Source organism: Equus caballus, chromosome 26 (genome assembly GCF_041296265.1).
Source record: "Equus caballus isolate H_3958 breed thoroughbred chromosome 26, TB-T2T, whole genome shotgun sequence".
Classification (NCBI taxonomy): Eukaryota; Metazoa; Chordata; class Mammalia; order Perissodactyla; family Equidae; genus Equus; species Equus caballus.
This window is the reverse complement of record NC_091709.1, coordinates 8022156-8094244: the sequence shown is the minus strand read 5'-3', so window position 1 is coordinate 8094244 and position 72089 is coordinate 8022156. Positions and strand designations below refer to the sequence as shown.

At 37.3% G+C, this 72089-nt stretch overlaps 1 long non-coding RNA gene across 3 annotated transcripts; it reads right to left on the bottom strand.

The window, feature by feature from the left end:
- Positions 1-30632: 30632 nt before the first annotated feature.
- Positions 30633-54497, bottom strand: LOC111770817 (uncharacterized). 3 transcript variants are annotated; one of them, XR_011432811.1, is made up of 9 exons: positions 54342-54497; positions 49417-49565; positions 46904-47117; positions 42399-42856; positions 40658-40749; positions 39914-40148; positions 37417-37547; positions 31102-31286; positions 30633-30813 (listed from the first exon to the last, which is right to left on the bottom strand). It is a non-coding gene; the product is annotated as an uncharacterized lncRNA (long non-coding RNA). The 3 variants fall into 3 exon arrangements; XR_011432813.1 differs by having other exon boundaries at positions 40658-40730; positions 54342-54472; XR_011432812.1 differs by lacking the exon at positions 30633-30813 and having other exon boundaries at positions 31207-31286; positions 39914-40126; positions 54342-54472.
- Positions 54498-72089: the final 17592 nt, after the last annotated feature.

Genomic DNA, 72089 nt, shown 5'->3' with positions numbered 1-72089 from the left:
TAGACTAAATGTATACTTTATATATACTTATAAATATTAAAATATCTATTAAATTATATATAATTGTATATATATTTGTAAGTAAATAATTCTCATTCTCTAATTTGGTTTTTCAGTATCTCAATGAGTTTTTTTTTTGAGGAAGATTAGCCCTGAGCTAACTGCTCCCAATCCTCCCTTTTTTGCTGAGGAAGACTGGCCCTGAGCTAACATCCATGCCCATCTTCCTCTACTTTATATGTGGGACACCTACCACAGCATGGCGTGCCAAACGGTGCCATGTCCAAACCCAGGATCCAAACCAGCAAACCCTGGGCCACCTAGAAATGGAACGTGCGAACTTAACCACTGCGCCACCAGGCCGGCCCCTCACTGATATTTTTGAAGGGCCAAGGTTTTTAAATTTTAATGTAACCTAATACACTTCTTTGATTTTTATGGTGAGCATTTTTTTGAAACTTGATCCACACATCTTTGCCTACTTCTAAGTGGAGAAGATATTCTCCTATATTGCTTTTAGAATTTAATTGTTTTTCTCAAATTTAGATGTATAATCCATCTGGAATGTTTTTGTGAATGGCATGAGTCAAATTACTAATATCTGTTTAACTCAGCACCGTCTCCTGAAAAGGCCATCTTGTCCTCGATGTGTCGCAGTTCCTGCCTTCTTCTATCCTTTTAGCTTTATAGGTAAACGTTTTTTATGTTATCTTTTTCGTAGTGATACTAGAAGTTACACTGTGCATCCTGGACTCCTCACCATGTATGTTACAGTGTTTCTTTAACACTTTTTTGAGCAATGAGAAAATTTTACAACAATTCAACTTCTCCTGATTGTTTTGTTATTGTTGTGTATTTTAATTGTAGATATGTTATAAATATTAAAAGACAGTATTACAACAGTTTAATTATTTTTAAATTAGCCACATATACTTATCATTTCCTCGACTTTCCACTTTTTCCCATAGTTTTATGATTCCATTTTCCTTCACACTGACAAACTTTACTATGCTTATATTGAAGATTTGCAATTTAGAAATAATTTCAGCTTTTAGATGTCACACATGTTTATTTTGCCTTTACTTTTAAGGACATTTTTTCTGAGTTTTGAATTCTGGGTTGGCTCAATTTTCTTCCCAAGAATATTGAAGATATTATTCCATTTCCTTCTGGATTCCATGGTTTTTGTTTAAAAGATAGTAATTAATATTATCAATATTTTTGTTATTCTTTTGAGGAATATAAAGTGTCTTTTTCCTCAGGCTACTTTCAAAATCTAATTTGTCTAACTTATTTTCTCTCTGTTTTGAGCAGATTATCTGTGATGTGCCTTCACATCTATAATGTGTTACTTGAAGAAGTTCAATGAGTGTCTTCATTCTGTGCATTCATATATTTCGTTAATTTAAAAAGATATTCTCAAATACTGTGTCTTGCCTTGTAACTTTTATTCTGTTATCTCTCTAGTCTCTCCTACTGGGACTACAATTATGTATATGCTATTTTATGTGACTGTGTACCTGCAGTCTCTAATAATTAGTTTTGTTTATTTATTTTTTTATATCTTTGCTTGAGTTTGAATATTTTCCATACTCTAGCTTCAAGTTAATTAATCTTGTCTTTTACTATGTCCATTCTGCAGTTAAATCCATCCATTTATTAATTTCAAGTATTGTAATTTTGTTAATTTTTAGAATATCATGTTAATTGTATAGACTGTAATTCTGTAGAAATTTTCCCTTATTTATTTGTTTTGTATTTTCCCTCTATTTTCTTTAACATACACATGATAATAGTTAGATCGAAGTCCCTGTCCGCTAATTTCAATATCTGATTATTTGGGGACTTTTTCTACCATCTGATTTTTTTTCTTAATTATCTGTCACATTTTCCTCTTTATTCACGTCTTTTAATTTTTTCATTTTATGTCACATAGTGTCTAAAAGAATTATAAAAACTATGGATATTATTCCCTCTGCCCCTTCTAGAAAGAGTTCTAGTTTTCTTCTGTTTGGCAAGTCAGGTGATCAGCTTGTTACCTCAATCCAGTCAAGGAATGAGCTGCACAGTGGGCCCCCCCAGACAACCCCCCGGCATGCCTGTGATGGGCAGACCGTTTAGGAAGGGCTTTTCCCACTACAGGATTTTTGCTCCTCTAGTCCTTGTTGGTATTATACTTTTTGATATCTTGAAAAATATAATATTTGTAAATATCCTTTTATTTTCTAGCTATTTTATCAGAGGCTTTGACCTGCCTGATAAAATGCTGGCCAGCTTTCAAACTTCTCAACAGAGAAATGAATTCTGACATTTTCTCCTCCTTCTCCTCTCTCTCACTTCTCTTATTTATTGACCGTTAATTATGTGCCAAACACAAGGCTAAGTGTCTCACTGGAAGTCTCCCCCAATATGTACAGTAATTATTCTTATTTTCTCTATTTAGATTTGGAGTAACTCAGGCTCACAAGGATTCACGCAGCTAGGAAATAATGGAACTTGGGTTTTGTCACTAGCTTTACGATTCCAAAATGAATACTTTTCATCCTCATGCTACATAACATTGCTTTCTCTCACTCTCCATATATATATTTATTCAATATCTTATATGTATTCTGTATATACATTATATATATTCAATAGCTTATATATTCTATATGTATTCAATATATAATTCAATGTACGTATATGTGTTATACTGAATAGTATACATAATATATAATTTAATATATATATGTATATACACATTCAATAGGTTTTCCAAGAGTTGATCTGCACACAGGTTTGCCATCAGAAGAATGGATTTATACTCTCTCTAGCTCTTGCAATTGAAAGTGTAACCTTAGGCTCAGTACTTAACTGAATATCATTTTCCTCACCTATAAACGGCATGAATAACACCTCCTTGGGTAGTTTTCCCAAGGAGTTAATGGTATAGAACCAGTTTTTACACTATAAATCACCATAAGTATTTTAATTATCAATTCCATTGAGAGATATATGCCTTCATACCCTGACAAGCTTTTGGTTGTTCATATCTTTCTTGTAGTTAACTTCATCACATGACGATTATAGTTGAATCAAACAATAGAGTTGTTATTTGATTGTGCAGGATAACTAGCTAATCTCATTGTCAAACTTGTTACATCACCTTGACTTACATTCCATAAGTATCAAGGAAAGGTCCTTAAGCCCATAAGCCACGAGCCGTTATAAGATTTTAACCTGGCAGATCTTGTCAAGATGGTGCTGTGAGCAGACATTGAACTCACCTCCTCCCGCGAACACAACCAGGTTACAACAATTTTGGGAAGAATCACCCTGGATTGAAAACTGAAAACTGGATAAAAAGAACCCCTACGACAAGGGACAGTCCTGACGAAAGCAGAAGAGGCAGACACTCCGGCAGGGGAAGAAAAAAGCCACCTTTGGGAGCAGTGGAGCTTCTCAGCTGACCAGGTGGGAGCCACCCTAAGGTACACAGCCCTCACTGGAGGAGTGAGGTCCAGAGCGGGGATCAATACTGCTATAACCATCCTTCGGACTCAGCCCAACTGAGAGGGGGTTCTTACTATCTGGCTTCACTGGCTATTAACTGCAGTGAGGACATCCCAGAAAAGCTATCAGCCAAAAGCCGAAAAGATCCGGGTCTTAAAGGGCCCATGCACAAACTCACTCATTGCAGCAACCTAAAATCACCAGAGAGAAGGCTGACTGTCCTTTGGTGAAACAAGACTCACCTGGTGGGCTCTGGGGGCATCTTGGTGAGAGGAGGATCCTCTCCTGAGACTGAGACATTGGTGGGGGCCGTTGTTCTGTACTGGTCCAGGCGTGCTGATAATGACACTGGTGGGGGCCATTGAGGTGCATCTCTTGGGCTGTTAGCCCAGGGGTCTGCCACACCCGCTAGAGCACAGATTTAATCCAGTTCAGCCAGGGCAAGCAACCCACCCTAGGGACTGGCCCCACCTAACAGCAAGCCCTCAGGCTACTTTTCAGACTGCATTGACTGAGTGCCTTGATCCTCTACAGGCAGGCAAGGGTGTCTGCCTCTGTGGGGCAGGGCTTGTGTGAGGACCAGGTGAACTGTGGGGGGCATTGGGGCAGAGGTGGGGGCCTCTGCAGTGTGGCATTGGGGTATGCTCCAGGGGGTTGAGAAGTGTGCAGGGCCCAGGACTGTGTTGACAGTGTATGTTGTCCAGTGGGGGGTGAGGCTATCAGTGGCAGAAGACTTGTGCTTCACAAATAGCCATAAAAAGGATCAGCCCCACCTTCCAAAGCCTGAAACAACTGAGTGCCTCCATGCCAAGGGCTAGCCCCACTCAGCTGCACTCCTAAGAGAACTGACAACAGCCTTGTTGGCCTCAGGCCTATCACAACTCTACGCCCCTGAGTTTAGCAACCAGCTACACTGGGTACCAACCCAATTAAGAGGATAATTGCAATAAGAGTGTGCTAATAGACTTTGTAGCCAACAGTGCTGAGGCCCCCCCCAAACCAGATTTACAAATAGCTGGCCAGGGAAGGAAAGATCAGACTCCCTGGGTACCTGCAGTGGGAGCAACCCTGCCACAGCAGAAGAACACAAGTAGCCCACAAAGGGGTCACTCCTGGTTCTTATGATCTGGTGATGAGAGGGAAGCACACTGCTGGGCCTCATAAGACATCTCATACATAAGGCCACTTCTCCAAGATCAGGAGACATAGCCGACTCACCTAGTACGAAGAAAACACCACAGAGAAAGAGGCATAATGAGGAGGCAAAGGAATACTTTCCAAGCAAGGGAACACTACAAAATACCAGAAAAAGAACTAAGTGAAACAGAAACTAGTGACCTCCTCAACAAAGAATTCAAACAAAATGTAACGAGGATGCTCACAGATATGCGGAGAAGAATGGTTGAACACAGTGAGCACATCAGCAAAGAACTGGAAGATATAAAAAAGAACCAATCAGAAATGAGGACTACAATACTCAAAATGAGAAATTCACTAGAGGGACTCAAGAGCAGAGTAGAGGAAGCAAAAGAATGGATCAGCGAGCTAGATGAAAGATTAGAGGAAATCGCCCAAGCAGAACAGAAAAGAGAAAAAAGAATTAGACAGAATGAGAACAGTGTTAGGGAACTCTGGGACAATATCAGCCGTGCTAACATTCAGATTATAGGGGTCCCAGAAGAAGAAGAGAGAGACAAAGGGGCAGAAAATTTATTTGTCGAAATAATAGAGGAAAATTTTCCTCACCTGAGGAAGGAAACACACATCCAAGATCAGGAAGCACAGACAGTTCCAAACAAGAGAAGCCCAAAGAGGCCCACACCAAGACATGTTATAATCAAAATGTCCAAAATTAAAGACAAAGAGAGAATCCTAAAAGCAGCAAGAGAAAGGCCACAAGTGGCATATAAAGGGAAGCCCATCAGGCTATCAGTGGACTTCTCAGTCGAGACTCTACAGGTGAGAAGAGAATGGCACGACATATTTGAAATGCTAAAAGGAAAAAAACCTACAAGCAAGAATACTCTATGCACCAAGGCTGTCATTCAGAATGGAAGGAGCAATAAAGAGCTTCCCAGACAAACAAAAATTAAAGGAGTTTATCACCAAGAAACCAGTTCTACAAGAAATGCTGAAGGGACTTATTTAAGTGGGAAAGCAATGAACACAAATAGAGGTAAAAGAAAAAAAATTATCAAAAAAACACAAAACAACAAGAAGAAAAAACAGGAAATAAAGTCACTTGTAAGGTAAAAGTATAGTAAAGGCAACAGATCAACTACCTGTGAAGATAATATGAAGGTTAAAAGACAAATGTACTAAAATTACCTATTTCAATGATAAGAGGGTGATGGATAGACACACACTAAACAAAAGACTATATATGATGTGAAAAACATATAATGTGGGAGGAGGGGAGTGAAAAAGTAGAGCTTTTAGAAAGATGTTAAGCTAAAGAGTCTATCTACTCAATATAGACTGTTATATGCATAGTATATTAAATACGATCCTCATGGTAATCACAAACCAGAAACCTATAACAAGCAGGAAAAAAAGTAAGACAAGAGAAATTAAACATATTACTAAAGATAGCCATCAAACCACAAATGAAGAGAGCAAGAGAAAAAGAAAGGAACAGAGAAGAACTACTAAAACACCCCAAAAAAAGAAAAAGTAACAAAATGGTAATAAATACATATTTGCTCCAATCAAATGCCATAGGGTGGCCAATTGGATAAAAAACAAGATCCATGTATATGCTACATACAAGAGACACACTTCAGACCTATAGACACTCACAAACTGAAAGTGAAAGGATGGAAAAAGATATTCCATGCAAATGGCAAAGGAAAGAAAGCGGGGTAGCAATACTTATATCAGACAAAATAGACTTTAAATCAAAAACTATAATAAGAGACAAAGATGGGCACTACATAATGATAAAGGGAACAATCCAACAAGAAATTATAACACTTGTAAATAACTACGCACCCAACATAGGAGCACCTGAATATATAAAGCAATTACTAACAGACATAAGAGGAGAAATAGACAGTAACACAATAATAGTAGTGGACTTTAACACTCCACTTACACCAATGGATAGATCATCCAAACAGAAGATCAATAAGGAAATACTTGCCTTAAAGGACACATTAGACCAGATGGACTTAGTAGATATATACAGAACATTCCAACCAAAAACCACACAATACACATTCTTTTCAAATGCCCATGGAACATTCTCCAGGGTTGATCACATATTAGGCCACAAAACAAGTCTCAATAAATTTAAGAAGATCGAAATAATACCATGCATCTTTTCTGACCACAAAGGTATGATACTGGAAATCAACTACAGAAAGAAAACCAGAAAAGCCAAAAAATGTGGAGATTGAACAAAATGCTACTGAACAATGATTGGGTCAATGAAGAAATCAAAGAAGAGATCCAAAAATTCATGGAGACAAATGAAAATGAAAACACGACCAGCCAAAATCTGTGGGATACAGCAAAAGCGGTTCTACGAGGGAAGTTTATAGTAATTCAGGCCTACCTCAACAAAGAAGAAAAATCCCAAAAAGACAATCTAAAAGTGCACCTAAAGGAACTGGAAAAAGAACAACAAACAAAGCCCAAAATCAGCAGAAGGAAGGAAATTATAAAAATCAGAGGAGAAATAAATAAAATTGAGACTAAAAAAACGACAGAAAAAATTAATGAAACCAAGAGCTGGTTCTTCGAAAAGATAAACAAAATTGACAAACCCTTATCTACACTCACCAAGAAAAAAAGAGAGATGGCTCAAATAATTAAAATCAGAAATGAAAGAGGAGAAATTACAACGGACACCTCAGAAATACAAAAGATAATAAGAGAATACTATGAAAAGCTATATGCCAACAAATTGGATAATCTAGAAGAAATGGATAAGTTCTTAGAAACATACAACCTTCCAAAACTGGAGCAACAAGATATAGAAAATTTGAATAGACCAATCACCAGTAAGGAGATCAAAACAGCAATTAAAATCCCCCCAAAAAATAAAAGTCCAGGACCAGATGGCTTCCCTGGTGAATTCTACCAAACATTCAAAGAAGACTTAATACCTATCCTTCTCAAACTCTTCCAAAAAATGAAGAGGAGGGGAGGCTACCTAACTCCTTCTGCGAATTATACATTATACTGATACCAAAACCAGACAAGGACAACACAAAAAAAATAAAATTACAGGCTAATATCACTGATGAACATCGATGCAAAAATCTTCAACAAAATTCTAGCAAATCAAATACAACAATACATTAAAAAGATCATACATCGTGATCGAGTGGGTTTCATTCCAGGGATGCAGGGATGGTTCAACATCTGCAAATCTATCAATGTGATACACCACATTAACAAAATGAAGAATAAAAATCACATGATCATCTCAATAACTGCAGAGAAAGCATTTGACAAGATACAGCATCCATTTATGATAAAAACTCTAAATAAAATGGGTATAGAAGGAAAATACCTCAACATAATAAAGGCCATATATGACAAACCCACAGCAAATATCATTCTCAATGGAGAAAAACTGAAAGCTATCCCTCTAAGAACAGGAACCAGACAAGGAAGCCCACTGTCACCACTCTTATTTAACATAGTATTGGAAGTCCTAGCCAGAGCAAACAGGCAAGAAAAAGAAACAAAAGGGATCCACATTGGAAAAGAAGAAATGAAACTGTCACTCTTTGCAGACGACATGATTTTATATCTAGAAAACCCTAAAGAGCCCACTAAAAAACTTTTAGAAATAATAAAGGAATACAGTCAAGTGGCAGGATACAAAGTCAATGTACAAAAATCGGTTGCATTTCATACACTAACAACGAAGTAGCAGAAAGAGAAATTAAGAATACAATCCCATTTACAATTGCAACAAAAAGAATGAAATACCTAGGAATAAACTTAACCAAAGAGGTGAAAGATCTGTACGCCGAAAACTATAAAACATTGTTGAAAGAAATCAAAGACGACGCAAAGAAATGGAAAGATATTCTGTGCTCTCGGATTGGAAGAATTAACATTGTTAAAATGTCCATACCTCCTAAAGCAATCTATAGATTCAACGCAATCCCTATCAAAGTTCCAACAACACTTTTTACAGAAATAGAACAAAGAATCCTAAAATTTATATGGAACCTCAAAAGACCCCGAATAGCCAAAGGATTCCTGAGAAAAAAGAACAAAGCTGCAGGTATCACACTCCCGGATTTCAAATTATACTCCAAAGCCATAGTACCCAAAACAGCATGATACTGGCACAAAAACAGACACACAGATCAATGGAACAAAACTGAGAGCCCAGAAATAAACCCACACATTTATGGACAGCTAATATTCGACGAGGGAGCCAAGAGCATACGATGGAGAAAGGAGAGTCTCTTCAATAAACGGTGTTGGGAAAACTGGACAGCCACATGCAAAAGAATGAAAGTAGACCATTCCCTTACACCATGCACAAAAATCGACTCAAAATGGATTAAAGACTTGAATGTAAGACCCGAAACCATGAGACTTCTAGAAGAAAACATAGGCAGTACGTGCTATGACATTGGCCTCAGCAGCATATTTTCAAGTCTCATGTCTGAGCGGGCAAGGGAAACAAAAGAAAAAATGAACAAATGGGACTACATCAAACTAAAAACCTTCTGCACAGCAAAGGAAACCATCAACAAAACGAAAAGACAACCTAACAATTGGGAGAAGATATTTGCAAACCTCATATCAGATAATGGGTTAATATCCAAAATATACAAAGAACTCATACAGCTAAACAACAAAAAAACCAACAATCCAATTAGAAAATGGGCAAAAGATCTGAACAGAGATTTCTCCAAAGAAGATATACAGATGGCCAACAGGCATATGAAATGACGCTCAACATCATTAGCTTTCAGGGAAATGCAAATCAAAACTACAATGAGGTATCACCTCACTCTGGTCAGAATGGCTGTAATTAACAAGACAGGAAACAACAAATGTTGGAGAGGGTGTGGAGAGAAGGGAACCCTTGTTCACTGCTGGTGGTAGTGCAAACTGTTGCAGCCACTATGGAAAGCAGCATGGAGATTCCTCAGAAAATTAAGGATAGATCTACCATATGATCCAGCTATCCCACTGCTGGGTATTTATCCAAAGAACTTGAAAACACAAAGTCATAAAGATACTTGCACCCCTAAGTTCATTGCGGCATTATACACAATAGCCAAGACGTGGAAGCAACCTAGGTGCCCCTCAAGGGACGAATGGATAAAGAAGATGTGGTATTTATACACGATGGACTGCTACTCAGCCATAAGAAATGATGAAATCCGGCCATTTGTGACAACATGGATGGACCTTCAGGGTATTATGCTGAGTGAAATAAGTCAGAGGGTGAAAGTCAAATACCATATGATCTCACTCATAAGTAGAAGATAAAAACGACACGCAAAAAAAGAACACATAGCATTGGAGATTGGACTGGTGGTTACCATTGGGGAAGGGGGGAGGGGGGAGGGCAAAAGGGGTGATTAGGGTCACATGTGAGGGGATGCACTATAATTAGTGTTCGGGTGGTGAACATGATGTAATGTATACAGAATTCGAAATACCATGTACATCCAAAAAAAAATTGAAAAAAAAAAGATTTTAACCTTAGTTGGCTTGCCAAAGACATTTTAACTGATTGCATTGTTAAGTTTGCTGAAACTACTAACAGAGGCCATAAGAAAATTGAGCTGCCAGTTGTTTAAAAAAATCACAGGGTGAAGGGGGAGCAAGTTAGATAGAATTGTTATTAAAATGAAGACAGATATTATGTTGAAAGTCATTCAGGCATCTGTACAATATATTCACACTCAATTTGGCCAAAATTCATATGATAGAAAAACGTGAAATAAGATTTTTTTTCTCATTAAACAGCGCCAAATATTGGAAAATTGGTTCCTATAGTGATGGATTCTGATGTACTGCAGCCGCCAGACCCAACTTCGACACCATCAGTCAGTTGAAATTATGTTCTGGTTAATTGTGGTGTAATTATAGTGTGGTGTTTATTTGTGAAACAGTAGAGTCTTAGCACACATCCATTTAGTTTACACAAATACAACTACATACTATATAAAGATCACTGAAACTGGGAAAGGGGGACAGACAGAAGGAAGGAAGGGGAAATAGAGGAAAGGGAGACAAGGAGAGATTTGAAAGAGAGAAACATTCCTGTATTTAGTTATAGCCTTTAGCTGTTCAAATCACTTTTCCAGAACTAAAATGCTGAAAACAAGCAAAAACTAACTGCTGTGATTTTCAAGAGTAATTTTAACTGTACAAAATTTTGTAACCTCCCTTTAAGATGTTCCACTCTATTTTGAAATGGATAGTTAATCAATGTCTTGTGCTTTGAAAAGTTCCCCTTCTGTTTCCGTAATTGAAATTAATTTGCCTTGTGAGGAAATCATGACAGGTAGCACTCTTTTCTAAAATCAATCCCAAAATTCCAGAAGATGTCTAAGGTCACACAGCCAGTTGTTTCCATATATGCAAGACTACGTTCCTTGTTCTCTGTTTGTGCTCTTTTGATGACTTCATAACATATTTCTTGCACACTATACTTATACACACCTATACATGTGCACACAGGCCACACATATTTGGGTATGTCACGCATACAAAAAGCAAATTTAAAAAAGAATCACAAGAAAAGCAGAATTTTGTAAAAAGGGAAATAAAGTTTCCCCAAGGCATTCTGTAGTTCTTTAATTTTCAATGAACTGGAATGACTATTTTAATTTATTTTGTTGGTTGCCATGCTTTAATGTAAATTGCTCAGGTTATATTTAATTTTTGATAAAGGATTAGTGCTAAAAGCTACAGTTAATGATTTTCATTTTGTGGTCTTTTTGACAATTTTTTCTCCTAAATTTTCGTAGGCTGACTCATGGACTTTTTCTTCAAATGTAAGGTCTGGGATGACATATAACATGACACTCCGCGGGTGGCACCGATGCTCCTTCGTCTGCATAACCTGCTCTTCCAATTCTAGTCTTTGGTGTTTGAAAAGAAAGTCATAGAAAGCAAATGTATTGTCTATGGAAAATGCAGGGACATCTAATAGTATGTCTCACATTTTGACAGGTTTTATTCACCACATGTTCACATATACTAAACACACAATCAGACCAAAGCACACAGTACACACCCAGCCTGGGCGGTGCTCACTCTGGGACTGCAGGTGGGTTATCCACTCACCAGCTTATTGACTGAGAGATCCACTCAATAAAAACATACCAGAAACAAGAAACACGAGTACTTCAAAAGAAAACACAGTTTATAATAAAAAGCATTTTAAGAAAATAATTTAATCTATTATAGGATGTGGACAATACTATGAAGCAAAATAAAGACAAAGTGAAAAACAAAGGACTATAGCAAAGCACTCTGAAAAATATAGCCTATAATTGAGGGTTTTTCCTCAAATCGTAGATTTTCTACTTTTAAATTTACCTTTTTGTCTATGTCTTCTTGTGATTAAATTGGCTTTTAGCATCCCATCAATAAATGATAATAAAAGCAAGAATCATATCATAAAACTTATATTTATACTTGATCTTAGCCAAAAGGTTGAGAAGCACTTAAAACTTTTATATCTAGCACAGTTCAAAAGGTAAACAAGTCTAGTGCAAATTATGATAGCATATGTTAAATTTCTTTATGAATTTAATGCTCCCTTTTGAAACTTAAGACTTCTAAAATTTCTTCAGTTAGAAACTTGGTTGCAGTTTCCACCTGTGACCCCTCGAACAGTCTTCCAGGATCTTTCATGTGCTGTGGGTGGTGCTAAGCACTGAAGACGCAATTCTGAGACTCAACAAAGGAGGCCTTCGTGTCCTCGGTCTTGTCTCCCAGCAAGTAGTCACTTATAGAGCCTTTCTGGGCCTCCTGCAAGGACCAGTCCAAATTAAGAAAACTGGAGGCAAAAAAGTTGGAGCATATTCTCTGTGTTGTCTATTCCAGTCCTCAAATTATTCATACAATCAAGACTGAAGTGGAAATAGCCAATTCAAACTAGAAATGACTGGCTCGCCCTGAATTTGATCAATCTATTTTGAATTAATAAAGAAAAAATTATTTAATTGGGAATTCTACTTAAATAATAGCAGCACCGTTTTAGTACACAGCCATGAGGGTTTGCATAACTTCCTCTCTATTATTAGAATATTGGAAACATTGGTGGTATGTAATTGGCTTTTACTTGTGTTATTTAGGTTTTCTTTTCATTGATTCATTTACTAATCATTCAACATAATGACTGTGGAAACAGCAGGAACCTAAACAAAGCCCCCGCCCACGCAGACACGACTGTCTAACGGGCTGTGACAGTGTCTTTTCCAGCCCTGGCCGCAGAACTCTCTCTGGTCCCAACTGCTCTTGCGGACCTTGCCACACGTGCGACGCGAGCTGGAGCTTCTCTCCCCTCCCCTGGAATCTCAGCAGACCTTTGTACTCATTCAGTGAATAAAATTCTGCAGGAGTTATGTGCCACGTGAGTTCTAAGACAAGGTCATAAAAGGTCAAAGAACTTCTCTCTCTCTGCTTGCTTTGGAATCCTGAGTCTCCAGGTAGCATCCCGGCTATCCTCGCACTCCACACTGAAGAGAGAGCACGTAGATACCCAGAGAGGGGCTGAGGCGCCGGTGGGCCAGCCCGCAGCTGTTGGAGTCGCCAGGTGTGGGAAATGTGAGGAGACGAGCATGTGTCTGAGCCTCAGCCACTGAGGAACTGTGTTCCTGCGGGGAGACTCTCATAGAGACCAGTCAATTCCAGATTCATGAGCAAAATAAATGATTCTTACTGTTTTTAAGCCATTGTTTTGCAGGGGTCTGTTATGCAATAGAGAAGCAGAACATGGGAAGAGAAAACAAGCGAAGATGCCACTGAATATAGGAACTGTCACAAAGGCAACTGTAAGGGAGATTAGGGACCAGGCAGTGAGGCTGGCTTACTATTTCATATGGGTGCTCAGGAAGGTCTTGGCTGCTGTGAGGACATTTGAGCAGACGCCTGAAGAGAACGGACCCTGCAGGTGTCTGGGGAGAAACACTGTTGGAGAGAGCAGCCACATGGTCTCTGGGTGCCTGCAGGGCTTGTTTGCCAACAGGAGAGAGACACGGGGGAGCAGAGGAAAGGAGGGTGTGACTATAGGAAATTAGGTCTTGGAATATAAATGGGCAAAGTGGAGAGCAATACGTTATTTGCATTCCCCATAAGTAAGGGAGGGGATGCAAACAAAACGTGGCACTCAAAGCCCTCACAGGACCAAGAATAACTCCAGCTTCAAGGTCTCTGCCAAATTTTCACAATCTACGCTGATTAACAAGCATAGCCTCATTTTCTTGGCTAAATTCAGATCACACCCTATTTGCATACCAATGATTTTTAAGCCACTGGTGTTTTTTTTTTTTTTTTTTGACCCTGGTGTTGTTCGTAAGCAGTGGAAAGCAAACAAATCATAAAAGACACCTTTTTAAAGCACATATTGCAAAACATTCATCTTTTAAATACAATGTTTTACTAGGATGCTCTCAATTTTACTGCCTATTCCAGAATAAATGATTAATCCAATTTGTGATTTTGTCTCTGAGATTAGTGCCACCTTGAAAACATAGCCAAAAAACAGGAAAGTATCTTAGATCTGTGTCCCATGTTGTCTCAAAGTGTTTTACTGTTGGCAGAAAATCTGCTTTTGTCTGTCACTAGCGGAGTAACATCAACTCTCAAAAGCGGAGCTTACGGGATTGTGCTAGTTGACATGAGGCACTGATTGACTCTGGATTGAGACACAGCTGTCACACGGGCTGCTGGAAAATATGGAGAGAAATGACGGATAACAGAGATCAACTTTATTTAGCTCTAACTCCCTTCCCACCATCATCACGCACAAGTTCATGAAAGATGATATTAGAGACATTTAACTAGTCTGTGTTTAGTAGTCATAAAAAGGGGAAAAAAAGATGAGAAAGTTGACTACAATTAAGGGAACGTTAAGTCCTGGAAAACTTCTGCTAAGATAATTAAGAAGTGACTGAGTGTCGGCTATTCAATGTAATTGCACCCCAAGTCCCAGGAAATCACACCGGAAACAACGTTTATCTGCTGAGGCTCCTGGGCACTGATAGTCACTTTTGAAGCAGATGGTAAATTCTCCACGCACTGTGCAACCTTTCTTGATCCCTTTTGTTGTCTTCTTGCAGCCATTTCACTGTTTATGCCATAGTTGTTACTTTGCTTCTGGGGTTTTGCTTGTTTGTTTGGGTTTTTTGTTTTGTTTATTTGTTAATCAGAAAATAGTAGAGAACTTTTCATTGTGCGCACCCTGTGGTTTGCTGGCAGACCCATCACCTCGGATATGAGGAACAGGGAAATTTGAAGGGAGAACATTGTGCAAAATCGAGAATCCTTCTTTCTTATCTTCCTTTCCATAGGAAGTAGCTCCGCGTAGAAGAACACGAGCTTCGCAGTCAGACAAAGCTTTGCAGCCTGCTCTACCACTCACCATCAGCGTGACCTGGGCAAGCTGTTGACCCTCTTGAAACTTTGTTTCCTGAATCTTTAAGATGGAGATAACATCTGATACCACTCTATAAGGTTTAAATGAGACAACTTGTGAAATGATTAGCACAATACCCAGTACACTTTTTTCACCAATTCAACAAATATTTGCTGAACTTCTAGCATGTTCCAGGAACTGTTTTTGGTGCTGGACATTCAGGATTGAAGAGACTATTAGTATCTGACTTCACAGAGATTATTTAAGGAATTAATATTTAAGGAATTAATATTCCTTGTTTAAGGAATTAATATTTCACAAGCTGTTGCTGTAAGACATAACCCAAGAGGGAGAAGATGACACCTGCTATCTCTTTTTACCTCTGATATTAACTTACTAATTATTTGTCCATGGGTTTAAATATGAATTGAGAACAAACACGCATGTATGTCTATATAAAATGAAATTGTTTTTTCTAATTTTAAAACTTGATATTTTTAAGTTAGCAAATATTGATAGTGGAGCACACCTCAAGTCTGCATTAAAATATTATGAGAGACTTCTGCTTCCAGGAAAATGGAACAGATGCGCTTTTTCCTAAAGGACTGGACGTTATATATAATACAAACATAAAAGACTTGGAAAATTGGGCAGAAGATGACAGCCAGCTAGGGACCTTAGGACACAGCGACAGGTTTCCTGGGTTTTCTTTGTGCTCATATATCCTAGAGTTGAAAATGGAGGAGCCAGCAACCTTGAAATGCCAAAGGAAGCAGACAACAAAAAAAAGTAACAAAAGTTGATCTCTCTAACCAAAGGACTAGGGAAGGTACAACATAGCAAGACAAACTTTTAGATAATAACTGCTCTAATCCCGCCAAACACCACAGAAAAAAAGGTGGCTCCATTCCCAATCACACCACAAAGGCCACCAAGTGGGTAACCTAGATGTCATCCCTCACCAGACTGTAGTGAGACAACCCAAGCCCCCTCATGGGGTGGTGTCAGAAAAGGCTGAGTAGGAACCATGCACCCTGAGTAGCAACTCATCAGATGGTAGCAAGACCCCGTCCCCATCTCCCATCAGTGTCAGTAAGACCATGGGGAGAAAGAGAGTACCTGTACTTCTGCCCCCACCCAGAAGTAATGAGAGAACCCTCCTCACTTCCACCTGAGTGTTTTCAGGGGAGGCCCAGAAGAGAATCAGAACTTTCACCACTGCCCTCTGTGGCACACTGGAGGCCATATGATGAGCAGTAACAAGGCATCCCTACCCTGTCGCAGCCAGTGAAGTATCAGTGATGGCTTGTTGGGGAGTGAAAACTCCCATCCCCATCCATCATTGAAGAAGAGTGCCTCTCCCCACCAGAGGTTATTGGAGGCCAAGAGGCAAAACAGGATGTCAGCTGCCATCTGACAATCATGAGGCTGCAGCCTCTCATTCCTTGCTGGAGCAGTGTCAAAAGAAGTCAGCTAAAAAAGAAGGCTTAAATAAGATTCAGAGTCCTATAACATAATATGAAAAATGTCCAGATTTTAATTAAAAATCACTCAGCATATCAAGAATCAGGGAGATCTCAGACTGAATGGAAAAAAGACAATCAGGAGATGTCAACACCAAAATGACAGAGATGTTAGAATTCTGGCAAATGTTTTAGAGCAACCATCATACAATGCTTCATTAAGCAATTACAAACACACTTGAAACAGATGAAAAATAGAGTTTCAGCAAAGAAATAGAAGATATAAAAGAGAGTCAAATAGTACTTTTAGAACTGAAAAATAAAATAACAAATAAAAACTCAATGGATGGGTTCAACAGGAGAATTCAGGGAGCACAAGAAAGAATCAGTGAATTGAAAAATAGAACAACAAGAATTAGTCAATCTGAAGAAAAGAGAGAAAATGGACTGAAAAAATGAAATGAATAGAGCTTCAGGGACCTGTGTGAATATAACAAAAATCTAACATCTGTGTCATAGAAGAAAAGGTAAAAGAGGGTGAAGCTGAAAAAGTACTTGAGAAATAATGGCTAAAATCTCACCAAATTTGGCAAAAGACATCTACCTAGAGATTCAAGAAGTTGAGCAAATGAGAATAAATTCAAAGACATCTACACCAAAACACAACAGAGCCAAACTACCAAAACTAAAGACAAACAGCGTATCTTCCTCACAGGGACAGGGAAACGACATGCCCACAGGGAAGACACAGCTTAAATGGCAGCAGGTGTCTCATCCAAAACCATGGGGTCCAAAAGGAAGTGGTACCGTGCTTTTCAAGCGCTGAAAGAAAATATATGTAAACTCAGAATCCTATATCCAGTGACAATATCCTTCGGGAATGAAGGGGAAATCAAGACATTCTCAGATAAAAGAAAACAAAAAGAATTTGTCACCAGCAGAACTACCTAACAGAATGGCTAAAAGAGTGATAAAAGGAGGAATCCTGAAATATCAGAAGGGAAAAAGAACACAGTAAACAAAAACAAAGGTAAATACAATAGACCCTCCTGTCCCTCTGGAGTTGTCTAACTGATGTTTGATGGTGGAAGCAAAAATTATAACTGTGTATTTTGGTTCAAGATTTCAGTAGAGGGAATAGTTCAGGCAACTATATTATAAAAGGGGGGACTTAAAGGGACATACGTCATGGTACTGGTAAACATGACTATTCAACACCTCTCTTTCAACAACTGAAAGAAAAACTGGACAGAATATCAGAGGATAGGGAAAAATTCAGTAATACCAGCAACCAACAGGATATAACTGACATCTATAGAACACGTCACCCAAGGATGGCAGAATGCACATCCTTTTCAAGTGCCCACGGAACACATACAGCTGTCCCTCCTTATCCACGATTTAGCTTTCTTCAGTTTCGGTTATGCCCAGTCAACCATGGTCCAAAAATATTAAATGGAAAATCTGAGAAAAAAAATTTGTAAGTTTTAAATTGCTGCTGTTCTGAGTAACATGATGAAATTTTGCCCTATCCCGCTTCATCCCGCCTGGGACGTAAGTCATCCCTGTGTCCAGCGTATCAGTGACTTTGATCTAAACAAGGCTCTCCTTGCCGTTTGCATAATGCACTTGGATTTTTATGTAAACTTCAAAATTGTTTTTTCAAGCTTTCAGGAATACGCATTTACTCTTGATGATCCTCTTTTCATTTCTCCGCATTGAGCAGCATGGCTGTGAATCGTTTCTGAAAAGGATCGCTTTAGTGGAGCGATCACGTTTGTGTTTTTGTGTTTGTTTTAACAAACACTGTGGCATGACATATGAAAAAGATAATGATTTCCATTTTTGTCTTAAATGATATAGAATTTATACTCAAAAGTGTTTGAGAAAGCAGACATTTTGATTTTCTGAAAATGTCCGTATTTCAGCTTATTAATTGTTCTGATAGTTGTAATGTCTTCTTGAAATTGGCATATGATTTTAAGTCTCGATCCCGCCCTCTGCCTTAGGTGGACTTTTCCCAGGAACGTCATTCCGAGAAGAGAAGGTCTTCAGAGGCTAACTTTCATTTCTTTGAGTTACTTATCTGCAAAGGAGAAAGTGCAGACAGCTTTTAATCAATCATGCAATTTGGGGTGTTCTCACTCAGCAGACGTTACAGCTTCTACATCCCGTTGAGATGAGAACTCTGGGCCTTGGGTTAGCAAAGCCAACAGAAGCACATATATTATGGTTTTTTTTAATTCCTGCTGAGGCTTTTGCCTGTGAAGTCTTTCTGACCTGCATGTTGCACCTGCTGCACCAATCATTTACTCTTGGTTCTGTAAAGTCGAAAGGAAGGGATTTTTTTTCTTTTTAAATTTACTTGGATGGTTTCATATTTTAAGGGCTGTGATTTAACTCAGGTAAAAACATCATGCCACTGAGAAAAAAACTGAAATTAAAATCAGGACAATATTTTTATAATTCACTTATTTAGCATCATCTTTACTGAACTCACCATGAAACCAGGCACCATGGTTATACTGTGAACACACTGATGAGTAAGAATTGTCCTTATTTTGAGGACCTCCTATAAATTATGTGGCCATATATATATTCTATCTACTCTTCTATTAATTTTTTTTGTCAATTTTGACTCAGCCTCAAATATTCTTTTAGAAAGTTATCTCTATATTTTTCCTTTGGTACTCATCAAGTTCTTTGGGGATAGATTTGTCTTTTGGAATTCCCTGCACAAGATTATTAAACACTTTGATGCTAACGATGATAAAACAAAGAAGAAAACTTTTTGTCTTTATTAAATTGAAATTTTCTTAAAATAAGTAAAATGAAAAATAAAATTATGTTAACTAACATTTCCTTAATTTGAAATATTTATTTTTCTCTTAAAGAAGGACTAAAGTGTGAGTTTTGAATATCATTTAAAATATACTTGAGAGTCAAAGCCAGCACTTTCCTTTCCTAAAATTGTGCAGTGGTTTTAAAGTAATTCCTCCTTTTTCTGGCACTCTTTGCTGGGAATGAGTCTTGAAGATATCTTGATATTTATTTTTTCACATAGTCAAGCGATCTGTTTGTAACCATTGCTGACAAATACAGATTGGCAGACTTTGGAACATTTTATTGTTAATTCAGACCCACTAGTATGGACATTCATTACAGCAGCGATCTGTTAACCTTCTCATTTTTCATGGTTATCCTGTCTCATGTCAGATATCACTTCAGTGCCTGTGGGCCTCTAACAGATTTTTCAGCTTCTGTTCTTTGAAGGGATGGAAAACTAGAAAGTCGACCGTATTTTGAGTGAAGAGGGACTGTGGAAGATTTAAAAAAAACAAGATCCCTAGATTCTGCCCAATGAAGGAAAGAGTGTGATTTAAGAGGCAGGCAAAAGCAATCCTTCAGTGAGATCTCGATGAGACTGAGTCTCTTTTTCACAGCATGTTTGTTTCGATTCTAAAAGTAATAAATTCTCATTATATAAAATTTTACATAATGCATTCCCAAATGGAACAAAAATTTGAAAAACATTATTTTATTACCAGGCTGAGTTAATGTTTTGGAAAATTTTCTGCCAGTATAGCATAAAGAAATTTGTATCATATTCTTTAACATATAACATTGTTTCCATTTTTACAACTTTAAGGAGGTATAATTAACATACAATAAACTGCTAATATTTAAAGTGTATGCTTTGGTGAGTTTTGATATATAATGCAACTGCAATACCATGAATACAGTAAAGTTATGACACACCTATCATCACCAAAAATCTTCACCTACTGCTTTGTAAATCCTCCTTGGGTCCCATCCACATGTCATGGCCCACATCCATCCTCAAATTACCACTGATACACTTTCTCTGACTATAAATTAGTTCTCATTTCTTCTAATTTTTATATAAATGTAATCATACAATATAAACCCTTTGTTATGTGGCTTTAAACCTTTTGACATTTTAATAAGCGTGTAGTGGTGATTCATGACAGCCTTCTTTTCCCTAACATCTAATGATGCTGAACATCTTTTCATGTGTTTATCTGTCGTTCAACTATCTCCTTTCACTTATGGTGTCTGGTGTTAAGCTGTTTCCCACAGGAGGAAAATCAAGTCCTTGTTACCCCATCTTGGCCAGAGTGCAAGGCTTTCATTAAGTCATTTAAAGGATTACTTTTAAAGTTTAATACATTTAATGCAATTAACTTTTGTTTAGCTATGCCTTGATTTAATTACTCCCCATTTTTGTACTTTCGATCTTGTAATGCTTCCTTTTTTCTATATAATATTATAATCGATATTTTCTTAAATATTATTATTTGTCTCAGACTATTCTGCCAGTTAATTATTAGAAGTAAATCTTATTGGTAACAATATATAAGCATTTTAAGTCTATTGATGGCTTTACTTCTATTTTTGCATAATGTTTTAAAATACTGGCTTTCTGAATAGCCTTGATTACAGCTAAGAAGGGAACTGAGTTTCCAAATTAGCATTAAAACTGAATATTAATACCATGACATTTCGAAGACATAAATAATTGCTATTTCATATTTTAAAATACTTTGAAGTTTTATTGAAAGACTCCCAACGGTCAAGAAGAAACCATCTTTTTTTACTTAAGAAACGACTTTGGGTGTGAAGGTTTGTCATGTGTATGAGAGCAAGGACAATAGAAAAACAAGAAAATTTAGAATAAGTCATATTTGTAATAGAAACCGTTGTTTTGAAAATATTGACAAAACTGATTCATGAAGCCTATAGAGTCAAGAGCACAATTCAAAGAGAATTCTTGTTACGTGGAAAAATGAACCTTATTTCTTCAACTACTTAAGCTGCAGTTTTCTGTTTCTTGCAGTAAACGTTTTCAGCTAACGCAGAGGTTGATTTCTGACAGGTGCATGCTGGCGGGACAACTCACCTGTCTGTCAGACCCAAACTTGCTTCCAGTAATGTGAAATTCAAATCTGTTGTAATTGTTATCAGCTTAGAAATAAACTGTTTGAAGCAAAGAAAAAACTAATTCATGTTTCAATATTTTTGAGTAAAAATATCATAGTTTGCATAATACCACTGATTAAGGTAGGGAATGAAGACAAGACGGATTTTAGAAATGATGCTGTAATTAATGGTATGGATGGGAGAAAAACATTAATTTCTTCCTTCCTGGAAGAAGGACAGATTTCATAGTTTTTTTTCACCACTAGGTAATCAGACAATTTTTGAGAGCAGTAATAAATTCTATAACTTTTTACTCCAAAGCTCCAAAAACTAGAGGATTTATCACTGAAATTAAAAAAAAGAAAAAACCTCAATTTTATTCCTCTAGCTCCAAGAAAAATCATTTGTTTACAAAAGATACTATCTTATTAATCATTTATTTCATTTATTCACCCCTCCTTTCATTCAGTCAGTTGACAAATTCTGTTTTCACAGTCTTCCTTCCGTCCAGCAGTTTCCCAGCTGCTGCAGAGTGGACGCAGTCTCCAGCCGTCCCCTGCACACCCCAGCTCACCATATTATTACTCTCCCAGTAAAAGAGAGGGATTAGCTGAGACTTGGCCTCCAGGCTACCTAAGGAAGAAGGTCTCTGAGGAAGTTTCAATCACCCTTTGGCCATCAAAACATAAAAGCTACAGGAAATGAAAATATGTGAGAACTCTGTGTTTTCCAGCTTGAACTGTTTACTAACCTTCTCTCAAGAAACTGTCAGGGTTAATCCTGTCATTCTTCACTTTCTGATTCTCCTTAGTCATTTGGAGAGGTCCCAGACACCTCTGACATCCGTCATCAACTGAATTCGCATTCCCACACTGTGCTGTATGCCCATTAATCTCCTCTAATCTCTTTAACTCCCAAACCCTTCAAGTATGCCCTCCGCAAAGCACCCTCTGTCAACAGCCCAGCACTGATAGACGCTCTGACTCAGCTCTAGGGTTCCCTTCCTCCTCTCCCTCTAACTGAAACTTGTCTATTCTATGGAAAACATCACCTCCCTACAGCTCTTTCAAGACTCTTTTTGTCCTCTCAAGGACTTCACTACTCATAATTTCCCTTCCTTTTCCTGTACACTGGATCTCAGTTGTTACTGATCATTCTCATTTGCCTTTCCAAAAACAAAAATAAAAATTTGACATTCACATCCCACACTCATCCGCCCCACCCAAGCTAGAGTCTCATCTCTGCTTTTCCCATGGCAAAACTTATTGAAAAAGTCTTTTGTGGACAATTTTGCCATTTTCTTACCTACGTTCTTTCTTCACACCACTCAGATAGAGCTCCCAGGCTCCCACTCCACTGAGTCTGTTCTTTGCAAGGTTGCCAATGACCTGCATGTTGTTGAAACCCAGTTATCTCTTTCTTGAACCACTTTCTTCCCTTAAATCGCTGGTTTTCCTCTCACCTCACCTCTGTCTCCTTTGACAGCGCCCTTCTCTGTTCAATCTCAAACGCTAACTTCTTCAGGGCTTGGTTCTGAACCCCCATTTTCTCCATCCGAACTGTAGTCACTGTCCTCTGAGATCTCATCTAATCCTGTGACTTCAAACGCTGTCGCTATGGGAGCCAACCATCCCAAACACCAAAGTAGTGTTTCCTCATGAAGACATGATATTCCACTTGGATTTCTAATTGATGTCTTATACAGTTTTGCCAAAACATAACTTTTTGCTTTTTACCTCCAAACATGCTCCTGTTGACTTTGTTTCTAATTTTAGTAAACATCCGCTGAGCTCCTGGTCAGAAATTGATATTGTCTTTGATTCATATCCTTTCTTCAATCTTACAATGAATCAAATAGCAATTCTTTTATTTTACTTTCCAATATATTCTGAATCCATTCATTTCTCAACACTTCAACTACTATCACCAGGTGCACAATGTGTGGTTACGTGGATTGTTCAATGGACAAGGGACTCTAGCCAAGGGGTAAGTCTGTGAAAATTCAGCTCACACTCCACTGGCCAACCTGGTGTTGGATTGTGTCCTCTTGGCAAAAAGGGATTCACTTTTTTTTTTTTTGGTACAAATACATTGTCTACTTAGTAAGCCTTGCACTGAAAGGACCATCCTTTTCAAATTGCACAAAGGAGACAGGCCAGCAAACCCCTCATATCACTCTCATTACTTCCCCAGACAACTGCAGCAGCCTTCTAACTGCCTTCTTTCTCTCCACTTTTTCCTCAATAACAACACATTTAGAAGCAAAAATAAAATTATAAGTCAGAATATGTTGTTCCCTGGCTTAAAATCCTTGCCTGACTTACCAAATCCTACATAATCTATGCCCTGTTTGTTTGTCCAAGCCTATCAGTATCACTGGAGAGATATTTGGTGCAACTATCTACATCAGGAACTTTTAGCGGTCCTTTTTTTTTCTTGGACATGGTTCCATCTGAACTTCTCATGACTGGCTCCTTCTCATCATTTAGAGTTTATCACATCTTTAAGACTTTCTCTGAGAACCCAAACTAAGTAGCTCTTATTTTAATACTTTGCAGTTCTTATTGATAATTAATTCTTCATTTACTGTTATATATTTTTTTTGTTTTGTCTCTTCTCTAAAATATAAGTCCCTTGTCTGTCATGTTCAGTGCCATTTTTCAGCGTTTTGAATTGTGCATGGCATGTAGTAAGCCTTTGATAAATACTTGTTCAAGGGCTTTCTGAATATCTTAAGTACCTGCTCAGCAAGTCACACAATGAGTGACTGTGGGACCTTATTGTGCATTTACTGCAAGAATAAAGAAAGCAAAAACAAACAAATCTTTATCCTTCAAGGCATAGCTAAAAAGCAATTTCGATGAAGTCATCTCCTGCCCAAAACTGTCTCAATGTATACACAAGAATTAGAAATTTGTTAGAAAGTAGCATTTATTTTTAAGGGAAGAAAATGATCAGTTAGTAGTTGGTTCTATTTACAATTAAGGCCATGCTGGGAGATAGAGATTTGAGCTGCACGTAACTCAGTAAATTCTGAAGCAGAGACAGAGGATAAAGTTCTAAAGAAAGGAGGAGAGGCACTAACATACAAAGCAACTTGGTGACATTAGAAAGGAAGCCTGAAAGTCAGAACAGTGTAGAATCTTAGTGGAGGAAAGAATAAAGTGGAATTAATTCTACAATTTATATATGAATTGATATGGCTCTAGCTTATCAAATCTGGTTAATTTATCGTGTTACAAGATTTTTTAAAAAAATTAACTGCTGAAAATTAAGGTAAAGTGAGGTACTGATTAGTGATCTCCTTACGCTAGTTTTTTTAAAGGCTTGATTTTTTTTTAAATAAGTGAGATTAGTAAAATGATGAATCTAGAACACCCTATATAAAGGAAAATTTGCCTATTTAGCAACTGTTTTCATGTTTATCACACTTGTAATCCCAGTTCACATTTTGTAGTTCAATTATTTTAATAAAGTAAATAAATTTTTAACAGCGTTCTCCTCGGGTTTTAGAAACACACAAAACATATTGTCATTTCACTACTGCATATCTTGCAGAATGTGAGTGATTGAAGGGGACTTAGAGAAACTGAGTTCAAAATCTTGATTGTATTGTTTACCAACTGAGTGACATTGGGAAAGCTAAAAACCTCATCTAAATTTTCTTAATTGCAAATGGATCTATGTTATTTTTCATTATTGTAAAAACAAGCGATGTAATACGTCTAAAACTATTGAAACATTGCCTAGCACCACATAACAATTCTCAATATATAGAAAGTTTTATTTATTTGAAAAGTGAATTATTCCCAGATGGAAAGACACTTAAAAAAATATGCCAAAGCTGTTTTCAAAACATGTGTCTGTGATATAGACTTTCTACTTATAGCATGTTAGTATTTTTCTTCCATGATTATAAATAATAATTATACAGAAAAATATATATTCCTTTAAATTCATGAGAATTATTAATATAAGTAAATGCATAAAGTCAGAAAAGTTTTATAATAGACTAAGTTATTTACAGTGATAGAATCTGTTATTTTGTCCTACATCGTTTTGGGCAACTGTCCCTTTCCTGCCCACCATCCCCATCACTGCCTCCATCTTGTGGTTTGAATGAGAGCTCACATCGTACAAGTCCCACCCTGGCCATCACTGATTTGGAAGAGTTGCATATGTACTCGAAGATGTCCATTCAGATCCCTTCTCCAGGAATTTTGAAATTGGAATTTAGGAAAGAGAGCTAGTTCTTCCTGATTGGTTGAAGGAGGACTAAGACTGTGGAAGCAGCTGGTAGACGTGACATCCACAATGTGGATGGTCCCCTGAACAAAGAAATTGAACTTGACAATTTGAGATGGAGAACCTGGAAAAAGTCCTTTTCTTGTCTACGGTTGTCACCAAAGCCAGCTGCTCATGTGGCTTTGGGTTGTTTGTTTTTGTGAAGAAATGTACTTCCCTTTTGGTCTAAGTTTGTTTAAGCTGGGTTTCCTTCAGTTTAAATCAAAAGTGTTCTGAGAAACGTTTATTGTCAAACATTACTGCGTATAATTAACTCACTTGTTAATTATACACAGTATAATATTTAATACCTGGTAATCTGTCAAGCAAAACATAACAAAACTGTCTTCACATCATATTATATGTATGTGAGAATTTCTGGGTGGAAAGTCAAACTTCGGGAAATAGTGAATATTTTTAGAGAGCAAGACATTGATCTTCAGCGATATCTGGATCTACCCGTCTTGTGTTGTTAATCCATTTAGCCCCAAAGTGCTCCATTCCAGCAGCTGCATAAAAAAAGGTCAGATATCTAAGTGTCCTAAGTATTTCTCACCCTTCCATTTCCCCCAGGGAGCTATTCTAGCAGTTACATATAATCACAAGTAGAGATTTTCGAAATATAATTTCCCAATAGAGTGTTATTATCTAGAAATGAGTTGAACTTGGTACTATTAAACGTAAAACACTGTCACCAAATGAAATCAAAAGTGAAAAATAAAATACTACCACTCAGGATTTAAGCAGTGATGTACCATTATTTGCTACCAGTTCTGTTACTAAAGGGAAGTGAGCATAGTGGTTTTTAAAAGAATCATCAGGAAAATTGTTTAATTTTGTTACTTATTCAATTGTGCCATTAGCGGATTTACCCTGAAATGAATGAAGGTGGAGCCATTCTTTATTTTTTGGCTATGTAGAAAATACAAAAAAGTTTCCTTTTTTTTTTTTTAAGCACATACAAAGCTACAAAAGCAGGGATTCTCCTTCAAGAAAAAAACTGAGAAGCTTCCACCAACAACTATAAAAGCTGGACCGTGTGCACACATTGAACACAGTGAAGAGGAGCAGGTGCTCGCAGGCTCCGAGATCGCCCTGTGAGGGGCCCTGTCACAGTCCTGCTGGCCCCGCCCCTGCGCCCTCCAGCCTCCGCGGGCCTGCGATGGGCCTTCCGCTCAGCCTGCCGCCGTCTGCTGCCTCACGTTACTGGCTTCCCCACACGCAGGTTCTGAAGGGATTGTCTCCGTCTAGTACGCCCAGTACTGGCATGAACACAAGACAGTAACTCAACAGGGTAACAGATTGAACGGGATGAGTACTGAAGATACTATAACAAACAAAATACCTAGGAAAAAACTCCTTAATACAATTCGGTAAGGGGTGTTGTTCCTCTAGCTTTATCAATTCAGGCAGCAGAATACCACTGCCAGATATGACTTACTCTGCCCAGGAATCTGTCTATCCCAACATCAGGAGAGATGCTTTACCATGTATTCGGGAAGAGAAGAAAAACGAAAATGCGAGTTTACTTAAAATGACTAAATGCACACTCTGGGAGATGAGGATAATACACGTTACTATAAATATCATTAGATTATTTAATAAAAACCAACAATAAGTGAGATGGTAGATTCTGATATATGTTATATAGAAAGAGCTTCTTAGTATAGAACATTGTATAATTGCTCTGTATATTTTAGTCTACACAGAATTGTGTAATGTTCTGTACTAAGAATCTGGTTGAAAAGAAAAAGAAGTCACCATTCAGGTATGACAAAGAGAACTGCCTTTGTACTCGCCCTTCCTGCATCTTCTATGTGCTGTTGCTGTTCTGGCCTTATCTACCACAGGCAACCACTGTTATTTGCTTCGCCCTATCCTACTCTGGGCAGGATACAATGTGATTTGTTAAGAAGGCATTACTCCTTATACTTAGTCTCTCTAGCTTCTCCCTCTGGTTCATGACCTTGAGGTTCTCTCTCTCTGGTGTACCACCATCAAATGAGGACTCGACACAACTCAGGGGATAAATGTAAGAAGGGTTGTTGTGATAGAAACAGCACCTTCCAGACGAAGATTCAATCTGAAACAACCAATGCCCTCCCCAAATGAAGGGAAGGAGAGATCCACTGGATCCTCCAGTGTGCCCTCCGTGAGACAGCTCCCTGGAGGCACCGTTCATGGTCTGGACGTGATACAATATTACAGTATCTGCATCAGAAATAAAAGCATATGCACTTTGAATGCTTTTAAAAATTTACTTCATATGAGTGTTAAAATTAAATTAGCATATATAAAATACTATATAAACCATAAATGACTAACAAATAGTAAAAGCATCATTATTCATCATGAGCTGGAAGCTATTTCTATATTATTTGGGATTGAGAGATGACTCCTAGTTTTGGGTGCTGAAATCAAGTTTTGCAGTCCACTCCTTCCCCTCCCCATCTCCAGCGTCTCTGAAAAGAATTAACTAAAGAATGAAGGATGCCGATGATTATCTTGAGAAAAAGAGCAGAAACCGCCAGAATATTTGCAGGCTGTTGACTGTTACCTTCACTATTTTCTAGAGTGTTTGTTGGTGGGGTTTGCACCTCACTACTTTACGTGATGCACGGTGGAGCATGTTTTAATGCAGTGTTACACAGGGAGATTTATTTGAAAAGTGACACAGTTCCATTTGTAATCATTTATTTTCAGCCTACACATTTTTCATTGTTTGTAAAAATATCCCCCAAATATTATCACATAATTTCATGATTGAGTCTTTGATAATATCTCTCTAAAATCCTGAAACAGAAAATGAGATATGATTGACTTATTTTCAATTTTCTTTCCAAAATTTTGTATATTGTTGGGCAAAACTACAGTAGCAATTTTTGGAATTGTTTTTGCTCCACTCTGGGTTGGACATGGTTTATAATGACACAAGTTGAATTCCAAGGCATGCTTTGAAATAATAATGTGGAGCAAAATACTCTTCTTACTATAAAATTTCTGAGTTTGATCCTCTTTCTTTTTCCTTGTTTCTTTGACTAGGAACATTCAAGTAATTTAGAAATTATTGAAAATTCCATTTGATGGGAAGTGTGGGAGAAAGACATTACAATGAGTAGGGTATATATATTACAATGTTTTTAAAAATGGACCTGTTACTGAGTTTAGAAACATTAGAGTTTGGGACACTGTACACTTACAGGAGGGAAACATCTGGTCCAGTTGCCAGTGGGTTATTGGAGTAACAGACTCATCTGGGTGGGAAGAATGCAAACGAAGAGAAGCCTCACCAGAAGTCAGGTGGTGGTAAGAAACAGCAGAGCAAGGCTACTTAGAAGAGCAGGCATAATAATACCAAAAGGCAAATATTTTTAACTTTTGAATATACACTTGAGGTTTCAGAGGCAAAAGAGTAGGTCACAGTGAGAGAGAAAAAATATGATGCAAAACATCTAAGTTAACCTTTCTGAATAGTAATGCCATATGCAGGAGTTTCCCAGCCATCAGCACTGTCCCTAAAGACCATTTATACTTCACAGCATTAATATTCATTAGGTGTAACGCCATATGTTGCACAGCAGGATGCACTGCCTGCAGACTGTTTGTCATAAACCCAGATTTAATAAAGCATTGTAAAACAAACATTATGATGATAAATACAAAATGACATGCTAATTAAGAGCATCTTAATTGTCATTTTCTGTAATAGCATTTGCTTATAATCTGTCTTTGTTCTAACATCCTTCTTGTTCAGCTGGCATCCTAAGCACCTTCCTCAGCAGTCCTGGCCCAGGGAAAGTTATGCCACATATGATTTGAAGTACTTAATGCCTCCTTTCCCCTCCCACAAAGTGATTATCAGGCAGTGAATAGCTGTGAGCCAGGGATGTTCACAAACTCTAGCCTTTAGCCCTGAAGGCATGGAGAGGCTCTCTAACCGAGGCTGTGCGCTCACATGCCGGGTGAGCGAGTCAGCTGTGGAAATCAGCACAGACACTGAATCCAAACACACCTGAAATCGTTTGTGAAATACTTCGAGTTAATTTTTTTCAACCTGAAAAAATCCATCTTGGATTTCAGAATTCACTATTAACTTTTTGAAAGAAATCCTGAAGTCCATCAAATTTCACTCAGCAGTTTTCTTCTGAGCAAAGAGAGATAATTTGCCTCCCTTACATCACATTAGTGAGCAGAGGGTCTCTAATCTTCACTCAAGGCCTCTGTCTCATAGCGTACAAGCTCCCTCACTGGTAAAGCCCATAAAAGTTGACATTATCATATTTAGTCATTTAGATAATAGCTATCTTACAATTTTGTCCCTTTCCTTTATAAAATGCCACTTAAAATGTATATATTCTTGTTGCAGTTTAAAAATAAGGATTTTAAGAAGTCAGAATCTTGCCTAGGGAAAGGATGAACAACCAGCACCAAGGTGGCTCTGCTGTATCTTTGCCTGGTGCTTCTACTAGGATGCAAGTTCTGATGCTCAGCTTTGCCGTATCCCAGAACGATCAGACGGAAGGAAATTGAAAATCAGAAGTGTGCTGGTCAATATTTAATAACTAACTCTCAGATGGAGGGAAAATCCTGATTTGTTTGGTTTGTTGCTCTCAAGCTACCAATGAGAAGTCACTTGGGGCCAGCCCCGTGGCCGAGTGGTTGAGTTCCCGCGCTCTGATGCAGCAGCCCAGGGTTTCGCCGGGTCGGATCCTGGGTGCGGACATGGCACCGCTCATCAGGCCACGCTGAGGTGGCGTCCCACGTGCCACAACTAGAAGAACCCACAACTAAAATATACAACTATGTACTGGGGGGATTTGGGGAGAAAAGGCAGAAAGAAAGAAAAAAAAGAAGAAGATTGGCAACAGTTGTTAGCTCAGGTGCCAATCTTTAAAAAGAAAAAAAGAAGTCACTTCACAGGAATGTGGAAAGAGATGCACATCACTGGCTGCCATGAGGGTTGGTGTCCTGTATAAATGCACAATGAACTCATTGTAAGTGGAGAGTCATCACATTTGGGTTTTCCATTTTGAAGGAAAAAGAGAAAGCATTCTGAATTTTTTTATGTCGATGGTTAAGAGAAAATCTCTGAGCTCAGGAACTGGGAATATCAGATATGTATATAAACAACCTAAATAATAATAAATAATAATAATAATAAATAAGAATTCTATTAACAAATCTTGACCAAAGAATTATAATTTCATAAGCAATTAAATTGGTACAAATATCTATTCCAACCAGAATTATAATAATGTTAAATGTGGCAGAAGAAAATCACAATAGTCTCTGAAACACAATGTTAAAATTCCCCACATATATCTAGAACAAAGAGGATACAAATATTTGAAATGATCCTTCCAAAAAGTTTTTGTTGAGAAAAGTTGATACATTTTCAGTATAATTTGTCAATCTTAGAAAAGAATCTCTTTCTTATTTAAGGTGTGGTTTGTTCGATTATTCAGTTTAATTTTTTGCAGTGGGGGCACAGAGCAGGCTGAATGTATCTCCTGATACGATGTGTGCTGAAAGTCAAAGAGAACCATTAGTTTTAACAAATAATCTGCAGACTTCTCAACACTCTTCAGAACTAGCAACTAACCCTGCAGCGTGTCATCCAGCAGATGCCAGCGAGGCTGAACCTGGCAGGTCTGCTTCAATTGATGTTCTCAGATCTTTCTATGGTCAATTATTCTATGAGTCATTACATTTATATAACTTTATATAGGTAAAAGAGCATACAATTATTAACTTTACTATTTTCATAATCATCATAATTAAAGTTGGCATTGAATCCTGGATCTACCACTTGCTAATTCTTTGACTTTTGTAAAAAACAACTTTTCTGAGCATAGTTTCATTCCTGGTAAGTAATGGCACTAGGTATATTGAATGTGCAAAATGTTTAACAAAGTAACTGGCTTTAAAAATATATTATTACTATCATTTGCACTATTTAATTGGTGCAAGCACGTTGACTAGTAAAAAGTAGGAAGACAACATTTCTCTTTTTTCTTAGGCCTTATTTGATAGAATCATTTTGCCATTAGCACTAACATATTTTCAGGTTCAATTATGTCTATCACAATGTGGCATTTATATCTTTATGGCTCTATGTATTGCTATAAGACCCGTTTAGTAAAACATGATATGGGGTAGAGGATGAGTAGAGTGCATTTCTGATAAAATTGTGGATAGTGGTGTTATCTAATGCCAATTTCTTTATTGTAACCCATTGCTATATATTACTCCCCTTATTTGGGCCAATCAACATACAAATGATGATTGGAGGATTAAAGAAATGTTTTGAATTTGTGCAAACCTACTATTTCTGCTAGATAAACCATTCAATGACTTTATCCTTCTTACAAATTAATCCACATTTTAAAAATGTAGTATTATTTTCCAGGTTCAATAACCTTGATCAAACTGTAAACATTATCCAAGATCATAATAGAGATTCTAACAACTATATCTTAATTGTCTATATGTGCCACATAATTTTGTTTTTCTAATGGCTCTGTTCATGTTATAAAGCTCCCTTAAGTTTGTAATATTCTTTTATATTTTTAGAAATAATGAAGAGGGCCACCCCTGGTGGCCTAGTGGTTAAATTCAGTGTGCTCCCCTTCAGCAGTCCAGGTTTGGTTCCCAGGTGCAAACCCACACCACCGATCTCTCAGTGGCCATGCTGTGGTGGAGGTTCACATACAAAAAGAGGAAGATTGGCAACAGGTATTAGCTCCAGCAAATCATCCTCAGCAAAATAATAATAATAATAATAATAATAATAATGAAGATGTTTGAAAAAATAAAACTCACTTCCATCATTTCAATCTTCATTCTTAGAATGATCACCCAAAAAATTATTTATTTATTTATTTATTTATTTATTGAAGAAGATTAGCCCTGAGCTAATATCTGCTGCCAATTCTCCTCTCTTTTGCTGAGGAATACTGGCCCTGAGCTAACATCCGTGCCCATCTTCCTCTACTTTATATGTAGGACACCTGCCACAGCATGGCTTGATAAGTAGTGTGTAGGTCTGCACCCAGGATCCGAACTGGCAAACCCCGGGCCACCAAAGCAGAACATGTGACCTTAACCTCTGCACCACTGGGCCTTTCTATTTTTCACAAGCTTCTATCATCAGTCTAATCTCAGAAACATCCACCTGAAATTGATTTTAATAAAATGGGCCTACACATTGAAGCAGAATATAGCAGTTTAGTTAGACACAGAGTAAGCCAGACTTCTTACTGCTTGGCAGCTTTTACTGCTAGATGTGCCCTCAGCCATCTTTAACAAGGAGGTCACTGGGCTGGGCATGGGCTCCACGTGGAGCATCGGGTTTCCACTCAGCCTGTTCCTCTGTCTGGATACTCCTCCTGCAGTTGGAGTGGACTGAACCCTAGGAACTAAATATTCTATATCACTTAAGTAATTCCTTGATAACCAGCAAAATGCTAGTAACTCTGTGGATTCACTAAAATTTAGTATCCTGGAACCACAATTAAATGGCACTTGGTTGACCAGCAAAAAGAAAAAAAAATAGTTTCTACATGTTCCCTACAGATGGGCAAGAGATTTTACACTTTTACATTTTACATCCATTCTACCCATTGATTTTACTGTTGGTACTGATGTAATATGATTGCAATTATGCTTACCATTAATATTCAGAAAACCCTACAGGAAATAGTATTTTACATTAACTATGTACAGAATATATACACCCACAACTAGAAGGACCTGCAACTGAGATATACAACTATGTACAGGGCGGGGGGTGGGGGGCCGGTTTGGGAAATAAAGCAGAAAAAAAAAAAAGATTGGCAACACTTGTTAGCCCAGGTGCCAATCCTTAAAAAAAAAAAGAAAAAAAAGGAAGATTGGCAACAGTTGTTAGCCTAGGTGCCAATCTTTAAAAAAAAAAAAAGAATATATACAAAGGACAACTAAAATTAATATTTTAGAAACCCTAAGCTAATATTTAAGAATTATAAAAGACAAGCAGATATTAAAAAAATTAAAGCACAGCTTGACAAACAAGAAAAATCTCAAATAAGCAATCTCAAACTACACCTAATAGAATTAGAAAAAGAAGAACAAACAAAGCCCAAAGTCAGTAGAAGGAGAGAAATAATAAAAATTAGAACAGAAGTAATGAAATTGAAACAAAAAAGAGAGTAGAATGAATCAATGAAACAGAGATTTGGTCTTTGAGAATATAAACAAAATTGACAACCTTTAGCCAGACTCACTAAGAAAATAAAGAGAAGCCTCAAATAAGTAAAATCAGAAATGAAAGAGGAGAAATTACAATGAACACAACAGAAATACAAAAAATTATAAGAGAATACTATGAAAAACTATACAGCAACAAATTGGACAATCTAGAAGAAATGGATAAATTCTTAGACTCTTACAGTCTCCCAAAACTGAATCAAGAAGAAATAGAGAATCTGAATAGACCAATCACAAGAGATTGAAACAGTAATCAAAAATTGTCCCCAAAATAAAAGTCCAGGACAAGATGCCTTCTCTGGAGAATTCTACCAAACATTCACAGAAGATTGAATACTTGTCCTTCTCAAACTATTCCAGAAAGTTGAGGAAGATGGAACACTTCTTAACACATCCTGTGAGGCCAACATCACCCTGATTCCAAAGCCAGACAAGGACAACACAAAGAAGGAAAACTAAAGGCCAATATCACTGATGAACATAGATGCAAAAATCCTCAACAAAATATTGGCAACCCGAATACAGTAATACATCAAAAAGATTGTACATCATGATCAAGTGAGATTTACACCAGGGACACAGGGATGGTTCAACATCCACCAATCAATCAATATGATATACCACATTAACAAAATGAGGAAGAAAACCACATGATAATCTCCATAGATGCAGAGAAAGCATTTGACAAGATCTAACATCCATTTATGGCAAAAACTCTCAGTAAGTTTGGTATAGAAGGAAAGTACCTCAACATAATAAAGGCCAGATATGACAAACCCACTGCCAACATCATACTCAATGGGGAAAAACTGAAAGCCATCCCTCTGAGAACAGGAACAAGACAAAGGTGCCCACTCTCACCACTCTCATTCAACATTGTACTAGAGGTTTTGGCCAGAGCAATTAGGCAAGAAAAAGAAGTAAAAGAAATACAAATGAGCAATGAAGAAGTAAAACTCTCACTGTTTGCAGATGACATGATTTTACGTATAGAAAACCCTAAAACATCTATCAGAAAGCTATTAGAAATAATCAACAATTACAGTGAAGTTGCAGAGTACAAAGTCAACTTACAAAAATCAGTTGCATCACTATACTTTAATGATGAACTAACAGAGGACTCAAGAACACAATCCTATTCACAATCACTACAAAAAGAATAAGATATCTTGGAATAAATTTAACCAAGGAAGTGAAAGACCTATACAATGAAAACTAATAGACTTTATTGAAAGGAACTGATGATGGCATAAAGAGATAGAAAGACATTCCATGCACATGGATTGGAAGAATAAACATAGTTAAAATGTCCATACTACCTAAAGCAATCTACAGATTCAATGCAATCCCAATCAGAATCCCAGTGACATTCTTCTCAGAAATAGAACAAAGAATCCTAAAATTCTTATGCATCAAGAAAAGACCCTGAAAGGCTAAAGCAAACCCGAGAAAAAAAGAACAAAGATAGAGGCATCACAATCCGTAACTTCAAAATGTACCACAAAGCTATAGTAATCAAAACAGCATGGTACTGGTACAAAAACAGACAGACAGATCAGTGGAACAGAACTGAAATCCAAGAAATAAAACTGCACATCAACAAAGGAGCTAAGAAAACGTAATGGAGAAAGGAAAGTCTCTTCAATAAATGGTGTTGGGAAAACTGGAGAGCCACATGCAAAAGAATGAAAGTAGACCATTCTCTTATGCCATTCACAAAAATAAACTCAAAATGGATCAAAGACTTGAAGGTAATACCTGAAACCATAAAACTTCTAGAATAAAATATAAGGAGTACATTCTTTGACATCAGTTTTAAAAGGATTTTTTTCGAATACCATGTCTTCTTAGATAAGGGAAACAAAAGAAAAAATAAACAAGTGAGACTTCATCAGACTAAAGAGCTTCTACAAGGCAAGGGAAACCAGGATTGAAGTGAAAAGACAACCCCCCAACTTGAAGAAAACATCTGCAAATCATATATCCGACAAGGGGTTAATCTCCATAATATATAAAGAACTCACACAACTCAACAACAAAAAACCAAACAACCTGATCAAAAAATGAGCAGAGAACATGAACAGACATTTCTCCAAAGAAGATATACAGATGGCCAGTAGACACATAAAAAGATGCTCAATATCACTGATTATCAGGGAAATGCAAATCAAAACTAAACTAAGATATCACCTTACACTGGTAAGAATGGCTATCATAACCAAGACAAAAAATAACACAGGTAGAAGAGGTTTTGGAGAATAGGGAACCCTCATACACTGGTGGGAATGCAAGCTGGTGCAGCCTCTGTGGAAAACAGTATGGGGATTTCTCAAAAAACTAAAAATAGAAATACCATATGACCCAGCTATTCCAGTACTGGGTATTTATCCAAAGAACCTGAAATCAGCAATTCAAAGAGATTTATGCACCCCTATGTTCATTGCAGCATTATTCACAATAGGCAAGACATGAAAGCAACATAAATGCCCATTGACTGATGACTGGACAAAGAAGATATGGTGTATATACACAATGGAATAATACTGAGCCATAAAAAATGACAAAATTATCCCATTTTTCACAACAGTGATGGACATCGAGGGTATGATGTTAATCAAACTAAGCCAGATAGAGAAAGACAAACACTGTATGATGTCACTCATACGTGGAAGATAAACAAACACATGGGCAAAAAGAATTATTTAGTGATTACCAGGGGAAGGGGAGTGTGGAGTGGGCACAAAGGGTGAAGAGGCACATATGGTGACTGACAAATAATAATGTACAACTGAAGTTTCATAATGGTGTACACTATCATAACCTCAATAAAAAAATTAGAGCAGAAACCATTTAAATAACATGGAATTGATGCAAACAGAAATGATCAATGACAGACAATAGATTTCCCTTAAACAGAATGTATGTATACAAAAATATTATATAATGAAGAAGCCTCATAAACCAATGTAAACCAATGAACCATGTTGAGAAAACTGAACAGAGGAAAAGAAAAATCACATAACTTCTTCACTTCTATGTATCATGATAAAATTTGACCACCCCAGCCATGCCCATAATTCTTAAGTTTCACACCAGTCATGTAAGATACATCATCCTACTGTAGTGTTTGTGGTTTCACAGTAGAGAATACATATATATTAGTTATGACTGAAAAACCAGAAGCACATTTCCTGTGGGCAGGCCCCAGGTGTTAGAGCTGATGACTCTGAGGCATCCAGCACAGTGCTCACAGATCCATGTCATCAAGTACTTGTCTAACTGATTATTATGTACTGAGGCTACCCACCCAAACCATCTAAGTACCACTGCAAAACAAGAGGTTTCTTGCAACTGATATAAGAGAGCTTGGGCAGATCATAAAAATAATTCCTAAAAACTAGAGCATACCTGTGGAGATATACAAGGAATCTACCAGTGCTCAGCGCACCATCAAACTGCCTTTGTGAGCAGACAGCCAGAAACCAGCAGTCGTCAGCCTTCTGCGTTTGTGCTGTTGACGAGAAAAATCCATAACCGATCTATAAATGAAAATTTGGAAGAGTTTATTCTGAGCTAGAATGTGAGGACCATGGCCCGGGAGAGTCCTTCCACAAAGGAATGGAGCACTCCAAAGAAGCGAGGGGTGTACAGGGCGGTTATATACCCTCAAAGAGGATGTTTCACATACGATTGAAATGTCCCTCTTACAATAGTCACAAGATTGCCCTGTTGGCACAGTGCTTGATGGACACAGCAGGTAGTGGGTCTGCTATCTTGGTGGGGTGGGCTCAGCAGGAGGCAAGTCTATTGTCTCCAGCTGGGTGGTCACAGGTGAGCGCAGCAATCAGTTTCTAGCCTAAAGAAAGATGCTTAATCCTTAAGGAAATGCCAGCATTGGGAGGGGGAGGGAAGTTGCACCTTTATCTCAAGGGCCTTTGTTCTTGCCGTAGGGAATGTCTAAAGCAGATATACAATGCTTGCTCAATGGCCATGGTGAGGCCCTTTTGGAGAAACAAGATCAGGCCAAATTAGGTTTACACCAAATGGCTTCCTCATATTCTCCAATATATCCTATTGCTTGCCATTTCTATTTGTCAGTGCCTTGTTTCTTTTTCATGTTCCGTTGCTTTTTCTTTTTTGTGGCTTCCAGGTCCTCTTTATAACTCGGCATGTGGTTTTCCATAAGAAGTTTTCTTGTGTTAATTTTTCTCAATTTGTTCAAATCCCATAACAAACCTTTTGTTTCTCAATTTGCACTTAGTAGGTTTATTTTATTATTATTACAAAAGACTGACCTTTATCTCCATGTATGTACCTTCCAGTTTATCATGAATGCACATATGAATCCTTAGGATAAATCAATCAACCAGAGTGGTTCTATATGTAGGAAGAGAGAGAGAAGCACCCCAGTCTGTGAAACCAACCAAGGCACAGCCTTACCTCAGGGGTAAGGAGTTTGCATTCTGCTGTACAGAGGGACAGCTTTGCTTCCTAGAACTGATTCTCCTTACTTTGAGCCCTAGTCCTGCTGAACTGCTAGGAAACTTTTACTTTAGTCTCCTCAGGAAAACTTGTGGAGGATACGTATAAGACAAAGGGCATAGAGGAGCTGAGGAAGGGAGGGCCGTGGAACGTTCAAGCTTTCTGCGGAAGAGCATCTTTCGCACGTGGCCCGCCGCTCTTCACCAAGACTCTTTCTCCCTGTGTTTCCTGCCTGCCCTCTCTGTGCCACACTCAGGGCCCCGGAGTCTAGCCAGGGTTTCAGCGTGTGCACAGGGACCAGCAGTCTGTGAGAGGCTGTCTGTGGCTGCGCTTCAGAATCCCCAAGCTGTGTCTTCTCTGGACTGCTTTCACCTCCTTACTGCACACGGCCCTCTTGTGGGGGTAACCCATGTACTTTTTCATTTTCACTGCCTCCTCTCTGTTTCTCTTCACACAAATTCCAGATTCTTCTTATCTGGACAAAGTGGATTTGATAAAATAGAAAAATATTTATCCTTAAAATATTTTTCAGGGTTATTTCTCTCCTAGGCTCTGTTTCTCCAAAAGGAAAATTAATGTGGCAAATTCACAGCCAACGGGGGAAAAAAAACCCAAATATCTTCATTGTGAGTCTTTTGAAGTATTTTTTTAGAGTTTTAGTAAGGAAAAAATTTAAATTAGTTGCCAATATTTACAATCTGGACTTTCAGCTTTTCCTAGAAATTTAAAAAATTGGGATTCAAGAGATGCTCATTCCTGCGTCACAAAAACTAGTGCTGAGTGAGCACTGCTCCCCTGAGAAGAAACTCGCGGGCGCTGCTTCCTGGCGGCCCCTGCACCCGAGCACCGAGAACAGAAGCTGGTGGTGGTAGTCAGTCTCTTCCGCTGCTGGCTCTCTTACACCCCCTGAGGCCACTCGTTCAGAGGAAGGACTGCCTTGGCCCAAGTATCTGTTAGCTTTTGCATATAGGACAAAGAGCTTAAGCTTCTGAAAACCAAATACAGCAATTCTGGACGGCTATTTTTCTACCTGTCCCCTCCCTCCCTGGGAGCATGAGCACAGATCAATTAGTTGTTTCTAAAGGACCAACGAAAAGGAGGCCCACTGGAGAAATAAAGGGCATTGATTGATATCTCAGAAATATTATGCCATTAATTACATGTCAAATTATTTTATACATTATTTTAATCATAACAAACTTTAAAATTATTAAGTCTGCAGAAAGCCCCCAAATGTAACCCCAATTTATTAAGCCCATCGATATGTATATAACGCTTTAGATTTATGGATGGCTTTAAAGAGTCATCCATGAAGTTGAACGCCTTGATAAATTTAATTTTAATGAAGACTCAAATATAATTAATTCAAAATAAAACCAAATGGCTTAAAACCTGTATGTAAAATTTGAAATGGACAACTTACCAGAAAGACTTGTGTGAGAGATGGCTAAAGTGGAGTTCCAGCTGTTACGTCGTGGTGGTTAAACTGCCTTGAAACAGAACCAAAAGGGTTTGTCTTTCTCAGGACCAGATCTGCTCAGTAAAAATGGCTTTCCTTGCATGTGTTTGCCGTGCACGTGGTGAGCTGGGCTAATGCCTCACAGAATGCTTTAGGCAGAGTGGGACCTTCCTGTAACTGGGGAAAAAATGACTACATGCTGAATAAAGGGAGAAAACAGGAATACATTAAAAATGTTCTGTTTTTTACAGTAAATAAAATGTCACATGTATGAAATTTAAATTGTGCCTTATACAAACTGTCTGCATAATACTGTGGAACCAGTATTCATATTATTAAGACATAAAATAGAAATTCTTAGATTTATAAAGTGGCTCATATACATTTAATAGTAGAAGATGGATTTCTACGCATGTTTCCAGACTGCCTCGTGCTGCCCGAGCTGTCTCTACAAGAGGCAGCCTGCCTTGTGGAGAGCTTATGCCAATTCTTATTTCATCTCTTTCTTCTGTGTGTTAATATTCCAATGTCCATACGAGGAAACTGAGCCTGAGTGGTTGAGAATGTGACCCCAAACTCACACTAAGTAAGCAACAGAGCTAGGAATTGAACTAGCATTTTCCCCCAAGCCTGTACCGTATTTTGGAAAATCACACAATTTGAAAGAGGAGTATTGCCTCTTTGATGCACGCATTTTCAGTGCCTCACCTGTTCCATATACACATGTGTTGGAAATGGAAATATTTTCTTTTGCAACTCCATCTTTCTTTCTTTCCTCAATCTTAGAGAAAAAGCAGTCTCTGTTTAGACAATATAATGGGAGATTTTTTTTAAAAGAAAAGCACACACACAATCTATCAAAATTGTGCTAAGAGGGGCCAGCCCTGTGGCCGAGTGGTTGGGTTCACACGCTCCACTTCGGCGGCCCAGGGTTTCGCTGCTTTGAATCCTGGGAGTGGCCATGGTGCCACTCCTTGGGCCATGCTGAAGGGGCGTCCCACATGCCACAACTAGAAGAGCCCACAACTAAAAATACACAACTATGTACTGGGGGGCTTTGGGAGAAAAAGGAAAAATAAAATCTTTAAAAAAAAAATTTTGCTAAGAAAGAGGTGGGCAGATTGTGGCCTCTGACCTACCTCACCTCCATCATTTTATCAATGAGAAACTACGTCCCAGAGAGAATATGTGCTAACTCAGTTGAATCTATCATTGTTAGTTTATAGCTCTTTTAAAAACTTTTTCAGGCAATTCATAGAAAAGGCAAATATGGCAATATAGATAAAACACAAAGCCAACTGGGGAACTTGGATTAAATGAGTAAATAAAGCACGTGACTAACGCGTTGTCTTTAACACCACATCGCATTGGAAGAAACACAGGGCCATGGATAATTATAATGGTTGTGATAATTGCAACAAAATGTTTAATTTTGTATGGGGGAACCAGGAAACTTTCCACAAGGAAAGTTTAGATGAACAGGAATTAGAATGTCACAGTGTAGTTCTCTCCTGAGGCTCTTATATAGAGAGAAAAATAGTGTCAAAGACTTTATTCAAGTTAATAATTAACGAGAAAACCAGTAAAATGTTCAAGGTATCCACAAGAGCATTCAAAAAATAGGATTTTAACAGGTCATCAGGAATGGCGCTTTTACTTTTTAAAACTATCAGAACAAGATTATGAGCGTAGATACAGAGTTGGAGATCCACATCCAGAAGGGCAGTGTGAGGCGCTCTGTGGACCCACCTGCAACCCAGCAAAACAGCCACACTTGTGAAAATTATTTTTCAAAAACCAAATAACAGTTTAAAATCTCTGAAATTGTTCTGAGAGCATACAGGCACATAGCATATGAAGAAGAAAGATATTCAAGGCAGAGGAAAATCCTGTGCAAAAACGAGAAGTACAAAATAGCAGAATATGTTTGGAGAACAACAAATAATTCATTAATGATTTTGTATAAGTTATTGGATACAGAAGAGGGGTTGGAGAATTCATATCAAGGAGCCACTTGTGTACCCGGCAAAGTAAGCAGTTGGCACTTTATGTAAATATTAACTCATACCCTTTAGAGCTTTTAAATAAGGATGAACACAGTTTTAAAGAAAACAGTAGTGAGAAAGGTAGAACTGAAGGGGAATAGATTGAAAGGACTAACTTTACACAGTTTTCTAGATCCATGCTTCACTTCTCTATATGTAATGCGCATACAAATCACTTGGGGAACTTAGCAAAATTCAGGTTGTATTTAGTAGATCTGAGCGAGAGCCTGAGATTCTGCTTGTCTAACAGTCTCCCATGTGATGTTACTGCTGCTGGCCTATGGATTACAAACTGAGTAGCAAGAATCAAGATCAGCACTATCTAATAGAAATATATGCAACTTATACATCTAATTTCATTTTTAGTAGCCACATTAAAAGTAAAGTAAAAAGAGGGAGCTGGCCTGTTGGTGTGGTGATTGCCTTCCCACACTCAGCTTCAGCGGTCAGGAGTTTGCAGGTTCAGATCCAGGCCAGGACCTAGCTCTGATCGTCAAACCATGCTGTGGTGGCATCCTGCATAAAATAGAAGAAGATTGGCACAGATGTTAGCTCAGCAACAATCTTCCTCAAGTAAAAAGAGGAAGATTGACAACAGACGTTAGCTCAAGGCCAATCTTCCTCAAAAAAAAAAAGTAAAAAGAAACCATTGAAATGAATATTAAAAGCAGATTTTATCTTGGGCTGGCCCCGTTGCCGAGTGGTTAAGTTCACGTGCTCCACTGCAGGCGGCCCAGTGTTTCGTTGGTTCAAATCCCAGACGCGAACATGGCACCGCTCATCAAACCATGCTGAGGCAGCGTCCCACATACCACAACTAGAAGGACCCACAACGAAGAATATGCAACTGTATACCGGGGTGCTTTGGGGAGAAAAAGGAAAATAAATTAAAAAAAGTAGATTTTATCTAACCCAATAGATCCAAAATATTATCATTTCAACATGTTATTAATTTTAAAAAGATACATAATCAGATATTTTGCATTCTTTTGTTCATGATCCGTGTTAGATATCCAGTCTGTCTTTTACACTTACAACACATTTGAATTCAGACTCAATTTTCATTGGGAATACTTGATCTGCATTTAGATTTCATAAAACTTAACAGTTGAAAAAGATTTACATACCCAAGTTTTTCAAAACATACTCAAAATTTTTGCGCTATCAGAGTCAAATTTCATTTTTATAATTAGAATTAAAATTAAATATTGAATTCCTTAGTTGCGCTAGCCACATTTCAGGTGCTCCCATTTTGGAGAGCACAGGCCTAGGTGAGAGAATAAAGGGGAACAAGCAGTGGCATATTGTGGCATGTTGGTACAATAAAGAATTGAAGGGAGAAGTCAAAAAATACCCAAAGAGGTGTGGAACAAACCAGAAAACAGTATTCATTTATTCTTATCGCTCAACAGAGGCAATTGTGTGCATCTCTTCTCCATTTTGCATTTAGTGATGTCACATCAGCGGGTGAACTTGGCCATGCTGGGCGTATTTACACCAGAGATAGTAGCAAATGTCCATCTCCTCACCAAGAGCCAGCTGTTAAATATTTACCAGCATAACACTAGAGTTAAAATATTTTAGGAAGCAGATTAGTTATTCTCATTTTATAAAATATCTAATAGCTTTCCATCCAAGTGAAATCTAAAATCCTATAATACCTACATATTCTGGCTTTGATTGACCTCTCCAAAATCATTTACATTCTTATATTAGATTACTCTGCTCTTCCTTCAATATTCCAACCTTGTTCCAATTTAGAATTCTCTTTGCTTGTTGAAGATTTTCCCCTCTGGGTCTATGAATTTCATCCTTTTGCATATTTTCTTAAAGGTTTATTTCTCAGAAAGCCTTCAGGAGCCAGCTCCTCACTAGCCATTGGTGGTCATCTGTCTGTTTCCCTGCTTTACATTTCTCCCTAGAATTAAACACACCTGAAATTATGTCTTTTTTGCTTGTTTATTTAGTTCTTATCTGTCTCTGGCGATAAAGCATAAGCTCCTTGAGGACTTTGTTCCAGTGTCTCAAGCTCCTAGAGCATTACATGACACATGGTGGCATTCAGTAATAATTTGATTCATATAAGATAATTAAATGAATGAATGAAAGAATGAACTTAAATGGAATCTATAATACATGAATTTGATGAACAAGTTGATATAGTGGATAAGACAGCCAAGAGGTCTCTCAGTTTCCAGGCTTAGATGACCAGGAAGACATTCACCAGATAAGAGGAAGAACAAACATGGAGATGAGTATTACAGGTTCAGCTTTAACCATGCTGAGTGTAAGTGATTGTGGAAACTATAAATCGAGAAGTCCAATAGGAGATTCGATATACAGGTCTAGATTTTGGGAAAGACACAGGCTCTGGTTAGAGACTTGATAACTGTTGCTTAGAGGTAGCAGTTCAAATCACAGGTGTGAATTAGATCACATAGGAAGATGGTGATGCAAGAAGACAAGAAAGTTAAGTATGGAATTCTAGAGAACACCAAAATTTAAGAGGCAATTAGAGGTAAAAATGTGTAGAAAAGATTAAAAAAAAAAAAACCCAGAGAGATACGATAGAAACCAAGAGTCAGTCTTCATTTATTGTTACAAAAAACATTGCCAAGGATTGTGCTAAAATATTGAATAATCAAGCAGGAATAAGGTATAATTCTTACTAGATTTCAGAAAAATGGGCACAGGGTAGAAAATCCCTATAGTCTGAAAGGCCAAATTGTTGAGGAATGGTTTAGAGTACATCATAAGGCTGTGAGTGAATCTGTTCTGGCTCTACTCTGTCTTCCCCACAACCATTCCCAGTAATTCTCAGTCCCTCCAACCCCTGAGTCCTGAGTGCTGAGAAGGAGAAGACTATGTGGTAAAGTAAGAAAACTTGGGTCCCCAAATACCTGCTATAGGATCTTCCTCTGAAAGGCTGGTACCAGAAAATGATGATGTCAAAATAACGTAGGCCTTGAGGAACAACCAGTGAGTGCAACAGAGAGCAAGATGGCTCCAAGGATGCCAAACGTGGCCAGTACTGCTGAGCAGGTTCCATAAGAGCTACTGCAGCAGGATGGAAAGGGCCTCAGGAGCCCTAGAGAAGTGTATTGGAGCCATGACAACGAACAGGGCTATATGAAATACGGCCCACAGAGTACATCTCATCTTGGGAACCATGTTGGGGCCCTGCCACTTGCCAAGTGGGTTCTGGGTTCTGCTCATCTATGCAGCTCAGGACCAGCTCAAGTGTTAAAATTATTTTCCCACGTCCATACATTTTATCAGAGTTAAAGTGGATATTTAAGTAACTATCTGAAAATATTTTTTAAAAATAAAATATCACCGTATCTATCAGAAGTAATTACACCCATGTGTCGCTTAACGACGTGGGTACGTTCTGAGAAATGTGTCGCGTTAGGCGATTTTGTCATTGTGTGCACATCATAGAGTGTATTTACATGAACCTAGATAGTATAGCCTACTACACACCTAGGTTATTTGGAACTGATCCTGTGTGACCACCATGTTATACACGGTCTGTCCTTGACCAAAATGTTATTATGTGGCACACGACTACACTCTGAAGCGTGTAGTCATATCTATTTGTTTGCAGGCACCATTATCAATCCTTTTTGCATTATGTTCTCCACTTGTTGGCACTACAATAAGGTCATGAATTCTTCTATTCTATTCATATAGTATAAGTTATTCTTACATATTATGCCCTATTTATTTTTATAACTTCAGTCCCTGAAAATAGTAGATGCTTACTGTATAGTCTCTAAATTATTATTTTTTTAAATTTTGCTCTGTTCATACTTGTGGAAAACAGCCAAGGATGCCCAAAGTGGCATCCCATTTAGAGATACCTGAGAACACATTGAGAAACATCCCCACTAAGATGTAGGGGAGAGAACTGCTATGAATTCAAACCTGACATTGAATTATTCAAGTAAAAATCAGAGCAGATGAAATGAAAACTATTTCAGAATAAGTGAATGCTGACTTTAACTTGAATCTCTAAGCTAATTTTTACTTTTTAATGTCTACATGTGTGCATTCACTAGGGGGTATTCTGGTTATTATGAAGAAATCTGTCAGCTAAAGTAGAGATCAAAATACAAATTGTAACACATAGGGACCTTATGTGAATTTGTGTCACTCCCTGGAGAACTTTAGGTTTACAAAAAGCAATGAATGGATTACATGAAGATGTAAATATGCTCCTGCATTTTCATCTCTGACAGATACACTCTTACTGTAATGCAGTCTTAAAACCACAGCACCTTGGGCTATGAGCTCATCAGAGCTCTCAAGCTCAGTGGGGGAAAATCTGGCTAATGTTTGCAAGGGTGACCTCCAAGGAAACTCCAGGAGCAAAAGGATATAATGTTAGTAACTCAGTAGATGACATGGTTCCCTTTAAGTCACTAATAAGCAATTTTCCCGCAAGGCCGTTATTAGACACCATGCTACTGGATGTTTCTTCACAAAGATTTAATACATTTGGACATTTAAGATCTCATGAGTTTTCTTCTATCTTATTACTGTGATAATAATTCTGTGTTGAACATTTGTTTCCAACAGTTTTATTGAGGTAAAATACATATAAAATTTTACCATTTTTAAGTGCATACATCAGTGATATTAAGTACATTCATATTGTTGTGCAAACATCGCCGCTTTCCATCTTCACCACTTACCACTAAATAGTAAATGTTCTAGGCTTTGTGTGTCACATTCATTCGCTGTCACATATTCCATTTCTCCTCCTCCCATTCCCTCCCCCTCTCTTATTCTTCATCTTGCTTCCTTTATTATGATTTTTTAAAAATTTTAAAATCCTTTTGATCTTCTGTGACCTATAAAAATGGACTACTGCCCAGATTTGTTTTGCAGGCCACACTTTGCTCACCTGTGAAGAGTCAACAAGTGTGTGCTTCCTTCATGAAGGGGATGTGATCTTGGGCTAAGTGGTTCTCTTGGACCTGGGGAACTTGCTAGAGAAATACTCATCTTTGTGTGGTCAAATTCAAAGACTTGCAAGAAACTAAGAATAATGAGTGACTCGGTCCTGAGCAGAGAATCGGGAGGCACAGCAGTAGAAGACACTTAGTGGACGTTATGTACTGGCAGAAGACACAGACAGTAAGGCAGAAACATAAGGAAGTTAGCAAATAGTCTATTACAAAGTTATAAGTGCTTTGGAAAAAAATTTTAAATTTCTGTAAGATAAGGAAGATCAGACATGAGAGATACGTTTCACTTAAAGTAGTTGGGTAAACCTCATTACGATGTTTAAGTATGTCTTTTTATGAAGATACAATAAAAACCAACATTTCACATCCATAGTTTGATGTGTTTTGACAAACGTATGCAGTTATATAAATATCATCACAATGAAGACAGAGAACACATCCGTTACCCCCTCAAGATTCCCTCACGTCTCTTTGTCAGTCCTCTTCTTCCATCCTAAGTCCTTGGCAAACACGGTTTTGTTTTCTATGCCTATAGTTTTGTCTTTTCCAGAATGTCATATTAAAGAACTCATATAGTGTGTGTATCATATCTTCTTCCGCTTAATATATGCTTTAGGATTCATCCATGCTTTTGCATGGATTAACAATCCATTCTTTTCTATAGCTGAATAATATCCTATCAAATGAATATATTACAATCTGTTTATCGATTCACCAGTTGATGGATATTTGGGTGGTATCCAGTTTCTTGTTTTTCCTTTTTTTTTTTTTTTTGCTGTAAAAAATAAAACTGATATTCATATTTGCATGCAGGCAAGGCTTTGTGTAAACACATGCTTTCATTTCTCTTGGGTAAATATCTAGGGATGGAATGGAAGGATCATAAGTGTTTACCTTTCTTGTTTAGATTTCTAGTTGCTCCAAACTCTGAGCATCCCTAAGTATCGTCAATCTTTTTAAATTGTAGCTCTTCTAGTAATTGCTAACAGTGATATCTCAGTTATGGCTTTTATTTGCATTTTTCTGATGACTCAAGAGGCTGAGTATATTCTTATATGTTCTTTAGCCATTTGTATATCTTCCTTGGTTCAGATATTTTACCCATTTTATTATTGTCTTTCTGTTTTTATTACTGGGTTGTAAAATTTTTTAAATGTTTTTAAATGCATTCAGATGCAAATCTGGAATCAGATATGTGTTTCACAAGTATTTTTCCAGTGATTTTTTTTCCTTTATTTAACAGTGACTTTCAATGAAGAAGAGTTTTTAGCACTGAAGAAAGCCAATTTATATATATTTTCCTCTATGGTTTATGCTCTTTTTGTCCTATCTAAGAAATTTTTGCCTATTGCAAAGTGTCAAAGACTTTTGTCTATTTTTTTTCCTTTAAAAGTGTTATAGGTATAGCGTTTTCATTTGGTTCCCCAACTCAATATCAAGTTAGTTTTTATATATGAACATCTAATTCTTTCAGTGTCATTTGTTGAAAAGACTACCTTTTTCACCACGGAATTATCTTAGTTCCTTCATAAGTTAAATGTTTGGTTCTATTACTGACTACTTTTTCTATCTCATTGAACTGTATGTCTTTGCTTGGTCTTGGTTACTATCTCTTTCAACTGTGTGAGCTTAGAGCATTTGTATGTGTGAAACTGGGAGGATGATATGGATACTAATAAGACACAGTATTTTATTTTAAAACAATGTGATAGGACTTATTTCTTATGAGATATCATCTCCTAAAACTCAAGCAATGAAATATATTTAATAAAGGTCCCAGGCATATACATAATATCAGTCATATTTCGAAATTAAAATTAAGTTAAAAGAGTAGGTGAGATATTCAAATAATTTCAAAACAGGGATTTAAAAAGTGTACCTTATTGTTATTCACAAAATTGTCTTGCCTGAATCAAAATGAAAACATTGTATATCAATGCTTTCTTAGATCTATTCCTTAAGTATTTATTGAAATCCAGACATTCACTGAATTGTGTTTGAAGATGGAACTCCTAAGATAGTTTGTCTCTGTCTTTAGGGCTTTCAAAGTATTAAGGAAATATGCATACACAGGCGCAAAAACTCTGCGGTAAGTCCTACGGGCACGTAATCTTTGCATTGAATTCAGAAGTCTTCTCAGAGAAAAAGTACTAGGGCTAAATTTTGGAGATTGAATAGAATTTTTCCTGATAAATCACTAGATTTAATTTTCTTGGGTGAAGGAGAAGAGTTTGTGAGGTTTGGGTTTTTTTCTGATCCCCTGGAAAGTCTATTTTTTATTCCTGTCATTCCCAAAGTACATACTGAGGGCAAAAAGTAAGTCAAATGCTTTTTTAAATAATTTTCTGAACATATAGTGTGCTTTTCTCTTTAAATGTATGAAGCACTTGCCAATTTATTATTTATTTTTATTTTAGAAATGAGAAATAGAAGATTGATAACTACTCACCCTGGTGCCTAATAAATATTCAAGCCAGGTACTATTGAGGTAATTCTTTCCTCAGAGGAAACTTCAGAAGTTCAAACATGCGAATGTGTTCTCTGGTGTGGCCAGCCTTCTCTGAAGCAGTGATTTACACTTCAGTAGGTTCTGAATGCCTGTGGGTGACAGAGACGGTGATACAGTGCAGGGAAGCTGTGGTTCATCATACAGGATGCACACAGTGAACTGCTGGGGGAGCAAAGAACAAAATGGGAAGGGTCTCTGCATCCTCTTCGCATTCTAGCAAGTCTTAAATATTGTTTCTGTTTTCCCTCCTAGTCAGTCACTGCCACTTGATAAATTATATAAACTGGAAGAGATTTGATATAATATTCAAAATCTAGTCTGCTAGGTTATTAAAGTAAATGAACTATAAATTAATTTTAACCATAAAGTCATTTTCACAAAATAGACATTGGCTTGACTGTAGGATTAAAGACATTTAAGTTATCTTTTTTTTTTTTGAGGAAGATTAGCCCTGAGCTAACATCCACCACCAATCCTCCTCTTTTTGCTGAGGAAGACTGGCCCTGAGCGAGGCTCTGTGCCCATCCTCCTATACTTTATATGTGGGACGTCTACCACAGCATGGCTTGACAAGCAGTGTGTAGGTGTGCAACCAGCATCCAAACTGGTGAACCCCAGGCCACCTAAGCAGAACGTGAGAACTTAACCTCTGCGCCACCGGGCCAGCCCTGTCTTTTTTCATTTTGCAAAAGTTTTGTTAAATATAAGATTTTTTAAAAACTCATTTATTGTTATCACTGTGCCCAAAAATTAACCCAGTGCTATTAAAAAGTATTTTTAATATTTAACAAACATTTCTAAAGCTAGCATTTATTTGGATTAAAGCTGCACATTATCTAACCATATTTCCATGTATTTGACTAAAATTATTTTCATTGAAATCAATAACTGATATTCTCAATCAGAGGCTTTGGTTTGCAAATATAATTACTTAAAATGGTAAAATGAATAATTATTTGTTTAATAAATTTGGAAGTTCTTAGGAAGACAGACAATGAAGATATCCCTGGGGATCACTGACAAAAGGTGTCGCACCGCTTCAGCTGGGCCAAACTGTGTGATAGCTATAATATTGGGTAGTATCTAGTTCCTTATATTTTGAATCAAATCTCAAAAATGTATGTGCAAAAATATTTATGTATTACTTAAACCAGTGCTGAAATTTTCACATCGATCTTCCCTGTCAAAATTTGAAATCCCCTTATGTGTTAAAAGATTTAATAAAATGTATGAAATAATTATTTTTCAACTTAGAGATTTTTATTTCAAAACCCAAGCATATTCTTAGTGGTGCAGGACTCTAGAGAGAAGGAATAATAAGAAAAACCTAGAGGACTTTGAAGCTGATATCTGTCCAGTAGCTAAATTACATCAAAATTTATACCAGAGCTTATCTTCTTCTCTTGAAAGGCTTCCATTTACAATCTTCCGCACAACACATGTTGGTAATAAAGGGTCCACAGACTAAAACAGCTCCTATTCCCCACAATAAGAGGAGGATGCATTAATTCTGAGTGCCTCCTCTATGCTTAGAGCTTTACATACAAACCACATGATAACCTTGGGGATGGGCATTATTTTGTATTATAGGCAGAGAAGTATATGGAGATTAAACCACTTGTCTAGTTTCATCCAGCTGGTCCATGGGAGAGTCAAGATTCAAATCTAGAGACATATAAACCAAAATCCTGTGCTTTTTTCTCAACAATATAAACACTCAAGAAGACCTAAAAATATATCAAACCCTGTCTCTTTATAGGATATATAAGAGCATAGAAGCCCTAAGAGGTGAAGTAACTTTCAAAAATATGTAAATAACGGACTTTTGATCTTGAGCAAAGATGGAGCAGATGCACTTCTTCCTATTTCTCCCCCTAGATACAGCTGAAACCCTGTATATTATATATTGAACACACTTCAGAAGGCTCACAGCCAGGATGGATGCCTAATGGGGATCCTGAACTCCCCCACATCTAGCAGTAATGCGGTACCCCTCCGTCTATCCCAGGGTATCAACAGAAGTTCCATGGGAAACCTGGACTTCCACAACCACCTGGCAGTAACAAGGCAGCAAGGAAGATTGGCAATACCTGTTAGCTCAGGGCCACTCTCCTCAAAAAAAAAAAAAAAAACACCACAACACTTCAACAAAAATTACAAACATGTTTGAAACAAATGAAAAAAAAAGTCTAAACAAAGAAATAGAAGATCTAAAGAAGAACCAAATGGAAATTTTAGAACTGAACATAAAATAACGGAAATAACAACTCACTGTATATGCTCAAAAGTAGACAGAAAGAAGAGAGGAATGAATCAGTGCAGGTAAAGACTGAACAATAGAAATTACCATGTCTAAAGAACAAAGAGCAAGTGGACTGCAAAAAATGAAGAGATCCTCAGGAACCCATGGGACTTCAACAAAAGGTTATGTCGTCAGAGCCTCAGAAGAGACAAGAAAGAGGGTGGTGCTACATAGTATTTAAAGAAATAACAGCTAAAAAGCTCCCAAATTTGGCAAATGAACAAACAAGCCGCCTGTTCCCCCTGCCATAAACCTACAGATTAAAGAAGCTCAGCAAACCCAAAACGGGACAAACTCAACGATATTCATGCCAAAGCCTATGAGAATGAAACCGCTAAAACCTAAAGACAAAAGAACAAAGCCCTGAAAGGAGCAAGAGAGCAACTTCACCTTACCATGGGGCAAAACTACTCACATGACAGTGGATTTCTGACCAGAAACCGGAAAGAAGTGGCATATCATTTTTCAGGGGATGAAAGCAAAACTAACGATCCCAGAATCCTGTATCATGCAAAAGTGTCCTTTAGGAATGAAGGGGAAATGACGACATTCTCAGACAAAGGAAAACTAAAAGAATCTGTCACCAGCAGTCCCACCATGAGAAAGTGGCTTAAGGAAATTCCTAAAACAGAAAGAAAATGATAAAAGAAGGAATCTTGGGATATCAGAAATGAAGAAAGAACAACAGAAAGAATAAAAATGAGGAAATACAATGGACTTTCTTCGCTTGAGTTTTCTAAACTATGTTTAGAAATTATGTTCAGAAAACTCAATTGAAAGAAAAATTATAACATTTTTCTGATGCACTTCTCAAGCTATGGAAAGAAAGTATTTAAGACAATTTATGTCATAAATGGGTCAGGAAAAGAGACCTTAAAGGGAGGTAAGTTTTTATACTTCACTCTACCGGTAAAATGTCTACGCCAGTAAACTTCGATAAATTATGTATGTATAATGTAATACCTAGAATAACCACTAAAAAATCGATACAAAGAAATGCATTGAAAAACACTATAGATCAATCAAAGAGAATTCTAAATACTATTCAAGTGACTTTTGATACACGCAACAAATTGGATGAATTTCAAGGACAATCTGTGGAGAGAAAAAAAGTCAATCTCAAAAGGTCACATACTACTTGATTTTATTCAGTTTACACAGAATTTTGAAATGAAAAAATTATACCACTGAAGAACAGATTAGTGTTTTCTAGGGGTTAGGAATGGGGAGAGGAGAAGAGTGGTGCTACTATATATAAACAGGTAGCACAAAGGGAATCTTTGTGGTGCTGGAATAATTTAGTATTTTGATTGTAGTGGCAGTTACATTATTCTACACATGATAAGATCATACAGAACTGCAAACACACATTGTACAGTATTACTTTCCTTGTTTTGATATTACACTATAGTTGCATAAGATAATACCTTTGGGGGAAACTGGGGGAAAGTTACATGATATCTGTAACATCTTTGCAACTTCTTGTGAATCTATATTTCAATAAACATTAAAAAAATAGATAATGGCAGAACTTGTTTGAGTGTAGGTTAAAAATATTCTCTGATTATAGCAATAAAATGTAGAGGCCAAGAGTTAGAATATTAGAAACCAAGGCAGCCATATTTTCTTGGAGATTCCTTATCTATTCACTAAGTGTATTTCTGGTGGGTAATACAGATTACAAGGAAACTTGATTAGACCATCAGCGGAGGAACATTACATCCAGATACCAGCCAGGTCAGGCCTGAGAACACATGCATTGCATGGCAAATATTTTTGAGAAAGTTGTGGACTTTGTTCTCATTCTTGAGAAAAAGGCATCACTTCTTATTTTATGATCTTTTCAACAGAAATACTTAGTAAAGCGATATTTATAAAATTTATGGCCTTCAATACATTGTCTCCTTGGTGTGACCCATCTCAGAAGGAGCACACTGGACAATTTCCCAGCTTGCCATTACATCTAAAGATTCACATGAATCATCAAAGGGAGCTGAGTTTGGGAGATGAACTTCTCACACATCCTCTTTTAAAAGTACAGGACTCAAAGAACAGTATTCTGGAATAAGCTCTAGAATATACTTGAAACTCTTTAAAAATATTTTTGGCTTCTGACCTGAGACTAAGAAGGTGCTTCTAGTCATCTTGAACATGAAAAGAGGACATAAAAAACATGAGTTAGTATAATGATTATTTTTTAGCATTTATGTGGCTGCTTAGCTGCCTAATTGATTTATATAATGAATATCAAAATCTTCCACTATTTTCCAAGTCAGTTCTTTCTTTTGCAAGAATGTTTTCACATTTTATAAATATTAATACTTTTATGTTTGATACTAACTCCATAACTTTTTATATCAAATGGACACGGAATACTTTTACTTTTGCATTTTGCTTTAGTTTCAATTAGTGTGTACCCCAAAAGTGATGATTCTTTAGTACAATATAATAATAAAAAAAGTAACTTTTAGGAGTGGACATTCTTTGTCAGTGCTGTGGAGTCAGTGCCCACTCCCAGCGGCCCTGTGTATAGCAGAGCTGGTCTTTTTCACCATCCTCTCACCTTCAGCTCTGTATCAGACAAGGTTCCATGGAGATTCATGGAAATGGGTGGCCAGCTCCTTCTTCCTAGTCTGTCTTAGTCTGGAAGCTCCACTGAAACCTGTCCACTATGGGGAACCCAACTAGTTTTTGAAATACCAGTGGCATAGCTTTCAGTATCCCAGCAACGTGCAGCTGCCACATTATGACAACTGACGGGTGGATTCCCCTGATCAGGAAGTGAACCTGAGCTGTGGTGGTGAGAGCACTGAATCTGAATCACAAGACCACCAGGGCCGGCTAGGAATGGCCATCGTCACCTGTTAATGTTTGATCAGTGATTAGCTTTAGTTTTATATGCGCTGAATGCCAGTAGTCATTGTTACTTAATAATTTTATAGCTTATTTCTCCTTTTCATAAAATTATTCTCTCAAATTATTTTTGTGATAGATATATTTATATTATTCATATATTAGCGTGGAAAATGCTTGAATGAATAATGTAAAACAAGTTAATATTTTGATCTGAATGCTCGGTCATATTTTCTAAGAAATCTGCTAATAGAAAACTTTAGTTTTATTGGGACCATGCAATTCTACAAAACTAAAAAATTGATCCAAAGTGTCTTAATCTCTACAAAGCACATAGCTGGAATAGGGTGGATACTTAATAGCTGTTAATGAATAAATATGTCTTCATCAGAAAAATAAAAGAGTGAAAATACCTTCAAAAATAAATAAAACAGTTCATAGCCATGTAGCCATGTTATCTTTTTAAGCAAAATATATATTGCCTATGTATGCGCGTGTGCAACCATGTGTCTGAAATACAGTCATGCACTGCATAATGACATTTTGGTCAAGGATAGATTGGATATATAACAGTGGCCCATACAATTAATACCGTATAGCCCTGGCGTGTAGGAGGCTATACCATCTAGGTTCGTGTAAGCGCACTCTGTGATGGTCGCACAATGACGAAAACACCTAACAAGACATTTCTCAGAACGCATCCTCATCATTAAGTAACGCGTGACTGTATCTGACAAGGAATCACTATTTTTTTCTCACGACTTAGTGAGACATTAATATTTTGTTAAAATTACCTTCTAGAAGGAAATAAAATACTGTGTATCCATAATCTTTTCAACACTGAAAGGAAAATAGCCCTAATGGAAAATATTCAGTGAGTCAAAAATAGACTTAATACATGATATCTCTTGTTTTTTTGTGAGTAGTTATTGAACAGTTTCACTTTTCTTTGTTAGTAATGTAAGAGATAGTGTATCAATATGTAAAAGGAAATAAATAGGATTTCTCACTAAAATTACTATCATTTAAGCATAGTAAGCAATCTTAGTCATTGTCTATTTAAGAAAAAAACTATATCCCAGCTAAAACCTACTTCTAGGAATCTTACACCATTCTCTCTGGGTCTATGACAGGACCATTTCATGAATGGCAAATGCTTTTTACATACACCAAAATTCTCAGCACTCCAAACAAGACAAACATTATTTTGAATCACAAAACTCTCTTCAAAACTTAATCATGGCCTCAAAATTCTTCTTATTACACTCTAGAAGACTACTGCCATTGAAGTAGATAACTATGGTATTCATAATTGAGATCAATATGCCATTCTTTTTTTAGGTAACATTCTAAAGACATTGTCCAACATCTAAGCCCTGCTGGTCGGTGCATCCAAAATGATTGTAATGCATTCTACGCCATCATAACATATAATAATGCAATTTGTGTCTAAATGTGAAAGATCTTTTCTAGATTTCTGCTTAGCACACTGAAATATACAGGGTGCATCCCAAAAGACACAGCAATTCCATCTCTAGTTTTTCCACGCTGGAGAACCTCTCACAGGTGTATACGAAAAGACATAGATAAGACTATTTATGGAAATGTTTATTAAAGAAATAGAGCCAATCTAAGCATTAATCAATAAGAGAACAGACATATAAATTGCAGTATATTCATAAAATAGAATACAAGCAGTTAAATGAATGAACTAGTACTTTCTGTACTTACTCTTCATTCACCCAGCAAATAGTCTTTTACCATCTTCTTCACTCATTCCGCCCTGGGTCAGATGCCTTCTATAGTCTTTTTCCATCAAGCTGGGATGTTAACATTATCATTTTTTTTTTCTGCGTGCTATTGTGCCTCCAATTCAAATAGTTGTTACCAAGTGAAAATTGAGTCATTAAGGAAAATGCTTCTTCTGCAAAATAAGGAAGTAGAAGAACATTTTATCTGTCAATGTTTTCCTTTTTGCTTAAAAAAAAGTAACAGACAAATACCCTTATAATTAATTTCCTTTACTTAAAATCAAGGAAGAGAAAAACTCTCTCTGTGCACTACTTGTCCACTATTTTTCTCAATTTAAACAACACTTTTGCCATTTTCTTTCTCCATAATGGTCATCAAAAACCAAATCCCATGCAATCTTCTCATATGTAACAAATCAAATCAAAAAAACTACACAAATATTTTTTATTTCATAATATTTTAAATTATACTCAGAAGAAACATAAATTACTTTAGAAATATTGGGTAATATTAAGTTATCTTTTGAGATAATATAAACAAAAGTGAAGTTGAAATGATTATTATTTCCAGAAGTGATTTTCATTTCTACTTTATTTACTGAATTTGGAAATGACATGTCTAATGCTGCCCTCCTTGTTTCTTCTTCCTCCTATTTCTCATGAAAATCCATCATAGTCGTCTGTAGTAGAAAGTTGTAATATTGTCATCAATGCCATTTGAATGCTAGTTTATCCTGATAGCGCCTCTCGCTTACTTCCTCATTTCCTGCTAGGCTTTCAGCTCCAAGTGTGCTCTCTAGCCGGTATTTGCACTCATTCTATCAATTGACATTATTTGAAGTGTAATTTTCTTCAATTCAATTCCTTCTGTATAGCTTTCACATTTATTGGACAGTACATTCCTGAGAGTAGAGGTTTTGCTTTATTTAATTCTGAAATTTGCCATGGAAATTGGCATTATTATATCTGACAACTAGAAAGCAATTGCTAAATATTTTTCAAGTAAGTAAATAGATAATATTCACACTTTCTGAGCTCATTTGACTGCCTTTGCCTAATGAAATTATATTTCTATTGTAATTTAGCTGATTTTAGATGGATGTCTGTTCTAGTGGCATTCTTTCATTTTTCATTAATCATAATATCCATAAATTAATGTTTTAATTTCCCTGAATTTTTTAAATCAACAGGAATTTAAAAATGTTAATTATTATTTTTATAAAGAACACAATACGTTATATTCTGAGTTACAGAACTTGGAACTTTGTCCCCAAAATTTAAATATGACAGTCATCTATTTATATAATCTTTATATTACTTATGTTACTTAATATGTATCATTTTCCATTTTTAATATTTGATTCATATGCATGATAACACTTTACTCATGGAAAGCTTCTTCTTACCAAGTCAACCTTTTAATGCATATTTCTTATGGGCTCCAAGCAGCCACAGCTGCCTGATGGCCCACATAATCAATTCTCTAAAATTAGTAGGTTTTCTTTAAAAAATTTAAGTGTAAATCTAACTTCCCATGTATTCAAATATTTACTCAAGACAATATAACATTTTAATTTTTCCAGCTTTATTGAGATATAATTGACATATAACACTATTTATGTTTACTTTGTAAAATGTGATGATTTGATACACTTATATATTGCAGAATGATTACCACAGTAGGGTTAGTTAATACTTCAATCATTTAGCATAATTACCATTTTTTTTTTTGCAGTGTTAATCCTTAAGATCTACTCTCTTAATAACTTTCAAGTATATAATAATACAAATAATATATAATATATTTAATACCGTATATAACACAGTATCGTTAACTATAGTCACCATGTTGTACATTAGATCTCCAGAACTTATTCATCTTATAACTGGAAGTTAGTACCATTTGACCAACATCTTGCCATTTCTCCCACTCCCCAGCCCCTGACAATCACCATTCTACTCTCTGTTTCTATGAGTTAGTCATTTTAGGTTCCATTTATGAGCAATATCATGTACTATTTGTCTTTTTCTGTCAAATTTCATTCACTTAGCATAATGCCCTGAAGATCCATCCATGTTGTTACAAATGGCAGATTTCCTTCTTTCTCATGGTAGAATAATATTCCATTGTGTGTGTGTGTATATATATATATGTTTATATACATGTATAACACATCTTCTTTATCCATTTATCTGTAAATGGACACTTAGGTTGTTTCCACATCTTCACTATTGTGAACAATGTTGCAATGAATGTGGGTGTGAAGATAGCTCTTGGAAAACCTGATTTCATTTCCTTTGGATATATACCCAGAAGTGGATTGCTGGATCATATGGTAGTTCGGTTTTTAATTTTTAGAGAAAGCTTCTTACTTTTTCATAGCAGCTGGTCCAATTTACATTTCCACCAACAATGTACTTGGGCTTCCTTTTCTCCACATCCTCCCCAACACTTGTCATCTTTTGTCTTTTTTTTTTTTTTTTTTTTGGCTGAGGAAGATTCACCCTGAGCTAACACCTGCTGCCCATCTTCTTCTTTTTTGTTTTTTTTTTTTCTGCTTGAGGAAGATTAACCCTGAGCTGATATCTGTAACAATCTTCCTCTATTTTGTATGTGGGTCACTGCCACAGCATGGCAGACAAGTGGTATAGGTTGCTGAAGTGGAGCACAAGGAACTTTAACCATTAGGCACCGGGGACAACCCTTCTTTTGTCTTTTCTGTAATAGCCATTTTGACAGGTGTGAGGTGATATCTCGCTCTGGTTTTAATTTGCATTTCCTTGATGATTAGTGATGTTGAGCATCTTTTCCTGTACCTGTTGGCCATTTAGATGTATTCATTGGAGAAATGTCTATTTACTTCCTCTGCCCATTGTTTAATCAGATTGTTTGATTATTTTTGCTATCAAATTGTACAAGTTACTTATGTATTTTGGATATTAACTCCTTACCAGTTGGTTTATGGTTATTTTCTCCCATTCCATAGGTTGCCTTTTCATTTTGTTAATGTTTCTTTTGCTGTGCAGAATCTCTTTAGTCCCTCTTATTGATTTTTACTTTTGTTTCTTGTGCATTTGCTGTCATACCTGAAAAACATCATTACCAAGACAAATGTCAACGAGTTTTTTTCCTGTGTTTTCTTCCGAGCACTTTACAATTTTAGGTCTTATGTTTAAGTCAGTCCATTTGTAGTTAATTTTTGTGAGTGGTGTAAGATAGAAGTCCAATTTCATTCTTCTGTATGTGATTGTCTGGTTTTCCCAATGCCATTTATTAAAGAGACTGTCCTTTCCTCATTGAGTCTTCTCAATTCTCTTAACAAATGTTAGTTGATAGTATTTTTGAGGGTTTATTTCTGGAGTCTCAACTCTGTTCCATTGGTCTGTGAGTCTATTTTTATGCCAGTACCATACCGTTTCAATTACCATAGGCTTGTAATATACTTTGACATCAGAAAGGATGATGCCTTCACCTTTGTTTTTCTTTCTCAGGATTGCTTTGGCTATTTTGAGTCTTTTGGGTTTCCATACAAATTTTAGGGTTGTTTATTCTATATCTGTAAAAATTGCCTTTGGAATTTTGATAGGGATTGCATTGAATCTATATATGTGTTTGAATAGTATGGATATTTTAACAATATTAATTCTTCTAATCCATAAATACAGAATATCTTTCCATTGGTTTGTGTCCTCTACAATTCTTCCATTCAACTCTTATACTGTTCAGCTTACAGATCTTTCATCTCTTTGTTTAAATATATTCCCAAGTATTTTATTGTTTTTGATGCTACTGTGAGATTATTTGCTTTATTTCCCTTTCAGATATTTCATTGTTAGTGTATAAAAAAGCAACTGATTTCTGTATGTTGATTTTGTATCCTGCAGCTTCACTAAATTTGTTAACTAGTTTTAATAGGTTTTTGGTGATGGCTTTAGCATTTTCTGTATATAAGGTCACATCATCCACAAACAAAGACAGTTTTACTTCTTCCTTAACTGTTTGGATGATTTTGTTTCTTTTTCTTGCCTGATTGCTCTGGTTAGGACTTCCAGTACTATGTTAAATAGAAGCAGTGAAAGAGGGGAATCTTGTTACATTCCTGCTTTTAGATGGAAAGATTTCTACCTTTCATTATTAAGTATGATCTTAGCCGTGGGCTTGTCTTTATGACCTTTATTACGTTGAGGTGTATTCCTTCTATACCCAATTTGTTGAGAGTTTTTATCATGAAAGGATGTTGTATTTTGTCAAATGCTTTCTCTCTAATCATTGAGATTATTCTGTGATTTTTATCTTTTATTCTATTAATGTAGTATATGATCTTTACTTTTTGTGTATATTAAACCATCCGTGTGTTTCAGGGATCAATCCCACTTGATCATGCTGTATGATTTTTTTTATATGCTGTTGAACTTGGCTTCCTAGTATTTTGTTGAGGATTTTTGTATCTATATTCATCAGGGATATTGGCCTGTAGTTTTCTTTTCTTGTATTGTCCTTTTCTGGATTTGGTATCTGCTTAAAGCTGGCCTCATAAATGAGTTTGGGAGTCTTCCTTTCTCTTCAGCTTTTTGGAAGAGTCTGAGAAAGGTTGGCATTAATTCTTCGTAAATGTTTGGTAGAAGTCAGCAGGCAAACCATTTGATCCTGGGTTTTTCTTTGTTGGCAGATTTTTGATCATGGATTCAATCTCCCTACTTATTATTGGTCCTTTCAGATTTTCTATTTTTTCATGATTCAGTCTTGATAAGTTGTATGTTTCTAGGAATTTATCCATGTCTTCTCAGCTACCCAGTTTGTTCACATGTAACTGTTCATAGTAGTCTCTTATGACTGAAACTTCTCTCTCGGACCCCTAAACCTCCACAAAGGCTCTCTCATCTGTGGTGATTGTCTGAGACAGTGTTCTCCAGGGGACCCCAGACTGTGGCTGAGAGGGGCTGGAGCTGCTTCACAGGTCACTGCAGCCACAGCCAGGACTAAGGTCTGTATGCCTATTACCTGACACACGGTGGGCAAGACTCTCTCCAGGTCCCTTGGCACTTAGTGCTGCATCCCCAAGCTCCCACAAAGGCCCCTTTGTCTGTGGTCGATGCCAAATGGCTGGTGTTGAGAATACATGTGAAGAATGTCTTATTTGGCATCTTGCTGACATCACTCTTCCAAAGCAATATTTTTAAATAATGTTTATTAATTTGCAAATTTAACATTTTCATTGAAAAGTAGATTGGTAACTCCAAAATTTTTCTTAGCCTAGATTAAGCCAAGTAGTATATAAGTGCTTTTGTGTGTGTTATCTAAGATGAGTTTTACAATGATTATGTGAGGTAGATGATAATACCCAATTTGACAGAAGAGAAAAAAGATGACTTTCAGAGAAGTTAATTAATTTGTCTAAAAGCACCTGTTTTTATGTGGAAAAAAACACAAGGACAGGAAAATCAAAACCTCTTTTCTTATGACCAAGGAAGAAATATACATACATTGTTTAATTTCCCCAAATAATGTGTTTGCTCCATCTCTATACCATGCGGCCTTGATGATAATATACTAAAAATTTTAAACTGTTTTTCTTTGCTATTCTGAATGGGTAAAACATATCAAAGTGGTAAAACAAACTCTAAAAAAGCAAAAGTCAGCTCAATTTATTCAAACATAATTAAAAGATTAACAGAACAGTCATTTCCTTCAGGATAGCATGATTTCATCTCTGCTTTTTATGTCTATTCTCATTCTGATCATAAATCATGTTATGCGCAGCAACCTGCCAAAATGTGCTATATTAATAAATCTGAGCTGCTTTGCTGATCTTCCCCCTAAAAACCTACACATTTCAATAGGACAAATGAACTGAAGTTTGCATTTGGAAGGAAAAAAAAGCAAAGAGAAGATCAAGATCATCTTGCTTTTATGTTCTCCTTGATTTTTTTCTATTGGTTAAAAAGTATTTGGTGATCATGGTAAATGCTTTGTTCAATCAGAAATTTTTAGCATTCTGTATGGAAACGTATGCTACAATTTTAACCAAAATAGGGAAAAACATGCATCTTTTATTACGTAAATCCTATAATGACTCACAGCATTCTATAATAAACAACTGATGTAAATTCCTTTTTAGTTTGGAAGAAATAGTCTTGTTCATTTGACATTTCTTCTGTCTATTGTTAACCTTTTTCAAGTTAATTCCTTTCATGCTAACGATTTATTTTACTTCTTCAAGGATTAATAACTTTTGTCAACTAATGAAAGAATGGCACATACAAATTCCTAAAACGGCAATAATTTATTAGACATCCAAAAGGAATAATACCAAAATATTTTCTGATCACTTACAGTATCTAATAAGATTATCTGTTAAGCTACTTATAGCAGTTAGGCTGCATTCTGCTACAAGGAACAAAAGACTCAACTAAATATAGCTTAAAAAATAAGATTTAGGGGTCGACCATTTGGCCGAGTGGTTAAGTTCACGTACTCTGCTCGGGTGGCTCAGGGTTTCGCTGGTTCAGATCCTGGGCACAGACATGGCACTGCGTGTCAGGCCATGCTGAGGCGGCATCCCACATGCCACAACCAGAGGCACTCACAACTAGAATATACAACCATGTACCCGGGAGATAGGGGAGATGAAGGAAAATAAATAGGTTGGCAACAGATGTTAGCTCAGGTGCCAATCTTAAAAAAAAAAGGAAAGCAAGATTTATTCTTTCATATAGCAAGGTTAATTAGTTCATATTGTAAGATTCTAGAGAAAGGGTGGCTTCAGGTTGGCTAATTTATCACCTCACTGTGTTTCCCTTCAAAGTCCTAAGATCGCTGCAGAAATTCTAGTCGTCATTGCCCAGCAGCACACAAGGCCACAAAAATTGGGACCGTCCCTAATTTCTGTTCCTTTTTAAGATTGAGAAAGCTTTCCGAGAAACACCTCCTCACTCTGTGGTCACCAGGTCTGCGTCACATGCTCTCACCTGAAGCAATCAATGTCCAGGGGCGCGGGCCGTCTGCAATTGGCTTAGACTGCGTTTGCTTACTGGTGCAATCAGTGCAGTGTATCAATAAAATCTGGTCTCTGTTGTGAAAAAAATAATGGCGATGGATGTAGAAATGGCTTTGGATGGGCAAACATTATGACTGCTAATAATTTGTGTGATGCTAAAATCTCTAAAACATTTTCTTATGTTTATGTGTAATATGTGTTATCAAAAGACAAAAAGAAATTTATTCATTCTGCTAATTTCACAAAGACAATTAATTTGCCCCCTCTGATCATTATTCTGTTATCCTCATGGGAGGATCATGGGGAGGTATATATAGAGAGAAAACGATTAGAAACATGGCAGTGAGGTCGAGAGTGGAGTGTTAAATTATTGGTTCATTTTTTTGGGTGAGTAAAACACAGGCAATCTGAAACAAGGGAAAATTCTGTAGCACCAGCATGAGCAGCCAGTCCTGTGGTCTAGTGGTTGACAGTCAACACTCTCACTGCCGTGGCCCAGGTTCGTTTTCCGGTCAGGGAAATACACTGTCCATCTGTCAGTTGTCACTTTGTGGCAGCTGCACGTTGCTGTGATGCTGAAAGCTATGCCACCAGGATTTCAAACACCAGCAGGGTCAACCATGGTGAGCAAGTTTCAGCAGAGCTTCCAGACTGAGACAGGCTAGGAAGAAGAACCTGGGCACAGGCTTCTCATAAACTAGCCATGAAAACCCTATGACTAGCAGCAGAGAATTGTCTGATATAGAGCTGGAAAGAGAGAGCATGGTGCAAAAAGACCTGGCAGGTTCCATTCTGCTGTACACTGGGTCACCACAAGTCAGAACATACTCAATGGCACTAGCAAAAAAAATGACACTACTGTATCACAAAAGAGAGATTAATGAGGGCCCAAACTACAGTAGAAGACTTCGTTGATCTAGACTTTGAGCCCACTAATAAAGTTTAGGTAGATTTCAAAGAGAGGAACTACAGAAGTGAAGTTTTGGTGGTGGTGGAGACAATGAACAGATAAATGGAAACAGGGACGAGCTAAGTAGATGGATCTGGTTTGAGGGTAAAGGAGAACTGGGGGCATGTAAATCCTGGGTGGACAAGTCTCAGTTCAAGATCAGTTTTTTAAAGCTCACCCTTTCATATTGCTGTTTCTGCAAATCAAACAACACATTCCTGTGGAGAAGTGAGTGTGGGCAACAAAAGAGAGCTCTCAATTTCCTTCCAACGACAGATTCACAATTTTATTCACTCACACGGACTTTGGGTCAGCCACTCAACTCCTCTGTCATCACCCGTAAAGTGGGAATCATACTCTCACCTATTGCCCAGAATTGTGAGAATGCCATGAGCAAAAACATGTTAAAGGGTCTTGCATAAATCTTTAGCTATTAATAGGTGATTCATACATAACTAATATGTATTAATAATACTACCAATTATTCCCCGTGACATGCAAGTTTGTATAGATACAGATATATGAGTAAAAATTTTAAATATTTCTTGGTGCATGGAGTTAATGGATTAACAATATTGACACTCAATGAAATTAACTGTCTCAAATTGAAAATTAATGAACAGAAAACTTTCCAACAAGAAATGCTTCTTTGTGTTAGTGTGATTTGTAGAGTGACCATTCTGGGATAATTTTAGAGTTTATATCAAATACTAATGTATGTATTTGTTATCAAAATCTGTGGACTAACACCATTTTTTAATTTGTACTATTCATACAAAAATCATATTATATAAAATCACAATTGTATGCAAGTGTGTGGAGCTAAGAAGCTATTCATTATTGTAATGAATGTAATCCTGAGGGGTTCTCTGTTAAAACTGCATTTAAAGAATTAATTTAAGAATGGTTGAAAATAAAGAGCAGGTGACTCATTTGAAAACAATCCAAGATATCACTGCGTGCCCTAAGACTTTACGTCTAAACGTAACAGCACTGCACAGCAGGTCTTAGAAATAGCTGAATCAAGAGCGAGTCTTCCCGTGGCTGTGTATTAGTAACTCGTCCCTGTTAGTAAACAAGCAGCTCCATCTGTTGCGTGGTGGTGTGTTCCCTCCAGACCTCACAGGCTTGTGTTCTACATGTCAGTGTTCAAATGTAAATCAGAAAGGGCCACCCAAATACTTTGGAAACTGAAGAGCTGTTTAAACTAAATAAAAGTGCATCCAACATGACAGTCTTGTGTGGATTGCTGTTAGGTTTACTGCATGCTGGGGCATCACCCCACTCCATAGAACTTTGTATTGTTCTAATTTCAGCTTGCATATTTAGATTCAGTTTTTTCTTCCCACATTTCATGTATTTTAATTTCATTTACACGTGTTAAGCAACTTAAAAACTCTATTTTATGTACCCCCTCATTATTTAAATCCCTCTTTACAAAAATACAAACTGACTCTCAAACACCTCTGGAGTTTGCCTGAGAACAACTACGAAAACATTTTCTTTTTTAATTATTCATTCCTTTTTTGAATAGCACAAGTAAATCAAAATGACTTTCTAATTGGAAACAGTGAATGTTTATTGTTTATAATAAAAACAAAGGTTAACCCTCTCCTCACCAGAAAAAAAGAAGAAAAGGCTAAAGTTAAAAGGTCAAATTATAACATTGTCCATTTCCCTAAACAGATCTCTGTTGGTCTGTGGAGCATACCTTTTGTTTCTACTCAAGTACTTTATGTGTCTATTGGGGCATGTTTCAAAGATGAAATAATTTTAAAATTTTTACTTTATTCATTAAGTATTTTTGGGGGATTTTTTTAAGTGTCAGGCACTGGCTGAGCTCTAGACATACGATAGAGTCCCAAATAATAAACACATCTTCTACTCATAGAGGGAACACGCTACTTACTTTAGGAAACAAACATTAATTAATTAATAATTAGGCATCTATTGATTTATAAAAAGAAAAAAGTACATCCAGGAAAATTGCAATGTATATACTTATAAAAACTTCCTTGCTCTTTTTTTTTAGCTCAGTATTTATCAGGATTTGTAAAGTGGGAACTACTGGATGAAAGTTTTATAGAACATGTTAGTTCAGGAAGAGTAAAAGGGAAACATTTGTGTATGAAACAAATTTAATTAAAGGAGATGACTCCCAGGACAGACTTCTTGGCAGAAAAGTCCTCCATGTTGGCCCCATCTCCAACATGTCACTGCTCCAAAATGTCTGGGTTTTTTCCCTTCATTTTGTTAGTCACAAAGTCCACCAAATACAGTAATTTGGACGAACACGTATCTATTTTTAAATTAGAAATATTTCTGGGATAATTATTAATCTCATTAAGATAAAAAATAATTAAGCTGCATTGCTTTCTTATTATAACTTGAGATCAGCAACATCAGAAGATGGAATATGTTTTTGGTGGGAAAGGGGAGGTGATGATTTTGGAATAGCGTGAATTTGGCCAAGAATGGGTCAGACCAGAGTTGAAGTCCTTCAGGGTGGTTTGGAACTTTTGGAGTCTCATGACAAAACATAGGAAAAGCAGTGCTGGAAAGGGGAAAAGGCTATCGCAATGGAATCTCGCAGACTGGCCAGAAAAGGAAGAGGCTGTTTTCTCCTCAAATCCTTTCTCCAGAGACTTGGGAATAACAGGCAGATACTGTCAGCCAAATAACGGAGGACGGCAGCTATTTGTGGGCTCACTTGGGATACACTAACATTTAACCTAGTTTATACATAAAAATATGTTCTTAGTCCCAAACAACTGACTCACAAATGCACTTTTGGAATACAATCCATTCATAAATTGTGGTCTCCTCCTATAATTACATTCAGGCAAAAATCCTCTGACTCATAAACAAATTAAACAAATAATTTCCTTCCCGAACATCTGTTAGTATGAATTGCAATCTTGTACACCAGCCACAAGATGCCTTATAATAACACATGTGGTACAACCTTAGCGTATGAACAACAGGAAGTCATGAACTCTTATGGACCTGGTCAGTCATGATTAACCATTTATTCATACCCTTTCCCCAAAGACTTTAGTCAGGGCTTTTTAGGGCAATAGATGGTAACTTCATTTCTTTCTTGGACACTCTGGAGGAAACATTATTTTTGAAGATAATAACTCTGAGAATATTACTAATGACCTTATCTTTCACTTATAGTATTCTCCCAAGATCCATTTACATTTTTATAGGTGGAATTAATTAAATCCATTTGACTTCAGTGGAAGTAGTGACTTTACTGCAGAGAATAAATCCAATAGTTACTTATTGTCACAGTTTTAGGAGGTAGTCGATTCCGGATAACATAGGTATAAAGCAGATAAAGGATGTCATTAGACAGAATGCTTATCTAAATTGGCTAATAAGGAGCCAGCCCTACTCTAAAATTATTTGCCAAACCTAATATTTTATGGTAATAATAAGAAAATCCAGATAGTATATCATATGATAATAATACTTGTTAATAGTTATTCAGTGCTTGTAATATTCTGGATCTTGTTCTATGACTATATCGAAATATATTATTTAATTTTAACAAAAATCTATAAGCTAGGCACCAGATTTATGACAGTCTTAAAATGAAGAAAATGAAGAAGAAAATGATTAAGCATCTTGTTCAAGGTTACACAGCTTAGTGGTTCAAGTTTACACAGCTAAGTGGTCAAGTATATGTATACCATTAATGTGAGTAAAAGAAATATTCTCTGTAATTAATTGTTAAAAAGTGAGATGCTACATCAAAGTATACATTAGGCAGTTCAGAAGCTTTTTGAGGAATTTAGGATTTTACTTTGTGACTTTATGTCTAGGAGCTCCTAACTCCAAAGGCTGTATTATAGAGATTATTTTTCTATGCTTTTATTTTTAAAAGAGCCTCTCTAATGTCAAATCAAAAACTATTTGGGTCTCTTCAATAAATTGCTCTTTCGCAGACGCTGTAGGAATTCAGGAAGAGAAAAAAAGAGAGGAAGGAAGGAAGAAAGGATAGAAGGAAGGAAGGAAGACCTAGTGAAAAAATAATGTGAGTTGTTTCATGATAAACATGTCTCCTGCAATGCCCGACCCACTCAGGAAATTAAACCAACACAAGTATCTGCAACGCAGTGTAGTATATAATAACTATCCCAAAAGAACATGAATAAAGTGAGCATCCAAAGGGAGTAAAAGTACATGCAGGTACCATTCCGGGGGAAAAAGGCCTTAAAAGACAAATATGTTTAGCTAGTTAAGACAGAGACATAGCAAAGTGCAAACTGTATTTAGTGCACAGAACACTCCTTAGGTCATTTAAAGTAAACATTAAAACATATAGAGGAAAAGTATAGAGTAAGATTTTTGAAAAGGTCTTTGGGGTCTCTACAAGTTACCAATTACTGTTAAATTACCCCAAAAAGTACTGACATACAGTCAGTCATGTTTTATGTCTAATGAATCGTTGGTTGGCAATCTGGGCTTAGCTGGGCAGTTCTGCTGTTGCTGGTGGCTGGGGTCACTCATCCAGCTGCAGTCATCTGGAGATGTGACTGGGGCTGATTATCCAAGATAGCCTCATGCACAGGGCTGATGGTTGGTGCTGGCTTTTGGTGCGGCTGTCCTAGCTGTCCTCCAGCTGTGCTCCCCTCTACCACTAGGCTAGATTGGACTTCTTTAAATGATGGAGGATCACTTAAGAGGATGAAAGCAAAAGCTGCAAGACTTCTTAAAGCCTAGCCTTGGAAGGCATACAATGTCACTTCACAGCATTCTGTTAGTTAAAATAAACCATAAGGTCAATCCAAATGCAAGAGTTGGGGAAATAGACTCCACCTCTTGATGGGAGCAAAGTCATCTCGCTAAGAGGCCTAGAAACAAGAGATGCATGATGCGTGAAGGGCCATTATTATGACAAGCCACTCCAGGGCCATTAAGTGCTTTGGCTCATTGCTGAATTTTTCCATCAGCAAACAAACACGCTGCGAAATTCTTCCATTTTTCAAAAGAAAAACTTTTTGACCCCACTTCCCACTTGGACAGCTTATCATTTCTTTTGTTTTCTTTTGTAACAAACCGTGTTCAAAGAGCAGTCTCTCCTTGCAGTCTTTCCTCCCATTCGTGGTTAAACCCAATCCAGTCAGGCTTTAGTCCTCACCACTCCACCAAACTATTCTTGTCAACTTCATCAACACTCCACATTGTTAAATCCAATTGTTGGTTCTGAGCCCTCCTCTTTGATGATTGAGGAATTTTGATGATTCCTCCTCTTTTGTACTGTATTCAGAACGTTGAGATACCCCAGGGCTCTGTTTCCGCTCCTGCACTTTTCACAATCTATACTCATTCCCTAGGTGATCTTGACGCTGGCCCTGATATCAGTTCCCCCACATTAAACCCAGCATATATGGGGTTAAAACCAAAGCACTCTTTCCCTGCTTACTCCCTGGCTCCCTGGCTCCAGAATCCACTATCCACCACGGAGTCAGATGCAGCCAAGGACAGCCACCTGCAAATTCTCTTAACATCCCCTCCTCCCAAAGCTGAAAGCAGGCTGGTGAGACAGCTCCAACCACCAAGGCCACTGACTCCCCTGCCTCTCTATGAGCAGCCACATTCCTCACAAACTTGAAAACCCTTCAACTCCCCTCTTTCAGGGAGATGAGATGAAATGAGACAAATTTGAGGGCTTTGCTCTCGTCTCCCAGCTGATATCATCTGAAACGAAAACACTTTTCTTGCTATAAGCCTGGTATTCCAGGTTTTATTTGGACCCTCTTGCGTGGCCAGTAAAGAACCTATGTTTGTAGGCAGTAACGATCTCATTTAGACCCATGGCTTTAAATACCAACACTATACCAATGACTATCAAATACATATCCCCAGTTCAGAACTCTCATACAAACTCTACACATGTGCACTACCTGCCCACTTCAGATTGCCACTTGGGTTTATAATAAATATTTCACTCTCAACTCATCCAAGGATAAAGTCCTGACCAAACCCCCTCATGAAACAAACCAAAGACGCAAATCTCCCTCATATCCTTCCCCATCTCAATTCAACATTAAGACCAAAAATCTTGAAGTTATTCTCTTCTTTGTTTTGTTTCTCTCTCATAGCCCATATCCAGCCCCTTACTCAATTCTAGTGGCTCTACCTTTGAAACACTTGAAAACCCTCTCAAAGTTTCACCTCTCCAGGGGTGCTGAGAGGACTGAGGCACTATTATGTGTTGCTTGGATTACTGCTACTGCAGTAACTTACCTTCTAACTTATCTTCCTGATTCGAGAGTAGCTTAACTACAGTAGCCAAAGAGAGTATTTTAAAACTGAAGTCAGATCATGCCACTCCTCAAAACTCTGCATTTGCTTCTCATTTCACTCAAAGGAAAAGACAAAATCCTCAGAACAATCTTCCAGTCCCTACACAATCTGGGGCCCTGTTACCTCTCTGAACTCTTCCATTCCTCACTCTCACTTCTCATACTCCAGCTTTACTAGTCACTCTTTCCAGAACTTCCCAAATCTACTCTATCTTAAGGTCTTTGCACTCACCATAGCACCTGCCTGGAATGATCTTCATTGTCCATGGGAACGCTCAATTAGCTGCTTGGTTAACTCTCTTCAAGACTTTGTTCCACTCCATCTTCTCACAAGACTGACCTGACCACCATATTTAATACTGAGATCTGTCTGTACCTCCAATAACTACTCATCAACAGGACACTCCTCATTTTCTTTAATCTGTGCAACTTTGAAATTTCATCATAGCCCTAATCACCTTCATACATATTGCATATAGAATAATTTATTAAATTTATGTATCTTTTCTTTATTATCTGTCTCTTTCCTCCAACAATAAAGGTTTTCTGCATAGGAATTTCATCTATTTTGTTGACTAAAGTATGCACATATGAACATTACCAAGTACACAATAGTTTAATAAATATGGAATAATTAGTGACTATTCATTATGCAAATAATATATGGTTATAGGATCTCGTCAAGATGGCAGTGTGAACAGCCTTTCAACTCATCTCCTCCCACGAACACAACCAGGTTACAATAATTTTTGGAAGAACTACCCCAGATTGAAAACTGAAAACTGGATAAAAAGAACTCTGACAACAAGGGACAGTCCTGGTGAAGGCAGAGAGGCAGTAATTCCTGCTGGAGAGGTAAAAAGCCACCTTTGGCAGCAACGGAGCTTCTCAGCTGGCCAGGCGGGAGCCACCCTAAGATACGCAGCCCTCCCTGGAGGGGTGAGGTCTGGAGCAGGGACAATACTGCTATAAGCATCCTTCAGACTCAGACCAACTGAGACGGGAATCTTACTGTCTGGCTTTGCTGGCTATTAACTGCAGTGAGGACACCCCCAGAAAAGCTATCCACCGAAAGCTGAAAAGACCCAGGTCTTAAAGGGCCCACGCACAAACTCACTCATTGCAGCAACCTAAAATCACCAGAGAGAAGGCTGACTGTCATTTGGTGAAACGAGACTCACCTGGTGGGCTGTGGGGGCACCTTGGTGAGAGGAGGGACCTCTCCGGAGACTGAGACATTGGTGGGGGCCATTGTTCTGAGCTGGCCCAGGCGTGCTAACATTGACCCCCATGGAGGCTATTGATGTTCGTCCCTTGGCCTGTTAGCCCAGGGGCCTGCCACACCCACTAGAGCACAGACTTAATCCAGTTCAGCCAGGGCAAGCAACCCACCCTAGGGACTGGCCCCACCTAACAGCAAGCCCTCAGGCTACTTTTCAGCCT